A 72,089-nucleotide genomic window follows, 5' to 3' on the forward strand; every position below is an offset into this window, starting at 1 on the left:
CTATCCAATAAAAATAATTCTAGAAGCAGAATCACAATTATTGTTCACGAAAATTTACAAACATCAATCAATCATCAAATAACACTCAATACAACATGATACCATCCAAAAACAAACAAACAATCGTTTTAAAGTCCAAATTTCTTGCAAGTAAATCAATTATCATGGCTCTGATACCACTTGTTGGAATTTATTTTACCAGGATCTTAGATCTACTCACAAGTATGTTGATTAACACCCTCAATATGAACTTTCTAAAACGATGAAATAAACACATATAAAGTTTAGGAAACCTTACATTGGGTGCAGCGGAATATAATGACTCCTTCCGTTCAGATATCTAGCCCTTAATTCCTTTCTGTAGCAGAGCATTATCAATATGTGAACCTGGATCTCTTTCTCTGAATCTTTGATGCTGAAACTCCTTCTTGCTGAAAGTCTTTCTTCACGATCTTCCTCACTATGATTGAGGTATCACTTGCTGTGTGTGGGCACTACTCATACACTAAGAATTTCGAAATCTCAATGAGGAAGAGAGAGGGAGAGTGGATTCGTAGGGAGAGAGAGAGAGACTCTTTTTTTCTGAATCAGAAGTGTCAGAAGAAAAGTGTGTAATTTTACTGAAGCCTTCACTATCTATTTATAGCATTCCACTAGGGTTAGGTTTGAATTATTTGGCATTAAAATAATGAAAATATCAGAGGTAAATTCCTATAAAAGTGGCCGGCCCTATACTAGTGGATTTGGGCCTCACTTTTTGTAATTTTGCAGTTTTATCTTTTCTGCATCTGATTTTCTCAAAAACGCCAATTTTCTAATTCAACTATTTAAATGCCAATTCTAACTATTTAATAACTATAAATAATTATTAAATAATATTGTCATTTATCATATTTATTAATTGAACCATACAAAGTATCATAATTAACAAATATGCCCATAAAACTCTTTCTTTACAATTTTGCCCTTACTTAGTGAAAAATTCACAAATAGACATAGTCTAATTTGAGAATTATAATTGATTAATCAAAACCAATTATATGAGTCTTACAAGCAATATTATCTCAACTAGTGCGGGGACCATGGGTCTATATAACTGAGCTTCCAATAAGTAGATCAAGAATTTAGCACTAAAATTCACAACTTATTAATTCTTCGTTGAATCCACGCATAGAACTTAGAATTGCACTCTCAGTATATAGAATGCTCTATATGTTCCACCATATAGACACATCATTAGTTATCCATTGTTATAATCCTAATGTGATCAATGTTCCTCTATATGAATGATCTACACTGTAAAGGGATTAAATTACCGTTACACCCTACAATGTATTTATTCCTTAAAACACTTGACCCCGTATAAATGATATTTCAGCTTATGTGAAATGAGTACTCCACCATTTATGTTCGTTTGGTCAAGCTCGAAGGAGATCATCCTTTGCTTACTATTCGCCATATAGAAGCTATAGATTCCATGTTTATGCTAGCGCTCCCACTCAATTGCCTTCTACGAGTGTTCCCAAAATGTACGTATCACCCTGACCTAAAAGTAGGCTTAACTAACAAATCAAAGAACACGAATAGCCTTTCAAGATTGAGCCTAATCATAACAGGATTAAGAACATTTGATCTAAGATCAACTAGGCGATATTGACTTGAATAGATATTACGGTAAGTTTAATTAAATCTAAGTCAAAGTTCAATATCGGTCCTTTCCGATGCATACTCCATGCATCCAACCTGAGCTTTACTTTAACCAATGTTCTGGAAAGAACATAGCACTTCTCCAAATGCAAGTAAACTCTGTTGTAGATTATCATATCAGTAAAATCCTATGTCTGATAAATCTAGGAAACTTTATTCATATAGTCATGTTTACTTTCCAATGTGTTGACAACACAATAAACAGGATCAAGTATGTGAAAAGGGTTTCAGATGAATTTATACATTATGTACATATAATCATGAAATAAATTATGTGAACCATGCAACATTAAATGTTATTTCTGATCTATATTAATAAGTAAATCTGATTATATTGAAATGAGTTTTATTTAGGGCATAAAACTCACACAAGATTAGAATATACAGCTGGTTAGATAAGAATAAATTGTGTAATCAAACTTACCATTTTTACCTCAATTTCCATAAATAGGAAAGCTAGACAACTTTTCTTTCAAATTTAAATACACAAAATATGGTAACTAAATTAAACACACCAGACGAAATATACAATAAATAATAAAATATTTTTATCAATTAAATATGTTAAAAATGGAATTAACATAATATTTTATTCATATTTTGTTATTGTGTATTTTATATATATAGTGATATTTAAATGAATATAAAGAAAAATAAAGAATCTGATGTACAGTGTAATGTAAAAACTTGAGATAAAATAAAAAAAAGTAGAGTTTTGGTGAGTTTTTTTTTTTTTATTTAGAAAATAAAATATCAATTTTATTGACATATTAGCATTCTGAATATAATAAGGCTTGTAGATCAGCCCAAATATTATGTTCAAAAATGCTACAACCAGAAAGAAATCAAGAGTGTCTAGCAACGATATGTGCTACTCAATTTGCTGATCATTTAATAAAACGCAAAGAAACATTAATGTGGCATTTGGTTGAAGGTAATGAAATAGAATGTAAAGGAAAGGAAACAATCTTCATTCCATTCCTTTATTTGGTTGCATATTAAAGTGTTAGAATGTCATTCTAATGGAATGAGTTTTGGTGGAATGACTATTCCATTTTGAAATGGATTAAAAGACCATTATAATGTATGATAAGAAAAAAATTAATAATTTTTTTATGCATTTTAAATTTCATTACATTCTATTTATATTCCTATATTTTTATTCCTTCCAACTTAGCGCCACCTAAAAAGAGAAGATAATTGATCACTACGTATAGTCTGAACACACAACATACTATCGGATTCAACGACTACATTGTTCCACTTATTACTCTATTTCCCAATTAAGTTTAATTTATTTTTAAAGATAATTCAATCTAATCCAATAAATATTATATGAATACGATTCTAATAAATATTAATTTCAGAATATTAGATGGTTCTTGATCAAATCTATCATATTTACCAGATGCATTTACATAAAATCAATCCAATGATTGATTCAATTTCGCAAAATGATAGGGATTAGATCTCTTAGCAAATTTAATATCCAATTTATAATCCTAATCTATATACTTAGCGAAAATAAAAAATCTATTTTAGGAATATATATATATTTTTAAGGAAAATATGACATATAGTTATGATTTCTATAAACGACCATTTTTTTTTTGGTAAGGACGACCATATGATTTTTTGTATAGTAATAAAAATAAAAAAAGATTACCAACTTTTAGCCCACCATAATGGCCAACCATCGATCAATTACACCTCTAATAAAGCAACGAATTTATTTTAGAAAAATAAATAATTAAATATGTTAAAAATAAAAAATATAAAACACACGACTATAATCTCAGAGAACTGACGTGTCAACTTTTTATTGGGTAAGCTACAAAGCTTGACTAAATCTTGACTTCACGCAACCAGATCCTTCTTCTCCAAGTAGGTGAAAAAGCAAAGACTATGTTCTGTCTCTCTCTTTCTCACTCGCCCACATATTATATTTTAATAACATTACCATATTACTACGACAACCACTATTGCTTTCTACCTAATCCAATAAGGGAAAATTAGAGAGAAAATTAATATTTTCTACCATATTAATTTTCCGGCAAAATTTTCTGAGCTAACCCTTTTAATTACGAACCTTGTCTCACATTCCCCCCCTTTTTTTTTGTCTCTCTCTCTCTAAATCAATTTCAAGAGATAAATATGGCGAAAAATCAGAGTAAGATACTGTGGTAAAATAATTACGGTTGTTGTTTTATTTAATTCTTATCTGTTTATCTATCTGTACAATCGAACCTTAAGCTTGCTTTCTAGGGTTTTATTGAATCGTTCTGAAAACTTCTTTTTGTTCTTGTCTTCAGATCGCTTCGATTTTTAACGTTGGTCTCCGATCTACTAACGATTATCATCAATGTGGCACTCGTCTCGGCCGGGTTGACTCATTGTGAACTCACTGAGAGGTCTAAAGGTTTTTTGACATTCAATGGTAAGCGGAGAAAATGGCAGCTTCTTTAGCGACTTTCGAGCGTCCTCGACCAGTTGCTCCTAATACGGTATTCATCTCTCTTTTCTTTCATTTGTTTGGTTACTGAGAAAATGAACTGAAGATTGACCGGAAAGTGTTTGGATCTTATGGCATTTATACTTTACTTAGTTTAGTTTGATGGAAATTGACCCTAGGTTTAAACGAATGTGGACTGTGTTGTTCGAACTTGAAATGCAGGTTGTTTTTTTTCCTTTTTATATCACATAGTGGGGACTGGGGAGTATGTAAGCTTGTTATGCTTCTAAATGAAATATATACTTGATGACTTAATTTCCTTACTCATTTTCGTAGTTAGGGAAAGAGAGGGAGATCATTGTTTGTTCCTTGTTTTTTTTCTTAAAGTTCTAAATTGCATTTTATATAAAGTTTATGATGAGACTGAGGAATAGTTCAGGGCACATATCATGATGATTCTAAATTGTGCGATAACTTGTCCATAATTTAAGATTTTATGTTTCAGCTATTCTGATAGTATACATTTCCTTATTTTTTCCTCTTGATGGTATACATGTCAATAATTTAAGTTTAATTTTTCTGCTATTCTGACAGTATACATTTCCTTATTTTTTCTTCCTGAAGATGGAAAGAAATTTAAGCAACCCTGATGCCCGGTTTGGAATTTGTATTATGCTCTAATTTCTCCGTAAAGTTATCATAAGTTCAGAGTTTGTGCGATGAGTTTTCGCTCTATAACTTCATGTAAACAGTTACCAAATTAAATTTGAATCTATTTTGCAACACTTCAATTTTTATAGTTGTTATGTACAAGCTTTGTAACTCTTAGATGTGATCATTTTGTTTTGTCTAATGTAAATTCAGTCACTTGGCAGTTTCTTTGCATGTGATATATTTGTTTGGTTTTTGGTTCTTCTGTTGTTTTCCATTGGAGTTTTTGGAATGCTGTTTGTTAAATTTATAGCTTATTGTGTTTCATAATTTTCTTGTTGCATTCTATATCTTTGTGCTTGCTGTAAATATGAACTCCCCCCTGCCTGCCTTTGTGGGCCCTTTACTAACAGATGATGATTCAGCAGGTTTTCAAGAGTGGTCCACTTTTCATATCTTCAAAAGGTTGGTAAACAGTTTTCTCCTTCCCTTAGTGTATACATTTCCCTAGAATATTTCTTTTAAATTGTTCTAATTGGGTGCATGTGCACTAACACATTATATTTTGTTCCAATCAATAATTTGGTTGATCTGTTTATCGCACTCATTGAACTTGCTTTCAGATTGTCCAACATATTAGATTTTGGAAGTACGAACAGTCCTTTATAAATTTATCTATACATTTTAAAAATGCTTACTAAATTGTCTATACGTTATCTCTGTAACGTTTATCAATAAATGCTGCCGTTTTCATATAGGAATGATGTTAAATGTTTCCATATAGAATCCATAGAATTTTAGTATTAATCCTTTGTATGATTCAATTATTCTATTTTTAGATTGGCGGGATATATTAATTAACAAAGTAAGGTGAACAAAATGATGCAAGTTGCTTCGGAGAAATGCCATTGTATTGAAATGGACAATGTAACTGAAAATCGTTTCCATAAGCTCTAGAAATGAGTGACGAAGATGTGACATGTCTTATGCCTAATGTAGTAAATTGCAATGCTTCTGCATTTGAATGTTTGATATGTGGACAATATGGTAGTTAGGGCGTGTGCTGTTTTTTTCCTTTCTTTTTCAATCATCTTACAGTTTATGTGCATTTTAAATTGATTTTTAATTTAACTAGACGGCTCATGGTGTAGTAGAGGCATTTACTTCTTACGTATATGGATATTTTATGATCTTTAAAAGGAAAAGAAATATGCCTTTCTGTTAATGCCCTCACATAACATGGTCACCTTACGACTTACCTTCTCAATTTTTATTTGTTGAAATTTCAGGAATTGGCTGGAAGTCTTGGAAGAAGCGGTGGTTTATTCTTACACGCACTTCTCTGGTTTTCTTCAAGAATGATCCTGTTAGTGCTACATACTTTATCCCTTTTATTTTGGTTACTCAAGTAGTTGTCAATTTTACTGTGCATGTTTGGTGAGAAACAGTTTGTATTTTTATGCAAGTTTTTTGTTGTCGTTGTACTTAGCTTTATTTCTATAGTATTATAATGCTGAGTTGGTGTTCATTTATATGACAAAGTAATACAAGTTATAAACTGTGTGGTATGTATTTATAGAGTGCACTTCCGCAAAAAGGGGGTGAAGTAAATCTTACATTGGGTGGCATTGACTTGAACAATTCTGGAAGGTATGTGAAAACAATGGAATTATATTAGTGCTACGCTGTTGCTTTTGCTGTATACTCAATCTTTGCAACTTGTTTCTTATAGTGTTGTTGTTAGAGAAGATAAAAAGCTGTTGACAGTTTTATTTCCTGATGGGCGTGATGGCCGAGCTTTTACCCTTAAGGTGATGCACTGAACTATTAGATTTTTGTTTTGTCTACTCTTCTCTGTAAGAGCAGTGTAAAATGTACTGTGCTACTGAGAAATTATTTTCATGTTCTCTTACTTTGTCAATTTTCAGGCTGAGACATCAGAAGATTTATATGAATGGAAGACTGCCCTTGAACATGCCCTCGCACAAGCACCAAGTGCTGCCATTGTTATGGGACATAATGGGATTTTTCGTAATGACACAAATGACACAATGGAAGGGTCTTTCCCTCATCAATGTTTGTACTTGAGCAACTGATACTTCTTTTAGTTTTTCATTTAGTGATGGTATTAAATTTTTCGAGTTCCTTTACTTATGAATATTCCTTGTTTTTTATAGGGAAGGATAAGCGTCCTGTTAAGTCATCAGTTATTGGACGACCAATTTTGCTTGCATTAGAAGATATTGATGGAAGTCCATCTTTCCTTGAGAAAGCTTTACGGTTTTTGGAAAATTTTGGTCAGTTGTTTTTTCAACACCATCAATGACATTTCAACCTTTATAAATATGTAGTAGAAAATAATTACATGTATGTTACTATGGTAATGCAGCTTAACGGCTAGGTCCATATCAGCTTCAATTTATATGACATTCTCTTTCTTTTTCTAGGTTTGCTTGGCTTTTTTATTTTTTATTTAATAAATATTTTATGTTTTAAAAGGTCATAATTAATTAGGTAGAATCTTTTATCAAGATTTTTCTTGCAAATTGGACACTGATATTAAAAGGAGAAGTTAAGAAGTGCATTGTTTTCTCATCTATATTTCATACATTTTACTATATTCTCTCTCTCTCTCTCTCTCTCTCTCTGTCTTAGCTTCTGTAACTTTCCTGAACTTTTTGTTAAATATAAAGATGTAAAGAATAATCCAAAATCCCGATATAGGATATCGCTTAGATAATTATAATCTGTTCAATAGGAAGTTAACTTAGGAACACCAAGCCAAGACTGACATGGATAAACATTTTGTACTGTTCTCATATGCTGTTTATTGCTCGCGTGATTTTCATTGGTTTGTTATGTGGCTTCATGACCATAAGTGAAAGAGAACTACTATTCTCGTACTTGAAAAAAATTGAACACCAAGCCAAGACTGACATGGATAAACATTTTGTACTGTTCTCATATGCTGTTTATTGCTCGCGTGATTTTCATTGGTTTGTTATGTGGCTTCATAACCATAAGTGAAAGAGAACTACTATTCTCATACTTAAAAAAAAATTGAACTTTACCATTTTGATTAGCATCGTTTTACTCATACGAGAGCTGTGTTTAGCTTATTGAGAGAGTTATTTTGGTTTTGAATTATTCAATTTGATCGATCATAGAATTACTATTGTCTTTCAACAGTCACCAAAGGCTCTTTTTTTGATAAGCAACAGGTACTAAAGTTGAAGGAATTTTACGACAGTGTGCAGATGTTGAGGAAGTAGAACGAAGAGTACAAGAATACGAACAAGGTATTTGCTTCAGGCTGGCTACAATATTTCCACGATCTCTTGTTTGACTGCAAGAACATTAAAAACATCTTTCAAGAATTGATAATTTGTTTCTAGTTTTGCTTATGATCTTGGATTTTTATAAACATACAGTCCTAAATGAAATTGTACAATGTTTTGTTGTTTGTAGGCAAGATTGAATTTGATCCTAATGAGGATGCTCATGTGGTTGGTGACTGTATTAAGGTATTTGTTTCAAGTAATACTATCTGTGACAATTATGCTTTATCCATTGATTTCAATAATCACCAAGTCCCGTTGGCAGTATGTTCTGCGAGAGCTACCTTCTTCTCCAGTATCAGCACCTTGCTGCACTGCCTTGTTCGAGGCATATAGTAAGTTCTTACTTTTTTGTTCATTTTATATTTATGTTTCATGTTATCTTTCTTGTAATAGCTTAAAACAAAATTATAGTAGCTTAAAACACTGCCTTGTTCGAGGCACATAGTAAGTTCTTACTTTTTTGTTCTTTTTATATTTATGTTTCATGTTATGTTTCTATTATGTTTTTTCTATAATAGCTCAAAACAAAATTGTAATAACAAGAAAAATGATAGACTGAAGTTCTTGGCTTCTCAAATAAATTTGTATACCTTTTCCAAGTGGCAATTTAATAGGAAGGTACTGTAATTAAAATACATTAATCAAATGAACTAAAGGAAAGTTAAAAATACGGCATTTTCAACTTTAGAATAGTTTTATTGATTGTTGGTAGAATTTGTTACTTCCTCTTATTAGGGTTTATCAGCAATAAAATATTTAATTTTTATTGTTTTTGTTTACCTTATTTTATTTTCTATACTTTTCATCTTATCCCAACATTTTAAGATCTTCTCATTTTATTCTTAAAACATGTTACCAGGCAAGAACATAGTATTGAAGAAAGGCCTTAAATGTATTAATCCTTGTTTAAGAATTTATAATTTATGTATTGCTTTATTATTATTATTATTATTTATTTATTTATTTTTTTGACAAAATGCATTGCTTTATTAATAGTTGTTAAATTTTACAATTTGTGATAAAACCAAACAAATTGTGGCTTTATGAATACATTATGAAGAGGGGTTTGAAGATATTCCTGAGAGATTGCAATTTTATTTTGTAGAGTTTGGCTATTGTATTTTGCTCTTTGTTGCTGGGTGAATCTTTATTTATTCCTCATTTCTAGTTAACTCATGATTAATAACACAAGTAGTTTCGTTTCAAAGAAAAAAAAAAAAGAAAGGATTTGCACATGTGAATTTAGGTGAATTACTATCTATTTGCTTATGTGGCTTTGCATTTTTTGCTTCGTTTTCAGAAATTGATAGAAAGGAAGCTCGAGTGAGTGCAATGCGCTCTGCAATCTTTGAAACGTTTCCTGAACCAAACCGCCGATTATTGCAAAGGTATCCCTCTACTCCTCTCTTTCATGATATCTCAATGGATGCCTAGTATTCCTCTTCAAAAGGTAATCTTTGACTGTAACTAAATTAGGTGTCTTCATATCTATTTCTTTCACAGTATATGTGATAACTGAAATGATATTCATCAACACTTTGTTGGTTTTTATTTATATAAATTTGGAGGAGATTTTTTTTGGGAAAACAAATTTTTAGAAGTTCTTCATTTCATGGTTAATTATAGTATGGTAGACTAGAGTAGACATTTCACTAAATGTCAACTTTGCCCCTTGCCTGGCGTGGTGATAAAACCAAGTGAGAAAAGGAAAAAATATATAGAAGCGGAGGAATAACTCATAGAGAGTCATGGAATATAAACAAAAAAGATGAACTGGTGAGAGGAAATTTGAATTTTTTATAATTCCATTGACATTTGCCTAAGCAATTGATATAAGAAGACTTATTTGGCAGATGTGAGGGCTTAATTTTTGGTTTTTTTTTGTGATGTTTGAGTTTAATCAAACTGTTCTTAGTGCCACCATTTTTGTTGTTGTGTTGGTTTGTGATGATGCCCGAATGTATTTACCCTTTCTTGTTTAGGTTTATTGTGCATGTATAATCTGATAGGTTGGGTTGAAGTTTGTTAAATTTTGGGTTTCATTTGAGTTTTCTGGTTTGAAAGCTTCAACGAGATGAAGTTAAAAATAAAAATATATTAGTTTTAATATTAGTTTACTCATTTTTTTTTTATTTAAAATCAGTTTACAAGAGGTTTGCAGCTGGTACTTTAATTAGACCTTTGAACAGGGAAAAAAATATCAATTAAGGAGTAAATGGAAAAAACAGCATGTCTCTGAGAATCTTTTATTCTTACCATAATAGCCCACAAATTTTCTTTAATTTATTTGAATTCTTGACGGAGAACAAATAAAAAAAAGAAATGAAAACTAAAGTAATGGAGTCGATAAGTTGGAGTATTATCGGAAAATACTTTTGCTGCCTGAAAACTATTTCTGTACATTTATTGATATATATCGATGGGCATATTATATGTAATCTTTTTGATGAACCCAAAATATCTGGCTATTTTGGGATATATTGGTTACACTACCAATTTTTTTATCTTATTTATATATTTTGAATTTTTTTTTATTAAAGTTATTTTGAATTATTGTCACATATATATGAAAATCTAAGATCAAAAATCATATATAGTCTTTCTTACAAGATTGAAAACTGTGTTTTGATTAAACAAAAAATATGAATATTGAGTATCTGTAGACTGTAATTCAGGTGTATATATATTTATAGAGGTGCTCTATTTACTTGTTTTCGTCTTCATAAACATTGATTACTATTCTATTTATTATACTCTCTATTACTAATCTATATTTCTTATTATTTTCAGTAAAAAATATTTAGCTTGATTCCATGTGATACGTGTCTAATTTTATTGTTGTAATTGTTCAATTTTATTCTCTTTGAAGATTTTCTTTTGTATATTTAATAATATATATCTGGTTTTTTTTGAAATTTCCATCTAGATTTTCCAAAAGATATTTTCCATAACATTATAGTGCCAATATTTTCTTCCGTGGTTTGTACTACCTGCTTGCCTATTCTCCAATTTTGACTGTGGAGTGACTTCTGCTTTAATGAGAAATCTCCTGCTGCTTGTGATACTCATTATGTACTTGGAATTTATATTTTTTCATGCTTCATTTCTTAATTACCTTTGTTTAATTTTGTATCTCTACCAACTCTAATTGGAAATCTTCATATGCAAGTAACAAGTTAATTATGCCCCTTTTGCAGAGTACTGAAGATGATGCATATTATATCATCTCATTCTCATGAGAATCTGATGAATCCATCTGCTGTTGCTGCATGCATGGCGCCCTTGCTTTTACGTCCTCTATTAACTGGTGACTGCGGATTAGATGATTTTGATGGTAATGGTGATAATTCTGTCCAGCTTCTTGCAGCTGCAAATGCTGCTACTAATGCACACGCAATTGTTACGACACTCTTGGAGGAGTATGAAAACATTTTTGATGTAAGTGGTTCTTATCCTGTTGTCAATCCTTATTTTCTGGCCATGAAGCAAACATTGGCATGAAGCATAATGCTTTAGAAATTAAATTATGTTGCTTACCTATTAGATTTTTATTCAGGATGAAAATCTACAAAGATGCTCAATCTCGGCTGACTCGCGGATTGAAAACAGCGGGAGTGAAGAATCTACTGATGATGAAAATATTGATATGAAAGATAATGGTTATCATGATGCGGAAAATGAAGTAGATCCAGAAACAGATGATGATCCTGAACGTGTACATAGTGGGAAATTAAGTGAAAGCAGTGGTTATGCTGGCAGTGATCTCTATGACTATAAGGTCAACTTTGTTTTCTCCATTATATTATGCTCATATACATGATTGTCTTACAATAAACAAGTATGCGTCCCTAGATATAAATATGTTTTAAGTACATTAATTTTGTATGTGTTGAATGTTGTGGAGAATTTTCTAAAAATAACTGTCTTTTAAGAAAAATTGACTAATTACTAAGGTTTCTGTTTAAATATGCATCTAGTTGGCCAGTATCCCACTCAGTAACTTAACGCTATGTTCTGCTGCGACCAAAAGAAATATGTTGGATCACTTAGGAATTTACGATACATGCAAGTTACTTCTATGAACATTTTAATTGACAAACACTTCATTTTATGTACACAGACATTTGGGGTTGATGATTCAGATGTAGGTTCACCCAAAGAGAATCATGCTTCTGCAGAGGGTTCAAATTTATGCGTTGATCCCCAACAAGTAAGAGATCCAATAGCTCAATTGATAGAAGAACAAGGTGATCAGAAGAAAGGTAATGAAAACTCAAATGAGTTGGATCATCCAAGTACTTCACCAGCTGGTGAATCTTACCGATCAATGGGGGAGATCCTATCATCAATGGATCCAGGGCATCCCTTACCTTTGTCTGGTCTTGAATCAGGTCCTGGAAAGGCTATGAATAAAGTCAGTGGTGGTACCAATCATAATTCAAAACGATCAACATTCTGGGGAAGAAGCAATGTGAGTACCGTGCTTGATACCCTGTACTTCTTACATGAACTACTAGTGTTTCATGATTTGTTTTGCAGTTATCAATGTGTTATAAAATCAAAATGGTTTTTTTTTTTTTTTTATTTTTCTATTTTCTTTTCTCATTTATGCATCATTCTCTACTCTAGAAAATAATTTTATTTATGGTAAAGATTGAGTTATTTGGGTCGTGCTGAAGCTGTATAGGTTATTATTACTATTCTCTTATTTGATTCATGTTGCATTTTTAAAATTCAGTAATTGTTGATTAGTATAAATTGTTATGCAGTATGATACATATAATTAACTAGGCCATATGTTTACTGATTATAGGAGTAAGACATGCCCCAAGAAATAGACCATATTTTTACACATGCTGACATGGCATATTACGAGATTGAAATTTAGTGTAATATTTGTTTCCATAATGGTTACATAGCATACTTGCTAATATTTTCTTTGTTTTCAGAATAAATAAATAAAAATTCTTCTTTTTCATCCTTGTCTCTCAGTAAGCAATAAAGCTGTATACCTGTATTTGGTCAGCAAGGGGTTAAGTGTGGATAAGAAAAACACACAAAAATAAAAGTCTAAAGTGGGGTAGAAGTAGAACTAGTGAAAGTAGTCCTTAATATGCCTTGATTCTTAAAGTGCAAGTACTTATTCTAGTTTTTCTATGCTAATAACAGTTGTATTCATAGTAATACTAATACTTGTTCTTTTGTGGTTTTTAAATCCATGGTGGTGTTCTTTCATCCATTGTTGAAATGTCACGATTTACAACAAAAGTCTAAGAAGAGTTGGTACAATAAATTAGTCACATAGGAGGAACTAGTCATTAGTCAAATACAGTGTACTTTCTAGTAACTTTTCCTTTTGTTTTTGTGAAATTGGTTCCTCACCCTGCAGTATTGAAGGGAACTATAAAACTTTCTATGTAGGAACATAAGAGGGACTTGAACCTCAAACTTCTTAGGAACAAGCCACATACTTTACCATTTGAGCGTGAGCCACCATTCTTTGGTAGTTACTTCCAACTATGATTTGACAGAAGTTTTGTTGAAGTTCTAATATGAGAATAGTTCCAAAATAATTAAAAATGAGAAGGCATAAATTGCATCAATTTCAATTTGGTAGCTCTCCATTAATGCCGAATTGTATAAAGGAAAATTCAGTTTGAATAAAAATTTCTTCAGGTTCAAATCTCTGTTTGAAGTTATGCTGAATACCATAAATTTGATAGTCATTTTTTATAAAAGAATTATAATAAAGGGGAAAATTATGTATTATTCTATTATACTGATGCCGTTTAGTATTATTCTATCATTGTTATCTTGACCATGTTTTACTTTCAATTTGCTTTTGTTTAATTATGTGTTTAATTTCTTGTTTAATGAATATCTGATTTCAAATTCCAAAAAAAAAAATTGTGTATATTGTTTATTGATATATGAATAGCAGTACAACCTTCGATATATGTAGTATTTTCAGTAGACTAAGGAAATATCCTTAAATGTTAAACATATAATCAGCTTAACTGGGAAAGAAATAAACTATATTTACATCACATCCACACTTAACATAAATAGACTAAGAAATCTTCCAACACTAGTTTTAGAATTTATTATTTAATTATATAAAAGATTCGGTGTAGCTTGGTTTATTTGACAATATCGTACGGAGATAACTTTTACATTTATTAATGATTGCTCTTGTTCATATGCGTATGCTTAGTGTTTTATTATAAGAAGAGGACCTGAGCAGAAGTCTAAATTTTATGATATTTAATATGAAAAGACATTTAATTCGCTTATGATGGTCTTCTTGCAGGTTAGAAAGACACCATCAATGGAATCAGTTGACTCTTCTGGAGAGGAGGAGTAAGTTTCTCAATTTCGGGTTTCAAACTTGCTCTTTTTTTTTTTTTTTTTTTTTTTTTTTTTTTTAATTTTATGCAAAGTTCATTCATAATGTTTAAGTATTATGTTTTATGACATCATTATGCGAGTTAGTTTAAAAAGAACTCATGACATTCTCTTAGGAAATTTTAAATCTTTATGTTACTGGTATACTTGTAAGGCGTGTTAATTGTGTTAGCTATGAGGTATAGTGTTGGTTGTTTTTCTTATTTGTAACTTTTGCTACTCCTAGAGTGAGTTGGTCTGATTGACTATCAGTTTCTAAAGGAATGAGATTTTGACAGCAAAAACTGGGCTTTGTCAGGCAAATATATATCTTTTAGTTAAAGAAACTATGTTGGTCATTTCTAAGATCTCTGACTTTAAATATTAAAAAATTATTGTACAGCTTAAGCAACTTCTTGTTGAGTTCTCATCTCTGTTGTATACTTTATTACAAGTAACCTAAATTTATATGATTTTGTAGGCTTGCAATCCGAAGGCTTGAAATTGCGAAAAATGACTTGCAACACAGGATTGCAAAGGAGGTATAATTCTTTCCCTAAATTATTAAATAAAATACACTGGAAGCTGTTGATATCGCTAACTGAATTTGTCACTTATTATAGGCCAGAGGAAATGCAATTCTACAAGCTAGCTTAGAGAGAAGGAAGCAAGCATTGCATGAGAGACGGTTGGCACTTGAACAAGACGTACGATTCTTTTACTTGTTGCACTTTCTTCCCTAGGTTTATGTACAGCCTATCTGCTTTAGAAGTTCATATTCCCTCAGATCAAGTATTTTCCATTGGATATATGCTTGCAGTTTTCATAAAAAAGCATAAGCATGTGTTAGATACTGCATTGGTGACAAGGCCACCTTATGCTTAGGTCTTTATGCATTCTTTTGTTTAGAGGAGTTTATGAAATGAAGTGAGGTGTCAAAAGTGTAGGGTGAGAGTGTGTAAGCCAAATTTGTAGTGTTCTTATTGTTAAAGTGGAAAATCTTTACAAGGGTACAAGACAGGCCCTTGTCTTTGTGGAATAGTTTCTCCACTGTTAGTTTTTGTGGGGCATGCTTGCATTATCTTTTACTTTCCAATTTTCCTTGCAGAACCTATATATTCGTGTTTACATTTTTTTAATTTGCTTTGTTTTATTAGCCCGTCCAACCATTGGGGTGAACAAATGTCAAAGGAGCAGGTTATTCTTTTATGTCTCCTTTTAAGCATGCAATTGGAGAATATTTTTTTTTCTTGTTGCCCCTTCTTGAAACAGAAGGGCCTATTAAGTGAGTGCCTTGGTGACTGAGGCATATGAGTTATGCTAAAATAGTTTTAAGTGTCAATATATGCTGTTATGCATTTTTTTTTTCATTTTTCGTGTGTTAATATATGATTATTTTATTCTGTTTCATATATAAATCAGCACAAGAATAATAATGTCAGTACTTGATGCTAACATCTTCCTGTAAAAAATCTACATTTACGATCCATCTCAACTTCTGTTACTGGGAATGTGAATGCACCTGTGAGCAACAGCTAGTTTATATATTATGTCTAAAGTCTTCTACCTTTGTAATGACTGCAGGTTTCAAGATTGCAAGAGCAGCTTCAAGCTGAGAGAGATCTTAGAGCTGCACTGGAAGTTGGTTTGAGCATGTCTACCGGACAGTTTTCCAGTTCCCGCAGCATGGATTCCAAGGTTTATGCAGCTCAACTTACTTGTTTCTTTCAAATGCTTGTGTAATACAAATTCTTATTGCTAAACCTGATGTGAAGACAAGGGCTGAGCTAGAGGAGATTGCGCTTGCAGAAGCTGATGTTGCCAGATTGAAGCAGAAAGTTGCAGAACTCCATCATCAACTTAATCAGCAGCGGCAAAATCATTATGGTTCCTTGTCTGATGCATGTGATCGTTATCAACATGTTCAAACTCATAATTCTCAGCAGTGAGTAGAAATTACTCTGTTATTGTTATACTTGGGATGTCAGTGTCTTGGGTTAATTCAGAAAGACTATAATAGGCCCCCAATATTGTAAATATGCTAGGCCTAATAAGAAAGTCCTTTCATGTCATTGATTTTTTTTACCCTATTCTTGTGTGAGTATAATTAGTTATATTCCAGCTAGGTATTTAGTACTTTAAATCTGTGGGTATCAATTAGGCATGTGGGTCCTTATGGATTTGAATTGGGTGAGTGGAAGATGTCTCAAATTACCTCCAACACTCGTACCAGATTTTACCTGTTCAATACAGAAACTCATTCACTCTATCATTATCACTATCTTTCTCTTTCATGCTGATATTCTATGTTTCTGCACTATCGTTCTAAAATTAAGGTCCTGTCAGATTATTCTGAGGTCTTATGGTTAAAATGTTTGGATTGATGTCTATCTCCATTTTTATGCTCTGGAACTTGCAAACATCTTATGTTCACATATCACTATCTCCTTTACACGCACTACATTATACATGACATTGACATGCATTGCTAATGTGGAAGTGCATTTTTATTATAATTAATTGTAATTTCTCTCTTTGGTTTTCTGCAGAAGATTTCTTCAGCAAGATTTTGACACAAGTCTTGCTTTCTGTAATCATGAAAGGAAGCAAAGGACTACTGAGGTAGGTCTTTTAAGCTTCTGCCATTTTTGTTTAGTTCAGTCAAGAATATATTACCCTAGAATTTGATAATCATTTTATCTTGCTCCTTCTGTTTGTCTTTGTGCTTTCTTCTGAGGCTCCATGGTTTTGCTTAATTATTAGTGAAGTAAAAATTACCAAGGATATGTTTACAGTTAGTGGGTTGACTTAACTGTGTAGTCCTGAGCTGGAAAAAAAGCATTCAAATGATGCACACAAGGAAAAAAGAAAGTGTAGTCCTAATTTTAGCGCTTCCTCTGTTCTATACCTTTCCACTTGTCTTTCTCATTTTGTTCTGTCTGAAATAAGTAAATTTAAAAATTAAAATCTTTTAATGGTAAGGTTTGTCTAATTTTTAGTCAAGGTGGACTTGGCGAAATACGACATACATGTTTCGTAGCAGTTTTCTTAAAAATAGCATAGTTCACCATTATTTTCCCTGTGCCCTGCTTTGCTATCCTGTACTTGTAGGAAATCCTTTTCCCAAATACACACCAATATTAATCCTAATTCCTTCCCAACAGGAAAGTTTGTTGGGAACTGATTGGAGAAATATGAAAGGACAAGTATTGTCATCTGGTAGCATCAACAGGCAGCCAGGTCGGAAACCATTCATGGAATCAACTAGTTTGAGTGATTCAAAGAGTACAGAGGCATCCACCAGTATGTCAGTGGACGATCTTTCAGCTGTTGATTCTGCTGCAGTGCCCTCCACTTCTAGAGCAGCTGAAGTAAGACAGTTTCTCAAACCAACATTTAGGCTCAATTTACGAAATTTGCTGTCTTTTGTGTTACTGCTAAGTGACTCATGCCTCCGCTGATTACTGTATATTTCTAATCATCTGCATCCCATTTGTTCTAGGTGGCAGATTATCCAAGACACCCATCTTCTGCTTTAGTCGAATTGACAACACGACTTGATTTTTTCAAGGAGAGACGTTCTCAACTAATGGAACAACTTCATAACCTTGACTTGAACTATGGTACAACGTCAGCACAAGACTTTGTGTATAGACCATCATCTCCTCCATGGAACTGATGTCGAGAAATGATGATGCTCACCAAATGAGTCAAGCAAAATAGTTTGACACCTTGCTGTATATCCTTCAATTATGCTTGCATATGTTAATATCCTTTGTAGTGATATAATTCACTGGTTTTTCATATTTAATTTTTTTATTTCGTTGGAGAAGTTGTGTCTGGATCCCTTATGAATAGGTGTTTTGGTCTCTCTGTCTGTTTTAATTTTATTATTATTTCTTCCTTTTGGGATTTGTAAACAGAGCGTTCTTTGATGTGTCTATAGTAGGCGTAAGTAATATTATTGAGCACAATGTTGTAAGAGAAACAGTTTGGAATCGATTTGTGCAATGCTCTTATTTTGCCATTTTGTGGAATCACATTGTGTGTTTTTTTTTTTAATAAAATCACTTGTATTGTTAAGTTGGTTAAATAATGGGTTTTATTAGGGTTGGACATCCGATGTACTCTAATTTTTTTTTTTTTCTAATTCGATCTAATTCAATGAGTAATTAGACTTCAAAATCTAATCCTCATCCAATTTAATTAAATATCAAAATCTAATCATCTAATCTAATTAGTAATTGGATTACATAGAAGCTTTTAATTGGACATTTAATTTTTAATATTAATTTAAAAATATATAAAACTAAAAGATACTATTTATTTAAAGGGTAAATACTATTTTGGATCTTGTGTTTTGTAAAAGTTACTAAATTGGACTCTCAGTTTTGTTAAATGACAAAATGGACTTTGTATTTTTCAAAATAGTACAAATAGAATCCTGAAGTGTTTTTTTTTGTTAAAATAAAACTTAATAATAATCTGACCTATGATAAAACTGATTAAATTTCAACATTTGTTTATGTTAGGAATTGTCTTTAAGTTAGTTATTGTAGAGGGTGAAATCTACAATTACGAAATTTGGGTACTAGCAACCTGTCAACAACAAAGAGAGAGACAAAAGCTCAATTGGGAGCAACGGTGGGGTGTCAGCCAACTTCGATGCTCAAGTTAGTATGATTGTAGTAAAAAATAACAAAAACAAAAAATAAATGAAATGTAAATGGTAGCCGGACGGATGAGTGGATAAGCGAACAAACGGACTAAAGGAACAACTATGGTGGTGAGGCTTAAGAGAAAAGTTTAGAAAAGACGACTGTCTGCTTGAGCAAGTGAGTAGTGTGAGTATCGAATCTTCGATGCCCTGTGTCTACCTTATGATTTTTTTATCGTGTGTCCTCAGTACCGTTGCCCTCCGTCCACGTCACCCATCAGACTCGTTCAAGTTGGTTGCTTTCCTAATTTTAAGGGAATAGTAACTGTCTTTCTGACTGGTTCAATATATACTTGGTTCCACCCGTTTGGCTGATTGGCTAGGCTTGGACCTGGTTGCGGGGTGAACTGGCTCATGGCCCATAAGTTCACATGTTTGTCTATTTCAAGGCCTAATGAGTTTGTCTGGCTACTTTATTGGGCCTAATAATATCGGGTTCATTACTGATGGGCCCGTCTCACTTGCATATTAGGCTTCTTAAACATGTTGTAAATATTAAGCAATTTTTTACCTCTACAGTTTGTCCCTCACTCTCCAACGAGAATTCATTCTAGTTGGGGAGTTAATAATATCAAATTAGGTGCTACTGTTGAATAACCTGGGTGTTGGCCAAGTGGTTTACCTGCTTAAGTCAAATTAGGTGCTACATGTTGTAAATATTAAGCAATTTTTTACCTCTACAGTTTGTCCCTCACTCTCCAACGAAATTCATTCTAGTTGGGGAGTTAATAATATCAAAATAGGTGCTACTGTTGAATAACCTGGGTGTTGGCCAAGTGGTTTACCTGCTTAAGGCAAGCGGTGTATGCGTGTCTTGCTGTTTGAGATAAGAAAATTGCATGAATGGTTCAAGCATGGCGATTGAGTAGTCCTTGTCACATGCGGGTATGTGGCTATCTTTGCTGAGTAATATTTGTGTGAATAATTAGTTCTTCAAAGGGTCTCTTTTCTAAACTAAGTCATCTTGTTGGTCTAATCAGTTAGACAGACGCTTGGATATAAATTGCTTATAAAAGTCATACATTGGGCTAAATAAAAATATTTGGCTGTCTATTTCAAAATACGAGATGAGAGGAGTAGATAGACGTACATATATATGAGGTGTAAGGAAATAGACATTTGGTTACGTAAAGAGATAGATATATATATATACATATGTTGTAAGGAGATAGACATATATATATGTTGTAAGGAGATGGACATATATATATGTTATAAGGAGATAGATATGTTGGGTTTTGTGCCCTAAATAAAATCCATTTCAATATAATCAGATTTACTAATTAATAAAAAATCAAAAATCATTCTATGTTGCATGGTTCACATGATTTATTTCATGATTATGTTTAATGTATGAATTCTATTAAGTCTAGAACATATTTATTTATTCACGATTATAATGTCGTCAATAAAGTGGAATATAATCATGATTATATGTTCAAAAGTTTAATTCTCATGATTTGTCAGTTCATTGGATTTAGACTAACATGATAATCGACGATACGGTATACTTACACCTTGGATAAGTGTTATGTCATTTCCAAGGCATTGGTAAAGTTTACCAGTATCGAATGTATGGAGTATACATTGGAAGAGACCGATATTGATCTTGGATTAGATATCATAAACTTACTGTTATATCTTTCTAAGTCAATATCAATGGTTGATCTTAGGTCTATGGATCTTAATCCTGATATGGTTAGGTTTAGCTTAATTGTATTATCTATGTTCTTCAAGTTGTTCGTGAAAGCTAACCAATGGTTCTGTCGGATATTTACATGTTGAGAACATGGTAGTTCAATTGAGTGGAAGCGCTGATCATAGGTATGAAATCTATAACTTCTATAAGTATTTAGAAGTGAAACGATGATTTCCTTCGAGCTTGGCTGAATAGAGATAAATGATTGAGATCTCATTTCAGTAATTATATTAGTTTACTGAAATATCATTTATAGGTAGCTAAGTGTTTTAAGGATAAAATACATTGAAGGGTAGAACGGTAAATTTGTCCTTTTCAGTGTAGATCATGTATAGACGATCTTTGACTATTAGGATTGTAACAATGGATAATCATAACGTATCTATATCGTGGTACATATAGAGTGTTCTTTATAATTGAGAGTGTATTCAATTCCAATTCTATAGTGGCGCAAAGCGGAATTAATCAGTTAGAGAATTTACTTAGTAAATTCTAGATCTACTTATTGAAAGCTTGATTATATAGGCCCATGACCCCTTCACTAATTGAGATAATACTGCTTGCAAACTTAGTTAATTGATTTTAAGTATTCAATTTTAATTCTAAAATTAGACTATATCTTATTTATGATTTTTCTTTAAGTAAGGCTTAATTGTGAAGAAAAGAGATTTTGGGATCAATTTATTAATTAAGAGGTTTTGTATGGTCTAATTAATAAATTATATATATGACAATTTTATTTGATAATTAATTATAATTATTAAATAAACAGTTTTGACATTTATAGGATTGAATTGGAAAATATAGTATTATTGAAAGAAAAATAACTGGTTGGAATAAAGTGGCAAAATTGTAACTAGAAAGTAGTTCACTTTGTGGCCGGCTATTAAGTTATTTTTGCCCAATATTTTATTATTTTTTAATCCATATAATTCAAACCTAAGCGCTAGATGAAACACTATAAAATGAACATGATGCTCTCATCTCATCCACTTTGTCAACTTGACTTTTCAACCTGCCAAAATCTAGTTTTCATTATTTGACAACTAGTAGATGAGAGAGTTTTCTTCCATAGTGATTTCACTTCCTTCATTGTTCTTCCTATTTCAGCCTATAGTGATAGAGTGTCATGCCCACACATAGCAAGTCAAGTACTCAATCATAGTGAATAAGACGGTGGTAACCAAACCCGAAGGAGAGAAAGAGATTCAGGCTCAGATTTTGTTAATACTCTGCGACAGTAAGGAACAAGGGTTAGAGATCTGAGCGGAAAAAGTCATTATATTCCGCTGCAACCAATGTAAGGTTTTCTAAACTCTTATGTGTTTAATTTTATTGTTTTAGAGATATTCATATTTAGAATGTTAATCAACATATTTGTTAGTAAATCTAGATCCTGGTAAAATATTTCCAACAAGATTATTTAATTAATTAACTAAATAAAAAAATTTGTTGCATTAAAATACAAAATTTTACTCACCATCGATAATCGCAGCAACAACAAAATACAGTAATAACAATAATCAATAAGTAACAATGACAACAATAGCAAATAACAAATTTTTAAACATCGATAATATTAAAGTAGCGACAATGACAATAAAAATTATAATGGTAGATAAACCCACGATAGTGGTGGAAGACTATGAGATTTTTGAGAGAATTTATTTGTGGCTGAATTTTTTTAAATTACATATTTAATATTAATGATTTTTTATTATTAAAAGTATGAACTAATTGTGTTTAATAGGTGTTTTAAACTTGACCCCTAGACCCCTAAAAAAAATTGAACAGTAGACAAATTATGATCTAACATTTAAAAATAGTGTACAAATCTGTATCTAAGGAAGCCCTCCCAAAATGGTTTAAACATCCTACTTTTTTTTTTTCGGTGAAAATCCTAGTCTTATTTGGCTAATAAAGAAGCTAGACTTGTGTACAAGTAATTAACATATTAGTAATTCGTTTTTTTAATGTTTTTTTTTAAGGGAGAGACACTTTTCATTGGATATTATTATTGAAAATATTTAATTATAAATTTAAAATTTTAAAATACTAAATTATTAGATTTTGATCTCATAACAAATAATAAAAGATAAATTTAAATTTTTAATGTTAATACTTAATTTAACTAACTTAATTAAAAAAATAAAAAAATATTTCTTTTATATTAAATAAAAAAATGTTTTATATAAAATATATCTAAAACAAATTCAACATTTTTTTCTAAATAATTTTTTTTTCTCTAATAATCTCAGTTCATATAATATAAAATGATAGAATTTTTAAATTAAATAAAAAATTAACACAAAAATTTAAATTTTCTTAATAATACTTATTCATACCCTTATGTCCTTATACTAGGTTAATTATTACGTGAAATATTACACGTATATTTCGTTATATTTTTAATTTTTATTTTCGTTATATGTATTTTTAAAATTTTATAAATAAAAAAGAAACCACTTATTAATATTTTAATTTTTTCAAAAATACAATATTTAAAATTTTAAAAATTTGAGGAAAATAAATATAAAATTTAAGAATATTAAAATTGAACCTACTCTTAATATTAAAAATAACAATAAAAAATAATAAAATTATAAATAATATATTAATATATATTTAAATTAATCTAAAATAATAATAATAATAATACTTATATATTTAAAAAAATCAACCCTTCTAACACCGTTAAATTTAATAAAATATTTTTACTAAACCAATAAAAATTATTTATTTTATATATAAAAATATATTTTGCTTAATAAAAGATATTACTCGTTTAAGCGATTCAAAAAATAGATATATATTACTACATGTAGGAGTAGTACTATAGTGTATGAGGTGAATTAATTATAGAAATCAAAAGGGATTAGGAATATGGTATGAAATTAATATGTGGATGTGGTTACCGCACCACACGCAATCCATTCCACAAAAACTCATCTAAAACTATAATCTTTTCCCTTTCCTCATTCTCTCTTTCTCTTTCATTATCTTCCATTTCTTCCTTCTCGAAATAAAAACTCTCGAGAATTTTCCACAGGTCAGTTTCTCTCTAACTCTAACCCAATGTATTACTTTTTTATTCTTTTTTTCCTTTTCTTGTTTCGCCTTCGCTATAATTTTGTAACGGAGAAACAATTCAAATTTGTCTTCTTTCTTTCTTCAAAGATTTCCAGTGACTTCACTCTACCTTTTGGTTCCTGTAAAAGGAATCAAAATTTGAAAGTTTAAATTCTTGTTCTTTTCCTTTCTCATTTTTTATGTTCATATTGGTAAAAATTGTTCTTCCTTTACTGGCAAATTAAAGCTTTTTATTTTTGGGGAATGTTATTAATTTTAAACCAATAAAGTAAAGTTTTCTGGTTTGATGTAACCTATTGTAAACATTTATGTAATGGTTATATTTGTGTAATTTCTTTTGGCAGGAAAGGGGAATCTGAGATGTTATGGTGCCTAAATAGTGTGTGTTTAGTAAATGAACTTTTGTTAAAAAAAAATGAAGTCAAATTTACTTGATAACATGCCTTGGCTTAGAACCCAAACAAACAAATTGAACAATGATATGGTTGCATCCATTGAATCCAATACTAGTGATGCACTATTAGTAGAAGACACAAAGCAAAAGACTTCTCTTGATGTAAAATTTTGGAAGTGGTCTTTTATCTCCTTTGTTCCATGGGTGACTCCCCATGGTAAAAAGACACCAACTACTATAAATAGAGGGCTGAGAAAGCGTGCCCTGCCTCGAGGGGGAGTTGACAATGAGCTTCGGGGTGCCCCGGTGCGCTTTAAGCCATATGTGTCGAAGGTACCATGGCATACAGGCGTGAGAGCATTTCTTTCTCAGCTATTTCCCCGGTATGGGCATTATTGTGGACCCAATTGGTCAAGTGGGAAGGATAATGGATCGCTTGTTTGGGACAAACGACCTATTGATTGGTTGGATTTTTGCTGCTACTGCCATGATATTGGTTATGATACTCATGATCAAGCTAAGTTATTGAAGGCTGACTTAGCATTTCTTGAGTGTCTTGAGAGAAAGAATATGACTACTAAAGGAGATGTTCATGTTGCTCATCTTTACAGGACAATGTGCATTACAGGTATGCGTATTGTTACAAAATCATAGGATAGGATGACTATGGTTATGCTATGTTGCATTGTCTTTTTTGTCCCAATTCATAAAATGTACTAAGAATATGAAGCTGTATTTGACTTTTTTGTTGTTGTTACTGTTTGGCTGGTTCATTATTAATTGCAAATAGGTGTGAATGAGAAGCCATAGCTCATGAATTTATGCTTCTGATGTGACGTTTATTTTACATGAATTGCAGGCTTAAGGAATTTACTAATTCCATACCGAACTCACCTACTAAAGCTACAATCAGCACAACCGCTAATTCAGTTTGGATGGCTAAGCAATGTAGGTTGGAAAAGTTGGAGCGTCCAGAAATCCTGATTTATAGTTCTGGAGGCCCAAAGTTAGTACTTGATAAATACCCATTTCACTTTAGAACTTTAACTAGTATATTCTCCTTGTTATTAGCCTTTTGTTTTCCAAATATCTTGTTTCTGTTAGTTCTGTGTAAGAGAAGAAAGTGTCATATATTTGTCTGGCGACTTCTCAAATTAGTCATATATTGTATATAACTTTGTTTATATTTAGATTTCAGAGCTTATCAATGGAGCCTTGCTATGAGTATTTATATCTAATTGTAGGGTAGTCGTAATGGTTGGTGTAAATGTAATCACATAAAAATGTACAGAGACTTTATATGTGTTTAATTTATTATGTAAACATATATTGGTATATATGTGTTTAATTTATTATGTAAACATATATTGGTAGAAGATTATTAGGAGGTCAGCAAAATTAGCAAACCTATACCTTTGTTTTGCTGCTTTTACAGTCATCTGTAAATGTATATATAGTTCATCTTTTCATTTTCAGTGGTATTCTTTTTAGTAGCTAGACACCATATTTGGATGCACAGACGGACCTCTTTTCATTATGTTCCTTACTGCTATTTTGCTTGGATTGTTTGATCAGCTTATGGTTTTGCATTTAACAATTTGAACATAAATTTTTGTTCACCATTTCCTTAACTTTGCATATCATATAAGGTGAATATATATATATTTATATCTATATATATATATACACATTGATTTCTTTTGCTTGATACTATAAGTTAAGAGTCAACGATTACATGGTATCTGTTATGACTAGCATAATCTTCTTTTGGCTTTAAATGATTTTCAGTTCTTATTTGTTGGAATTACTGACCTTAACATCCAAGTGAAAAACAAGAATACCACAGCTTTTGGCATGATGGCAGTTAAATGCTTTTTTTAGTTACACACCTTTCAAGTTTCTCCCTCGTTAAGGAAGAAACTTTTACACTTTCATTGCACGTGTACAATTTTTTGCCTTCTTTTATTTTTTATTTTTTCTCTTTTGGCTATGGAAGAACTAAGATGGATCAGAACCAGTGCCTAATAAGGATAGTGATGACCATAAACTGATAAACCTATTCTAGTTGAGATTTGTATATTCAATCATAGAAGTTATCTTTGCTAAACAGTTCAAGGTAAAATAAATATGCTAACATATTGACGATCTTTTTACTTCTTTATAAGATTTTGGCATTATACGTGTGTTTTGGCTGTAGTTAGTTTATATACGAGCAATAAATTTGAAACTTTCTCCAACTGCAAAGATTAAGAGGATATTTAGCTCCATAATTAAAAAATTGTTTTAACTTTTTAAAAATAGAAAATTGCTTTTAAAAACTAATAGGGGTGTTTGGCCAAATTTTTTTTTTTTTTTGAAAATTGAGTTACAAAAGAATCTGAAAACATCAAAGTGTTATTTTCTATTTAAAAAATAACTTATTTTTTGGTCTAATATATATGCTTTTTACATTTTGTCTCACTTACTCGGGTCTGGGGCCGAGGTTGTGGTTCGAGTCCAGGGTCGTGGGCCAGGCTTCGGGGTTGGGGCCAAATCTAGATTCAGGGTCGAGTTCTGGGGACGGGGTTTGGGTTTGAGGCCAAGTTTGGGTCTAGGTTTGGGTCCAGGTCAAGGTCTAAGGTTCGGGGCCAGAGCGAGGTTAATGTCCAGGATTTGGGTCTAGGTTCGTGGTTGAGGTCTAGGGTCGGGTGTCTACGGTCCAGGATTTGAGGTCAAGTTGGAGTCTGAGATCTGGATATGAGTCTGAGGTTTGATCCATACTGATAAGAATTAGCTTATCTTCTTATTAATTAATTAAGTTGTTATTATGTTGGTTGTAATCAGATTGTTACAGTCTCTCTCTTACTAGCATTAGGACCACTTCTCAAGTTTCTATTAGTGCTTGTAAACTTTACTCATGTATAAATAGAAATTGTTCCCCTCAGCTTCATTATTACAATATAAAAATAGTGTAATGTTTGGTATCAGAGCTAAAAAAGGACTGCACCAATGTCGTCCCATTCTCAGACTCCTCAAGTCACCACCATTGTTGCAGCAAGTGTCGTAAGCTCATCTTTCCCAACCATTGTACCAAACTGTACCCAACCTTTAAAGACATTGAATCAACCCTTTCCTCTGAAGCTTGACAAAAAGAATTATGTATTTTACAAAACTATGGTATCTACTGTCATACGAATTCAACGATGATGGATTCGTTAGTGGCACTCGACCGTGTCCAGCAGAGTTTGTTCCAACTCTAGCAACAATTGAAGGTGAATTTAGTTTTGGAGTGACTATCAATCCAAAATTTGAGCATTAGATTGTAAGTGACCAACTATTAATGGATTGGTTATACAGTTCAATGACTGAGGGAATAACTACTGAGGTAGTAGGTTGTGAATTAGTTGTTGCATTGTGAAAAGCTCTCAAAAACATGTATAGAGCACACTCAAAGTCGAAAATGGATAATACTCGAGTGCTGATTCAATCAACATGTAAGGGTTCAACATCAGTGGAGGATTATTTGAAGCAGAAGAAGGCCTGGTCATATTCACTAACATTGACAAATGAACCTTATCCAAAAAATCAAATCATATGTAATGTAACATTCGTTCTAGATATTGAGTACCTACCAATTGTATTGCAAATCAAGTCTCATCCTTCTACTACTTGGCAAGAACTGCAAGGAATTTTACTAGCTTTTGATAACAAGATGGAGCGCCTCCAGAATCTAAGCCTCAATAGAAACAACAAGTCTACTCACTTCCCTGTTTCACCAAATGTAAATCTAGCAAATTGCTCAAACACACACTACAAAAAACTGCTACTTTTAGTGACAAATTTTAAGTCACAACAAAATGTTATTTGTGACTAAAATGTAGTATTTAGTTACAAGTTGTCACTAATTTAGTTTTAGTCACAACAAGTATTGTGACTAAAAGTACATTAAGTCACAATAAATTGTAATTTTTGTGACTAATACCTTTAGCTACAGACCTTTTAGTCACAACATATGAATGATATTTATAATTAGTCACAATTTTTTCACTTTTAGTCACAAGTTTTGTTGTGACTAAAAGTAAGATTTTTTGTAGTGACAAGTGGTCATGGTCAAAGTAGCAACTATCATTCTAATCAAAGCAACTATCATTCAAATAAAAAAAATTCAGGTGGTGGTCGTGGCAACTATTCTCATGGTGGTGGAAGTAACAATGGAAGAAGTTGTGGTGGCCAATTTAATGGATCCAAACCAACTTATCAGATTTGTGGTCAATATGTTTATTCGACAGCTATTTGTTATAACAGATATGATGAATCTTACTTGGGATCTGATCCCAAAGTTGGTGGTCAAGCCAATCAAAAACCAAATCAGCAAGCAATAGCCTATATCGCTTCACTTGAAGTTGTTGACGGTGTAGCTTGGTTTGTGGATAGTGGTGCAAGCAATCATATGATTGTAGATGAGAACAACATGGTGGAAAAACATGAGTATGGTGGTAAGGAAATTTTTTTATAGGTGATGGTATGAATTAAATATTTCTCATCTTGGTATTAGAAAGTTTCATACTAATAACATATCTAAACCACTGTTGGTAAATGGTATATTGTTAGTTCCGAAAATCACAAAGAACTTAATTAGTGTATTAAGTCTGACATTTAATAATAGTGTACTTTTTGAATTTCACCCTGAGTGTTGTTTTGTGAAGGAAAAAATCACAAAGGAGGTGTTGCTGGAAGGAGTGCTTAGTGATGGTCTCTATCAATTCAACTCATAACTCAACAACTCTGTCATTAGCCAAAAGCAATCTCAGTATTAATCTGGTGTCTTAAGTTTGTCAAAATCAAGTGTTGCTCAGGTAGCCAGCTTTCAAATTTCTAAGAAGGATGTGTGGCATAGGCATCTAGGCCTACTAGAGTTCTTAAGCTTGTCTGCGTTCCAACAATGTAAAACTTTCCAATAATGAAAAAGAAACTTTCTGTGAAGCTTATCAGTTTGGAAAATTACATGCTTACCTTTTAATTTGTCTACCTATAAAGCTTCTAAGGTACCTGAATTGATTCATACTGATTTATAAGGACATGCCCATATTGCATCTAACACAAACTTCAGATTCTACATACATTTCATTGATGACTTTAGTAGATGCACTTGGTGTTAGCCCAAGATATGTTTTCAAGATGGGAGGGTGAATTGGAAATTTAAACTAGTTTTACAAATATTCAAATATGTTTTAAGATAATTCATGCAAATATTCAAGTTTAATGCAATAACAAAGATAATCACAAGTATAAACAAATAACCAACTAGAGTTTAGGGATAAAAATTGTAAACTCTCAATTTTTATTAGGTTCGGTATAACTAAGCCACCTCTGTCTTTGGTCTTCAAAGTTATGGATCTAGCTTTGAGTTTAACTATCGAGCCAAGTTAACGGGATTGACTAACCCTTACAATCGGGGAATTTTTTACCAAGGTTTTTCCCAAACCTCTCACAATAGTTTTCTTCCAAGGACTATCAACCTCACTAGATTGTTCAAGTACCAATCTCACCAACCGAGTTTTTTTTCTACCGGTGTCAACTTCACCTCAACCAATAGTTTTCCAAAGGACTATCAACCTCTTTGGATTATTGAAGTGCCAATCTAACTCTCAGATTGTTGTAGTGATAATCTCACTCTTCTCAAGTTGTTTATAAAACTGGTGTCAACCTCACCTACAACCGAGTTATTTTTCTATTATTGTCAACCTCACCTCTCAATAAAATGTATATGTAATTTTGAAATACAAAGCAAACTCTCTCTAATAAGATGAAATACAATGTAAAAATCCTAGAGAGAATTGCAAGCACACCAGAGTAGATAAGAACAAGTTTGGGTCCAAGTGTGTGAAAAGTATTTACTTGGATTTAATACTTATAAAGAGAGAAAAATATTTTTAATATGTTTTGTATACTCAATAAATGCTTAGCCCCATTTTAAAAAATGTGATACAAATGAGTTTATATATAGTTTGGGAGAAAACTAGTCTTTTATAGCTGTTGTGCACGAAAATCCATGCAAATTTAGGCTTAAACGGTTCACCTTTTCTTGGGAAAAACGGTTCACCGTTTTCCAAATGGTAAACCGTTTAGGCACAGTGGCAAAATACAATATTTTTGACTGAAAATGCGCATAACTCTTAGCTCGTTTATCCAATTTCAAAAATTCCAGTTATGTTCTATTAGTTAAAAGATTAATAATCTTAAAATCCAATTTGAAAAATTTATATGTCATTTTTGAAAAGTAACTTGTCGCACAAGTTAGTGAGCCATACTCTTAACTTATAAACTTTAATGTACTATGCAAATCACTTTAACAAGACTAAAGTAAACTTATACAATTTGATTGTGTGTAGTCTTAATATAGATGAGCTTCCTAACTTGATTTTCATGTTTTGATCCAAGTTGACTTTCTTGAGAGTTGACTTTGACTTTGACTTTGACTTCGGGTTGACTTTTGACTTTGAGCTTATGAAGCCCTCTTTTGGATAGGGTCTTGAATTCTTGATCTCTTGATGAAGCTCTTGCTCTTATGAAATACGTAGCTGATATACTTGTTGAATCCACTTCTTTGATTATGTTTGACTTTACCGAGTAAATATTGATACTTTGTGAATTTACTTGCAAAATGATCAAGAAAAGATTAGTAACAAATAATAATCAAATATTTGTTTGTCATCAAACTAAGTTAGTGATTGACTTTAGGTCAATACTTGGTTGTACCCCTTGAAACAAAAATTGGATGCACTTAATGCTTTCATATATTTCAAAGCTTTTGTTGAAAATTAATTTGAAACTAAATCAAAAGTATTAAATGTGATTGGGGTGGAGAGTATTAGGTGTTTAAAAGTTTAGTTAGAGGAAGTGGTATTCATTTTCAGCACTCATACCCTCACACTTCAGCTCAAAATAGAAGAGCTGAAAGGAAGCACAAGCACATTGTAGAAATGGGGTTGACCCTTTTAGCTCAAGCTAGGATGCCTCTCTAATAAAGGATTGATGCATTTCAAACTTCATTATATCTCATAAACAGACTTGCAACACCCATTCTACATGACAAATCTCCATTTGAAATACTGTATTGTAGAAAACCATATTATAAGCAAGTCAAAATATTTGGTGTTGCATGCTATCCTTGCATAAGACCATTCCAAAATTATAAATTTCAGTTTTATTCATTAAGGTGTGTGAATTTGGGTTATAATGATTCCTATAAGAGTTATAAATATCTAAGCACCACATGCAGAATGTATATCTCTCAAAATATTGTATTTAATGAAAAAGAATTCCCATTTCAAATTCGTTTTTTAAACACTCATGCACCTAAAAAAATAGATTTTCATCCAAAATGAGTCCTGGTCACAACTACCAAATGTCCACTTTAGAAAATTCAGTACAATGTCACAAAACACTGCTAATCTTATGCCATCTCAAGCACCTCCTAACTCATCACCAGCGACAACATCTTCATAATATTAGGTAAGTGATCAAAATCCCTCATCCTCAAACTTTGACACTCTTGATCCTGAAGTAACATCTAATGTTCAATACATTGCTAAGCAACAAATACCATAAGAACCTCCAAGTGAGAACATGGCAGATCATGATAGCAATAATAATTGTAAATACAACAGAACATGCAACTACTACTCATGCCTCAAGTATAGCTCCATTTCATCCCATGATCACCAGGGAAAGGATTGGTATTTTAAAACCAAAAACTTATTTCAGTAATGCAAGATGGAAACCAGTGTGTGAAGAACCAAGCAAGGTTACAGATTCTCTGAAACACAATGGATGGAATCAAGTTATGGGTGAAGAAATTACAGCTCTCAAAGACAACAAAAACCTACACCCATGGTTCCAAAAGTTGATGACTACAATCTAATTGGTTGTAAATGGGTGTCCAGAGTAAAAAGAAATGCAGATGGTTCCTTTCAAAGGTACAAGGCTTGATTAGTAGCAAAAGATTTTCATCAAAAAGTCTGTCTAGATTATGGTGAAACCTTCAGTCCAGTTGTTAAAGCTTTGACTATGAGAATTGTTTTGAGTATTGCAATTTCTAGAAATTGAGAAATAAAAAATTTGACATAAATAACGCTTTCCTAAATGGTCATATAGAGGAGGATTTTTACATGTGTCAACCTGAAGGGTTTAAGAATCTAACAAAACCAGATCATGTGTGTAAACTGCACAAGTTTACTTGAATGATATTATTGTTACATGAAACAACAATCTCAGTCTAAACAAGTTTATTGAACAAGTTAACATGCATTTCACTCTCAAAGATCTTGGAGAGCTTCACTTCTTCCTTGGGATTGAAGTTTTACAATATGAAAAAGGCTTGTATTTCACCCCAAACAAATTATATTGAAGACTTGCTAAAGAGAAATAATATGTTGCATCTAAAATCTTGTCCAACTCCTACAACTGTTGGTAAATCTCTGCCAATCTCTGATGGAAAAGAGATGGAGAATCCCACAGTCTACATAAATTTTATTGGAGCTCTGCAATATATATGCCACACACAACGTGACATCAATTATGTTGTTAAATGTCTCAGTCAGCTTCTAAAAGCTCCAACAATACTCATTGGAATGCAGCCAAAAAGATCTTAAGGTACTTAAAGGAAGATAGTACTCAAGTTCTTCACATATGTTGTAGTGACAAAATGTACATCATTAGCTTCTCAGATACAGATTGGGATGTTGATGATATGAGATCTATTGGAGGTTATGTGTGTATTTCGGTGATACTCTTGTGTCTTTGTCATCAAAGAAACAAGTTTTCGTTTCTAGATCAAACACAAAGTCTGAATACAGAGCTCTTGCTCATGTTAGTATTGAAATAACATGGATTGAATCCTTACTTAAAGAAATCAAATTCCCTTAGACTGCTCAACCAATCACTTAGTGTGATAATATGAGTGCTAGTGCTCTTGCTTCAAACTTTATCTATCATGCTCGTACTAGGCATATCGAGCTAGACATTTACTTTGTCCAAGACAAAGTTCTAAGCAAGACATTGAAGGTTAGATACATTCCCTCAACATATCAGATTGCAAATTGTGACAAAGGGTTTACTCACTCCAAATTTCAGTACCTGATTTCTAAACTCAGTGTGAAGATCTAACCCTCTCGTTTGAGGGGTAGTGTTAAGAATTAGTTTATGTTCTTATTAATTGATTAAGTTGTTATTATGTTGGTTGTAATCAAGTTGTTACATTATTTTCAATATTTTACCTTTTTGTTGTTAATGGTCTCTCTTTTACCAGCATTAGGGTCACTTGTCAAGTTTCTATTAATGCTTCTAAATTTTACTCGATGTATAAATACAAATTGTTTCCCTTATTAGCCTTCATTGAGCTAAGAATTACAATATCAAAATAGTGAAATTTAACTTGTGCTGGGTTTGGGTTCGTGTCGAAATGTGGGTTATTAGAGTTTTTTTTTCTTAGTAAAAGAAATATAAAAAAAAAATTAGAAAACATCAACCAAACGCGTATTGTATTTTGAAAACTATAAAAATTATTTTTTGTTCTCACACCAGCTAAATATTTAGATCCATGGACACCCACATCTAGATTGATTGTCCAACACTATATGTGTGCATCCTTAATGATGTGTATTTCACCACTAATGTTATGCAAATTCAGATGTTATCACTTATTATAGCATAAAGACCTACTATATCATATGGATCATTATGAAATCAAAAGTGTCATAATCATACTACAAAAATGTTATTACACCATAGTAAGTAAGTAGACAGAAATTCCTAAGGTTTGAGGGCCAGTTTGGCACAGCTGTGCTGTGAGAAAAAGCAGCTGCAGCTGTGCTGTGAGAAAAAGCAGTTGTAGCAAAATTGTGGAAAAAAACTGAGTTGAGTGTTTGGTAAATTATAAATTTTAGGCTAATTAGCAATTTTTTCCCCTAAACTTTTTTGGCCGTTAAAAAATCCCCTTGAACTATTGAGATTGTTAGATTTTGTCTAATTTCATTCAATTTTACTGTTTCAGTGATTGTTTATGTACTAAACTACGCTCCCCAGACTTTAATATCTACCAAATCATGCCCCTCAAACTTTGATATGTACTAAATCATCCCCTCTGAACTTTCATCTATGTTAGAATTTTTTTTACTAAAATTACACAAAAGTCCTTAAATCTAACAGTCTTAATAATTCAGGGAGAATTTTTAACGGCCAAAAAAGTTTAGGGGGCATGATTTAGTACATATCAAAATTCGGGGAAAAAAATTGCTAATTAGCCTAAATTTTAAAATACTGCGAGTTGTTAAGATCTATTATAATGATAGTAATAATGTTTATTATAATCACAAATATGTGTAAGAACTTATTTTATATAATATTTTAATTTTTATATATTTTTAATTTTTTTCAAATATAAATTTATATGCATTTGATAAAAATAATTTATAGTATTTTTTATTACGTTTTATCAAATGTAAAAAAATTAGAAACTCAAGTATATAAGAAAAATTCTAAGTTGATGTTGTTTGTCAATATTAAAATAAAATATAAATTATGTTATTTTATTTTTTAAAAAAGATATTTAATAATTTTTTATTTTATTATAATTACTTTATTTTAATTTTTTAATATGTAATAAATAAGTAAATATGATTTTAGTACAAAAAAAAAAATTATTATAGTCTTTTAATCAAAACAACATTTTTTAAAAGTTGGGTTGGAACAACTTTAGCTTTTAGTTGTAGCTTATCCAAAAATTCTTCAAAAAGTTATTTTTTGACTGTTTACCAAACACATTTTTATCACAGTTTTTTCAAAAAGCAACTTTTAGAGCTTGTTTGGCTGTGTTTTCAATTTTCAATTTTTAAAAGTGAGAATAGAAAACTGTTTTTTGTCATTTTAAAAATTTAATGGTGTTTGGCACAAATTTTTAAAATTGTTTTTAGATTTTTTTCTTACGAAAAAAAATCAATATTTTAGCACCATACCATGACATTAACCCATCCGGGTCTAGGTTCGGGTATGGTTTCGGGTCTAGGATCCGAGTATGTGAGCAAAATATAAAATATAATATGTTAGACAAAAAAAATTGTTTTTGAAAATTGAAAACAACATTTTGATGTTTTCTGTTTTCTAGTTTTTTAAAACTCAATTTTTAAAAAACAGTTTTTAAATTTTTTTACCAAACGACTCCTAATAGTTTTTAAAAACTGTTTTCAATTTTAAAAAATAGAAAACAGTTTTTAAAGTATAAAGCCAAACAACCTCTTAAATTTTTCAAAAGCTGTGCCAAGCGGGCCCTGAGACTACGTTACCAAAATTACTACAAGCCTCCCTCAGATAATTGAAGAGACTTACACAAAATATTATGGGGAATTTTTACTAATATACCAAATTCACAAATTAATATTACAGTTACCGAATAAAACATAAATACCTTATATATGTATATTTCTACCGAGATTTACGAAAAAAATTCCTACCAAACCAGAAAAAATAGGATAAACCCCGTGCATATCGTACTGCCGAACCATATATAACCATTTGAGAACAAAAGAAATCAAAAAGAAACCTTCGGCTATTCAAACCTCCACAACTTGTGCCATTGAAGCTTTGCAAAAATGTCAATCGAATATGCAAATAAAAATCACCATTAAAGCTTGACAAAAGCTTCGATCAACAAAAATCAAAACAAACTCTACAGTTGCTAATCGAAATTGCCGAGATAACTCATCATTGAAGCTACTCAAAGCCTTCGATCAAAAACTTCGACTGTGAGATTTAAAATAATTACCGAAATTGAAAAAAAAAATTAAAAAATCTCGCATCGAGAAATTTCAGTGTTATACAAGTTTTAAAAAAAAGCAACCTTTTAGTTTCTTTTGATGTAAATAATATATCAATTAGTTATTTTTATTAAAAAAAATATTTCAAGATAATTCTTTTCTCTTACATATTTAGTTTCTTATTTTAATTAGTTAACTTTAAAAATATGATTTTATTTTTTTATTTTTTTAAGCTATATTATGTTATTTTATTATTTAAGATACCTTAAGGCTTCTTATTAGCAATTTTGAACTATATTTTGAATTGTGGGAAACATATATATTTTTTCCATGATAAAAAAATATAAAAGTAACTTTTCTTTTTTTTCATTAATTATTAACAAAGAAGTAACTAAATTTTAAATTTGAACAAAACTAGTATGCCAACTAATTTTAAGGGTTATTACAATAAATATTATAATATTTCATATATAAATAATAAAATGACTATTTTAATATGTGATAAATATATATTTTTTAGAAAAAAAAATACCATTTCGTTACTTTATATATATAAAAAAAAATTAAAATAGTTTTATTAAATAGATTTCTTCTTTTAGTGACTTTTAAATATGAAAAAACAAAAATTAGTGTAATGCATGATGTTGGTTGTCGTATTCAATTATAAGATATTACGTGGTTTCTTTATAAGTTATTTTAGAGATTTAATAAAATTGTTATAAAATAAGCTTAGGTATAATATAATCTAGAAAATTTTTTAAATATGAAATATCAAACTATTTTTTAGTAACTAATAAAATTGATTGACATATTAAATTTTGTAAACTAAATAGAAAAGAAATTTAAAAGTCACTTTTTATTTCAGTTATATTTTTTGGTACCAGTGAAAATATATATATATTTTTCACATGTAAAAATAATTACTTTGAAAAAAAATAAGATTGTAAAAGTATAATTCTTGAGCTCTAGTGATAAATAGTGCGGCCAAATTTTTCTTTAAACCTTTGAAAAAGAAAAAAACAAAAAAGAAGAAAGTGAATCCTCTTAAGAGAGAGAGAGAGAAAGAAAGAAATAGAGAGAATTACATCTAAATTTATTATAAGAAGACAAAAACAGAGAGAGAAAAAGTAAAATATGCTTAAAAAAAATTAAAGTGAATGGCTAATAGTATATTACTTTAAAAAAATTGAGAAGATGCAAAAATATATAAACGTGATTGATTAATAGTAAGGAGCGTGGACTTTTAATATCGTTACACCACGTTTCAAAACCACTAACTACATTTTCATGAATAAAATTTGCAGCGGTAAGTATATAAATAATTTAACAATTACGTTGTGGAGTGTAATTTTCTCAAATATTATCCATGCTTATATCCATACTAGTGTGGGTAGCACATAAGGTATGTGCTGCAATTTTTTATTTTTTAATTATTTATTATATTTTTTATATACTAATTAAGAAAAAGTTTAATTGAAAACATATTAAATATTTTGACAAACTGCTAAGTTATAAATGATACAACGCCAGCACAAAATATGCATAATACAACTTAATTGACCCAAAAAAAATATTTATATTCTAAATCATATCATTTTTAGTATATTTTCCTTCTTAAAAAATGTAGTAAAACAAAATTTTAATATCAATAATAATAAATTTGCAAATTTGGTGAAATAAATTAATATAACAATAATAAGAGTAGATATACTGTAATAATATTTGTATTTGATATAAAATGATATTATTGTATATTATTATTATTATTTGGCACATTGATGAATTTTACCAAATAAAATGTGATATTTTTTTACAATATTACTTGGCCCAATTACAAAATAATGAAACAAAACTGCCACTAAAAAACAAGATATATAAACTTAGAATACATAGAAATGTGAATTCCCAACATATGATACATATATATAGGCTAATTAGTAATTTTTCCTCCCGAACTTTGACATGTACCAGATTATGTCCCTTGAACTTTTTTGGCCGTTAAAAATTCCTCCTGAACTATTAAGATTGTTAGATTTAAGGACTTTTGTCTAATTTTAGTAAAAAATATTTAATATGGATGAAAGTTCAAGGGGCATGATTTAGTACATATCAAAGTCTGAGGGGCATGATTTGGTAGATATCAAAGTCTGGTGAGCATGATTTAGTACATAAACAATCACTGAAACAGTAAAATTAAATGAAATTAGACAAAAGTCCTTAAATTTAACAATGTCAATAGTTCGGGGTAAATTTTAACGACGAAAAAAGTTCAGGAGCAACGATTTAGTACATGTCAAAGTTCAGTGAAAAAAATTACTAATTAGCCATGATTTAATTTAAAGCAAATATCACATCTAACATTAGGATAGTAATGAAATTGAGTGAAAAAGTTAGACGAAATTTTATGTGAAAAGGTTAATAGGCTCATAGTATATAGTAAGATATATTCACAACTTAAAAGTATCATTTCAGCAAAGGTTGGTTAATAGAAATTAAACATGCATGTTAGAGACGTGTTATATATCATAAATAAAATGCAACTTTGTTGGCCACTTCAGACTAATTCAAGTAAATGGATGTGAATATAAGAGGAGGTGATAATTTCGTATCTGTTTTTGAATTATGAATTTCCTTATAATAATTATTCTTTTGTTTAGCATCTATCAAATTTATCTTAAATTTTTATAATTATTTTAATCTATGCATACTTGAAGGATGAATTATTATTGTTATAACTATGTCACATGCTGTATCTTTGTGCTATATGTGAATTAATCATACATGTTGTTGGTTATGTGGGGTCTTGATACATTTACAAATTGTACATTAAAGTGCATGCGTAATGGTTTGAGTGTTGAGTTCTACAATTTTTGCTATTGTTTATTTATAATAACCTTTGAAAAAAGTACATATGATCTAATATCTGATAAGAAACGAATAAGGTCTAAAGACAAGAGATTATAAGACGTTGAAGCCACTAACTAATTAATATTTTCAGAAAATCTTTTTTTTTTTTGAAACGGAATTTTCAGAAAATCTTGAATGATATAAATAAATAGGAATTACAATGAAAGTTTACGCGTATTTACATATGTATATTTATTTATTTTGCACTAACTTCCTGATTTAGCTGGGTGGGTGTCATATATGAAACATTTTACAACTCACAACACCAAATATCTAGCTTGTCATTCCTCAAAAAAAAAAAAAAAAAAAAAATAGTTTATATGGTAATTAATAATACGTGTATAATACCATTGTTTCTCCTAAAAATCCTCTCCACCCTTGTCTTGAAATTAATCACCAAAAAAAAAAGACTCTTTCAATAACATAAAACACCCAACCTCCTACAATCCCTCACTATCGATCTTTTCTCAAATACCATTGTCATTCCCAGTTGTAGCTTCTGTTTTGCCAACCTTAATTCTTTTTTGGTTTGTTTTCACATCTTTCTCATCTGTTACAATCATTTTCTTCAAAACCCAGAATCCAAATAACATTCATCTCACCTTTTTTTGGCCACTCTCTCTTCTCTGTCCCTCTTTCTTTCTTCTATCATGGGCAATTGTTGCTCTCAAGGCAAGACCAATGATAATGGACAAGACACCATTAAGGCAGGTTCAACCCCAGAAAACAACTCAGACGACATTAATAATAATAATAACAATGGTCGTGGAAAAAACTCTAATAATGCAGGGCCAGCTAATGGTAATAACAAGGCCAATAACCAAGCAGCCTCAGCAGGTTCAACCAAGAATAATTCGAAGCCTGCCCCGATCGGCGCAGTGTTGGGGAGGCCTATGGAAGATGTTAGATCGACATACAACATTGGTAAGGAGCTTGGGCGTGGACAGTTTGGGGTGACACATTTGTGCACTCACAAGGTGAGTGGGGAGCAATTTGCTTGCAAAACAATTGCCAAAAGAAAGCTTGTGAATAAGGAGGACGTTGAGGATGTGAGGCGAGAGGTTCAGATTATGCACCATTTGACTGGTCAGCCTAACATTGTTGAGCTTAAAGGAGCTTATGAGGACAAGCATTCTGTCCATTTGGTCATGGAGTTGTGTGCCGGTGGTGAGCTTTTCGATAGGATTATCGCCAAGGGACACTACACCGAACGAGCTGCTGCCTCTCTTCTCAGGACTATTGTTCAGATTGTTCACACTTGTCATTCCATGGGAGTCATTCATAGAGATCTCAAGCCTGAGAATTTCCTTTTGCTTAATAAGGATGAGAATTCTCCTCTTAAGGCTACAGATTTTGGTCTCTCTGTTTTTTATAAACAAGGTTTGGAATTTGATCATTGTTTCATTCCATTTAAAACAACAACATAACAATGTGTGTTTTTGTTTACCATTATTGTTGTTATTATTATGACAGGTGAAGTGTTCAAAGACATTGTTGGTAGCGCATATTACATTGCTCCTGAAGTCTTGAAGAGAAGATATGGGCCAGAAGTTGATATATGGAGTGTTGGGGTCATGTTATATATCCTTTTATGTGGTGTCCCACCTTTTTGGGCAGGTATATGTATAAAAAAAATACTTGTATTTGATTGCTTGATTAATAGTCTAGTTTTTCTTTTTTAATTAATATATGGTTTTGATAGAATCGGAACATGGGATTTTCAATGCAATCTTGCGTGGTCATATTGATTTCACAAGTGATCCATGGCCTTCAATTTCAACTGGAGCAAAGGATCTTGTAAGGAAAATGTTGCATTCAGATCCCAAACAGAGATTGACAGCTTTCCAAGTTCTTAGTAAGTACATTAGTTCCTCTATTATAATGTAGATGGATACATATGTATATATTAAATCTCCTTTCTGCAGCTCATCCATGGATTAAGGAAGATGGTGAAGCACCAGATACTCCTCTTGACAATGCTGTACTCAACAGGCTCAAACAATTCAAAGCTATGAATCAATTCAAGAAAGTTGCTTTAAGGGTAATCATAAGATTTATACTATCTAATTATAAATCCCATTATTAGTTAAGGTAATCTAAATCTAATGTCATAATCTCTCTCTCTCTCTCTCTCTCTCTCTCTCTCTCTCTCTCTCTCTCTCTATATATATATATATATAGGTTATTGCCGGGTGTTTATCAGAAGAAGAAATCATGGGATTAAAACAAATGTTTAAAGGAATGGATACTGACAATAGTGGGACCATAACACTTGAGGAGCTCAAGCATGGATTAGCCAAACAAGGAACAAAGCTTTCTGAAGTTGAAGTTAAACAATTAATGGAAGCTGTAATAATCCTCTCCTCTCACTCAAGATTATTATAAGCACTTCTTCATAGGTACATGTGAACTGAAAATTAATGTTGTTTGACTTAATTAATTAGGCTGATGCTGATGGGAATGGGACCATAGACTATGATGAGTTCATTACAGCCACAATGCACATGAATCGTATGGACAGAGAAGAACATATATATACTGCTTTCCAACACTTTGACAAAGATAACAGCGGGTATTGATAATTAACAAGAATGATATTTTGATATTTACTTGATAAAATCATATACATACATTTTGTTTATTTTGGGGTGTGTGTGTATTGATGATGATTAAATTTAGGTACATAACGACTGAAGAACTAGAGCAAGCTCTCCGTGAATTTGGCATGCATGATGGAAGGGACATAAAAGAAATCATTTCTGAAGTTGATGCCGATAATGTGAGTATTATAAGTTAGTATATTGTCTCTTCTGTTATACATATCCAAAACTGTATTTTTCACCATATATATATAAAAATATATATATATATGTGTGTGTATGTAGGATGGGCGAATCAACTATGATGAATTTGTGGCTATGATGAGAAAAGGAAACCCAGATGCTAATCCAAAGAAGAGACGTGATGACGTATTTGTTTGACTTTGATTTTATGTGTGTATGTATCATGTATGCTGATGCAAATTATTTATGTAGAGAAAAAGAAGTGGAGGGGAAGTGTTATATACTTCAAAAGAGAGGGAGAGAGAGAGAAAGAGATAAACTCAATATTTATACGAGCTTTACAAGTGGATTTTATGGGTGGATCAATGCTCTATGTACAGTACTGACTATTAGAAAAACAACACAAAAAAGAAAGAAGGGGAAGTATAGGGGTAGTGGCTCAACAGAAACATAATATTGGAGTTTCATTCTTATTTATTTATTCGATCATATAAGAAATTCTTTAGGGTTGTAATCATTTCCTCGTGTGTAGTATATGTATATCAACTATTTTCATGTTTGTCAAATTTTTAACCTTAACCAAAAATGCTCATTAAATTCCAAGCAATGAGAAAAAAAACCAAGAATTCTTGACCAAATTGCACTAAAAAACCGTGTTTTTGCAAATGTCAATTGTATATAAGAAAATATAAAAACTGTAAGCGTTTCTAGCAGCAGAAAGTAATTCTGCTACAGCAAAACTGAACAGGCAGAATATAAAATATTTGCAGAAAAATAAATAACTTGACACAAGAGATTTATACGTGGTATCAGTGTTCTCACAAACACTCCTAGTCCACGGGGCCACGCCCAGAGAATGAAATCAATTAATAAAGTATCAAAATTACAAAGACAATTGACTTAAACAAGTTTAGACTCCCTCTAAAGTATTGCCGCAATCCTTTGTAATCCACTTTATGAATCTGACTTCTTGAAACACCTTCAAGCCCGAACTCCCTTCGTCTTTTAAGTGTGAGTGCTTACTTTCTCCCGAAGTAAGGCTTCAACAAGTCTTCTCCCGAAGACCAAGTGCTTACTTCCTCCCGAAGTAAGGCTTTATCAAGTCTTCTCCCGAAGACCAATCTCTTGTTCAGTCAAGTAGTTCTTCACAACCTCTAGGATGGAGTAAGAACAGAAATAGAACAACTAGAACCTAGATGAACAACTAGGCTCTCACAAAACAAAGAAACACTCTCTTCTCTCAAAAGATAAATACAAAAAATGAATAATGGAAGAGGTGATTCGAATGGTTGCTCTCTAGGCTCTATTTATAGAACATAGAAACCAAAGAGGCAACCACAAGTTCGAATCTACAGCTGTACAAGAACTTTCCTAAAGAAACACGATCTGCTACATCAGATTCGGTTGCTGACGCAGCAGATCTGACCAGAAACGGGAAACTTGCTAAAATCGAGTCCGATCTTCTATCAATGCTTGATTCCTGCCAAAAACAGATTAGATATTCTGATTGTATCAAGATACAATCGAAATCAATAAGGAAAAGTCAATAATCAAAGTTTCCCTAAAAAAGACAACTTTCCTAAAGAGAATTCCTTCTCTTTTGAGAAGTTTTTCAACAAAGGAAAGTTCAGCTGAAAGTGCAACTTTCCAAACAAGGAAAAGGGCAACTACAATCCGAATTTATAAGGCAAGAAATCGAATATGAATGCTCAACAATCTTACCATAAATGGAAAAATTATTTTGTCAACTAACTTGCCAAAAAAGGACTTTACAATCTCCCCCTTTGGAACTTTAGATGAACAAAATAATTTTTAACACAAAGTACCTGCAAGTTAAAGTTAGCAAGAGCAAATAATAACTCCCCCTGAGTAACACACTCGAAATTGTAAAACAACAAAACAACATGCTAACTTTTAATCCAAATAAGTTCACAAGTACCAAACACAACTCCCCCTGGAAATAGGGTCCAGAGTTGATAAAAACAAATTGAAAGCTCAATAAAATGCACATTAATTAAAAAAATATTTTGACAACTAAATTGCCAAAAAAAAAGACCTAACAACCAACAAAGGATGAGAAATTTAGAAATGAGAGCCAATGATACAAATGAGGGCGCCTCCAAAAAAATTCATATATTTTTAGTGATCTTCCAAAATAGGGTTAAGTTGAAAAATACCCTTTTTATTAATCAATTAATCAAATTTACCTCTAATTTTATATTTATTTGAAACATACCTCTTTTTATATGTATTGTACCCAAAATACCGTGACATAAGAGAGTCACATGGAGAGTAACTTGAAGTGATAGGGACAAAATTGGTACAATGTTTTTAAAAAAGAGGTAAAAACGATAAACTTTGAAAAAGAGGGTAAAAATAAAAGAGGACAATATAAAAAGGGTATAGAGTGTAATTTCCTCTCCAAAATATCACATATTATTTAATATAGGCCCAATAATATTTTTTTCTATATGCTCACAAAATTTCAGGGTCACCTTTATTAATAAAGTACAAAGATTAAAGAAGAAACCAAAGAAGAAGGGATGAAAAAGAACAAACTCAAGGACCTTGGTTAGTGTCACAGAGTCAATATTTTATTTAGAATCGTACCCTATGATGGTTTGAGTCTCACTCAGCCAACCAAACCAACACACCCTAAGATAATGCACACACTATTGTTGAATATAGAGAAGTAAAAGAAAAGACTCATTAAATTGATTGAAGAACACAGCTCTTCATATATAGTACAGAGAGTTAGTTAGACTAAATCACTTAACTATAACATGACAGCTAAGCAACTAATCTAACTAACTTTAATTAACTACTTAACACCCCCCTCAAACTGAGTTGGGATAATGAAACTAAGCTTAGTTTGTCTCGTAACAGCTTGAATCGAGGTGCAGAAAGAGCTTTAGTTAGTATGTCTGCAACTTGGTCTTGAGCAGGGGTGTGCTTCACATGGAGTTGCTGTTGCATAATTCTTTCACGAACAAAATATAAATCGAGCTCGATGTGTTTGGTTCGTGAGTGAAGCACATGATTTGCAGACATGAGAACTATACTTTGATTGTCACACCATATGGTAGGGACTTATCCAAGCAAACTTCAGCAAGTAATGACTGTAACCAAACAACCTCTGCAGTGGCATTGGGAAGGCTGGAATATTCATCATCAGGATCCGAGGCCCAATCAGCATCACAAAACCCTGTGAGAGTCATGGTAGAACAGAATTTCAAGAGGAGGCCATGATCTAGAGTTCATTTTAGATACCTAAGTATCTTTTTAACCACTTATAGATGGGACTCGAGGGGATTATGCATGAACTGTGAGACCTTATTCACTGCATAGGCAAATTATGGTCGAGTTATCACAGCATATTGTAATGCACCGACAATGATGCGATATTGCTTGGGATCAGCAACAAGATCACTGTCATAGGCTGAAAATTTTTCACCACCAGTCATAAGAGTTGATAGAGAGTTAGCACGGTCCATTTTGGCTCTGCAAAACAATTCTGTTATATATTTATTTTGACATAAATGTAAACCAATTGAAAACTGATGTGCTTGAATGCCAAGAAAATAGTCAAGTGAACCAAGGTCTTTTAATGCAAACTGTGCATGTAAATCTTTGATGAGAGTAGTTAGGACATTTGTTGAGCTACATGTAATGATAATATCATCCACATAAACCAAAATAAATGTGGTATGACAGTCTGTTATTCTAGAAAAGAGGGAGTGATCTGCCCTTGCATAAGTGAAACCAAACATTTTGAGGGCATTTCTAAGTTTATCAAACCAGGACCTTGGTGCATGTTTGAGTCCATAGATTTCTTTGTTTAGTTTACACACAAGATCAGGGGAATCTTTGTCAATAAATCCATGAGGTTGAGTCATATAAACCTCTTCATTTAATTCCCCATTTAAGAAAGCATTGTTAACATCCAATTGCTTGATTGTCCATCCTTTGGATAAAGCAATTGTGAGTATCACTCTAATGGTAGTAGGTTTAATGACTCAACTGAAAGTTTCACTGAAGTCATGACCATATTGTTGCAAAAAATCCTTTGCAACTAATCTTGCTTTGAACTGAGCTGTTGAACTATCTGTGTTTTCTTTTTCCTTGAAGACCCACTTACAACCAATGGCTTGTTTCCCTGGGGGAAGAGGAACCACGACCCAAGTCTTGTTTTTCTTTAAAGCATATATTTCAGTGTTCATAGTAGAATTCCATTGGGGAGATTTGAGAGCAGATGCCACTGTGAGAGGAGTGGTAGAAGCTATGAGCTCTTTAGGCTTGTATGTACCGACCTTAGCACAAGTTACCATAGGATGATTGTTGGTAACTAGGGGTGGTTAGACATCTTGGTTGATTGCAGGTGTGTCTTGTATTAGAGGAGCAACAAAGATGTCAGGTGCATATGCCAGAAGATGCTCAATTGAAGAGAGGGAAGAATTATCCTGAGGAGCAGCAGGCATCTGTGTTGACGATGGAACAGCAGGTAAAGTTGAGCCATCAAAAGCAACATTGTGAGTAATGGGATGTTGTTGTTGTGGTTGAACTGAAGTGATAGACTGTTGTTGTGGTGGTGCAGTAGGATGCTACTGTTGTGGAATGGATTGAAGTGCAGCAGGTTGCTGCTGTTGTGGTGTTGGGTGAGGAGCAATAAGCTGCTGTTGTTGTTGAGATGTGGAAGCAGCATTTGTAATGTTGGTTTGGACACGAAGCTGTTGTTGAGTTGTTGCTGGTGAAGGTGGGTGAGATGCTTGGGAAACAAGAGGTGTGAGAATTGGTGTCATTTGGGACACAAACACAAGGAGCAGTTGCATTAGTAGAGATATTAAGGAAAGGAAAATGAAACTCATCAAAAATAACATCTCTAGAAATATAAATTCTTGCCAGAAGAAGCAAGGCATTTATAACCTTTGTGTTTCAAACTATAGCCAATAAAAGTACATTTTTTTGCTCTGAATTCAAGCTTATGTTTGTTATAGGGTCTAGTGTTGGGGTATTGTAATAACCAAAATATTGGGTTATTATTTTCCGTTATGTTAGATTAGCTATGTCGATGTGGAATTAGTTGATTGTTTAGAATATTTATGATAAATGAATTAATGTTAGTTTTCAAAGTTAAATAAATTGTGATACTTTCATAATCATGTGATAATTTTAGCATGACAAAATAGTCCATGACAAATATTTATGAAGTGAGTTGAAGAATTGGATATGTTGGAAAATTATTTACGTGGCCTATAGGAAAAAAATTTAGTCTTATTATTATTATTTTCTTTAAGTGATATAGGTTGAATTACTTAATTAAATAATAATATCAATAGTAACGATAGTGGCCAAATCGAGTATTAAGGTATAGTTTTGTGATATGTAGCTATGTTGAGAAATTAGAGAGTAGTTTGGACTTATAGCATTGATAGAATTTTAATGGATTCTCTTTGAATGATATTAAGTATATGGAAGACACTTGCAACTGGCTTACGTGTAGCATTAAGAATAAAACATGGATGGATGGTATCTTTTGGTTAGTCATCAAGCCAATAAAGACTTGGTCAAATGGTAAGGTGGCACACTTAGAGCTTATGGAGTAAATAGTTAACAACATATATATAAATAATACTTATTAATCATGTTTTGTCAATGCATGAAAATAAACTCTCCTTTATTCTAGTCTTGACCGAGTATGAAGGGACCCTTAAACAAATTATTGTTTTGAAATACCTTTCAACTTATTTAATTGATTTTAAAATGTAAGGTTAGTAGTCAGGTCGCTAAGGGACGTTAGTGTAGTTAGTTAAAGGGTTATAAATACCACTCAACTCCTATACTTCACTCACTTAAGCTCTCTCGTATAATCAATATAATTCTCTTGTCCTTTGTGTTCTCCATAGATCAAACCATTACTATACACCACCATCTTTCTTCTCACACTTTAAAAGGCCAAGCTCTCTCATCATCACTCTAATTTCCTCGTACCCTTGTGCTTTGTAGACATAGTCACATATTACTCTACATCCCATATCTTATTCCATATAAGCACTATATATAAGCGAACCATACACCATCATTATTTCCCATATCCTCCATAAACTATAATAGTTCCTGCAAATTCAAAAATCATTATCACCTTGTTTCTAAATTTCAAGATCATCTCAAACTATTCGTGTGCTTACACAAGGCTTGGGCTCGGATAGCTAGATCTCCTTTAAGAACTAAGGTATATTGTTTTGTCATTTGAATTTTCGATCTAGACTCAACGTTAAATTTAAATAATTATGTCACTATAATATATTATAAAATAAAAATACATGAAAACTAGGTTTTCATAAGAAGATTATTGGTTCTCAAGGATCACTTTTGCAATCAAGCTAGGATCTCCACAATCGAGGTAAGGAAATTAAGTAGAAAAACATAAGTTTTCTGTATGTAATAACATTCATAGAAAGAGTGGGAATAGTAAAAGAGAAGTTAACTAAGGTCTTCTGCCTGACTCTTTATTGTTTGTTATTTAATGTACTGTATAATATATATTTAAATAATATGTTTATAAGATTCATGTTATTTATGTATGTTTACAGTATTAGAGCATGGCCATTGCTAAAGGTATATATTTAAATAATATATTTATAAGATTCATGTTATTTAAGTATGTATGTAAATAGTGTGTTTATAAGATTCACATTATTTAATTATGATTGTTATGTTGTTTAAATAATGTATAGTAGTTTGCCATTATTTAAATTAGGTAGATTATAGTTTAGGTGACATGGTTTGACTGAGAAGATCATGGTTAAATACTTGACTATTGGGTCTATATGGTAGATAGGGGGTCATTTAGTAGTGGGTACGATTTTACTGAACCCAGCCCTCCGCCATTTAGTCCAATAGCTCGAGTTTCTTTGCCAAAGGTGGACTTCAGCGTAATCATTATTATGTGATTTAGCTTAGAACCTAGTTATTAGTGACTAGTGATATCTTTAAGTTTATGTTTTGTTATTTGTCTAAATATGTGCATGTGCATTTTAGTTAGGATTTACTTTTATTTATGTGACTACCTGACACACATTTCCTTACTGAGTTTAGTAGCTCACCCTTATCAAATTACCATGTGCAGATTAAGGTAACTGAAATTAAGTCTAGAATGCCGGTGGCGAGTGGAACTTTGGACGCTTGTGTGTGTGAACTCGCTAAGGTCCATATAACTGCAGGCGGTCTAGGGTGTTCTATTTATTTATTTACGCTATTAAATTTATGTCGCAATTATTTTATTATTATTTATTAAGTCTTTTGTACGAAAACTGGCCAGTTGTGAATATTTTCAAGTATTAAATAAAAATGCGACATTATGATATTCCGCGTTTAACGCTTGTAAATAAAATTAATATCTTTATAAAAGTATGGGCGTTACAGTTTGGTATCAGAGCCACAGTTATATCGGTCCCGAACGTTCTCACAAGTTATACACATCAGCTAAAAAGTCTCTACTCACTACCATGTAAGTCTCATATTATATGCTTGTATTTTTATATTTCCTTGTGTAATTTCAAAATTTCATTTATTACAGAAACCTTAGTGCCAATATCCAAATTTAGGTACTACCCATATGAAATCAAAAAAAAATTAATATATATGTATAAATATATTTCTAGATAATTCTTTTTTTTTTACAAAAAATCATAACTAGAAAGCCTAGACAATTTTTTTTTTAAGTAACAATATTAAAAGAAGAAGTTTTTATTATTTTATTTTATGTATTTATTGTTACTTACTTATATAGTTATTTTATCTTAGTGTAAATAGAAATTATTTGGTGAACTATGTTATGTTAACAGGGAGAGACTTTTCTTTTATAGAACAAAAAAATAATAATTAGTTGATTTTATCTACTAGGAATATTATATATTATTCAAATAGTTAGGTTGATTTCTTATAAGAATTTTATTTTAGAAGAATTAGAACTAAATATTAAGAGATTATGTTGCTTAGACGATCAAGTCGTCTCAATAGAACAATCAAGAAGGAGTAGCTTCAAACCTACAAGAAGCTTAAGAAAAAGATGAACTACGAGGCTAAGCTATTCATGGTGGAGGACAAGGATAACGAGTTGTGCTATTATGGAAGTGGCACCCACGTAAGTACATACAAGGCATAGGCTTAGTTGAGAGGACGCTCGTTTTTGCGAGTAGTTGGAGAAAGAGAAAGCTAAGCTTAGGGAACGACTCCAACCTTAGGATGAAAAGTTGCATTGCCATAAGCGGTAAAGCACAAGGAATTTGGTTCAACAGCCAACACACTGCTTTGAGCCATCATATGAAAGAATAATAATAAAAAAAAACATCGACATTTGAAGGAGTCTCTAATCCTTTAGAGGGGAAGGAACAACCAAGGATTGTAGCACCCATATTGGGATATATAGAACTCAATAAAATACAACTAACGAATGACTTGATAGAGCTGGAAATAAAGGATCATGACGCTGCACTTGATATGGATTGGCTATCCATTCATCTATTGTTGAAAGTATTGGTCGCTTTTGGCAACAAAGGTCGGAGACCAGATTACTTTCAAAGAAGTTAAGCTAGCCTTATCAACTAGGGGTGTTCAATAAAATTTACAAACCGCTCAACCCGAATAAACCGCCCAAACCAAACCGAATAAACCGACAAAAAATACAACCCGAAATAATATAATGAAAATCCAACCCGCCCAATGAATATATTGGGTGGTTTACAAATTATTCTAAACCGCCCAATTAACCCGAATAAACCGAATTAAACCGATTTATATATTTTTTAATAAAAGTGTATATCTTATATTATATAAATTACATTTATTAGTTAAATTATTTTGTATTTAAAGTTTGGACATTTTAATTTTTAACTTAAAACTTAGATTTTATAGTTAATAATTTTTAATGTATTTGGATATTGAAGTTAAAGTTTAAAATCTACACTATATTATCACTTTTTTTATTATTTTATTCAATTATTTTATGTTTACTCAATTATATTTATCTTATATTAAAGTTCTTAAAATTAATTTAAACTATAGCATTATTTAACTTGAAATATAAATAATATATTTTTATTTTTTTAACTTTTTTGTTACTTGAATTCTAGAAACGAACAATAATAATTATAAAAAAAAAAATGAAGAACGGTTTGGACGGGTTAACCCGACCAAACCGACAAAATCATTGGGCGGGTTGAACTTTTTCTAAATTTTCATTGGGCGGGTTACGATTAAATTTTGCAACTTGGAAATATTTATATTGGGTTAATAAAAATATGCTATAACCCGACTAAACCGACCGACGTACACCCCTATTATCAACTTCTTTAATCTCATCCTTATAAACTAGCCATCTGAGGAAGGTATGATGTCAAGCATTGTTGACTAATGTAGTGCATCAAGTAGTCAAGACACAACAAACAATGAACAATATGCACATAGTCTGTGAATTCCAAAAGGTCTTTCTAAAAGATCTACCAGGAATACCTTCAGACAGTGATGTAGAGTTCATAATCAAGTTAGCTCCAAGAGTGCTATAATTGTGAAGGCTCCATACAAAATGGAAATTTACGAGTTGTAGAAACTCAAAGTATAGCTACAAGAGCTCCTAGACAAAGGGATCATTAGACCAAGTTGCTCACCTTAGGGTACTCTAGTACTCTTTGTTAAGAAGAAAGATGGAAGCATGAGGATGTGCATAGACTAGCATGAGCTCAACAAGGTAAGCATCAAGAATAAGTACCATTTCCCAAGGATTGACGATCTCTTTGATCAATTGCAAGGCTCGACTGTGTTCTCGAAAATAGATCTAAGATCTGGGTATCACCAGCTGAAGGTTTGGAAGGAGGACATACCCAAGACAATACTCAAAACACGATATGGACACTATGAGTTTTTGGTAATATCTTTCAGACTAACTAATGCCCCAGCAGTCGTCATGGATATGATGAATAGGGTGTTCAAGGAGTACCTAGATAAGTTTGTTGTCGTATTCATTACCAGCATTCTTATCTACTCCAAAACTATGGAGGAACATGAGGAACGCCTGAGGATAACTCCAAACCGACTTAAGGAGAACCAACTATACCAAATTCAAGAAATGTGAATTCTAGTTAGAGAGTGTGGAATTCCTAGGCCATATAGTTTCCAAAGATGGAGTTGAGGTGGATCCTACAAAGATCGAAGCAGTCAAGAGCTGGCCAACACCTAAGACTGCAAGTGAAGTAAAAAGCTTCTTGGGTCTAGTTGGTTACTACAGACGCTTTGTTGAAGGATTTTCCAATATCGCAACTCCTCTAACCAACTTAATACGAAAGACACAGAAGTTTGTCTAGTCGAAAAACCATGAGGGTAGCTTCCAAACACTTAAGGACAAACTAATAACAACCCCTGTATTATGTGTTCCCAATAACAAGGATAAGTTTGTGGTGTACTGTGATGCATCAAAACAAGAGTTGGGATGCGTGCTGATGCAAAATGACAAAGTAGTAGCGTATGCCTCAAATAACTTAAGGAGTATGAACAGAGGTACCCAACACACGATCTGGAGTTGGCAACAGTAGTTTTTGCGCTAAAAATATGTAGGCACTATCTCTATGGGGAGAAATGTGAAATTTATACTGACCACAAGAGGCTGAAGTACTTCTTTACACAAAAGGAACTCAATATGAGGCAGAGATGATGGCTAGAGCTGGTTAAGGACTATGATTGCGAAATCCACTACCACCCGGGGAAGGCCAATGTAGTAGCAGATGCGCTAAGTAGACGCAATTATGCCAGCTTAGCAATACTTGCACAAATATAAATGCCACTACAATAGGAATTCCAAAGTAGTGGTATAGAGATCATTACGCGAAAACTAGCTAACCTAAGCATTGTCGCGGCTCTGCTACAAGAACTTGAAGATGCACAGATAGTTGATGAGTTCTTATAGAACAAAAGAGCACACTTGCCATAGAAGGAGATAGAGGATTTCTCCGAAGGTACAGACGGCATGCTAAGGTATGAGGGAAGGGTGTGTGTAGCCAACAACATAGAGCTTAAAAGAAAGACCAAGATGGAAGCACACACTACACCCTACTCAATGCATCCAGGGTCAACCAAAATGTACAATGACTTAAAAACCTTATATTGGTGGCCAGGGAGGAAGAAGGATGTAGCTGAATTTGTAGCTAGATGCCTCACATGTCAACAAGTTAAGGTTGAACATCAGAGACCAGCAATGATGTTACAACCCCTGAAAATCCCAGAATGGAAGTGGGAAGATGTAGCCATAGACTTTGTGATGGGACTACCCCGAACAACCAAGCAACACGACTCAGTTTGGGTAATTATAGACAGACTCACAAAGTCAGCACACTTTGTTCCAGTAAAGTCTACTTACAACGCAGAGCAGTATGCTGACCTGTACGTGCAAGAGATATTGAGGCTGCATGGAGTTCCAAAGACGATAGTCTCTGATAGAGGTTCAGTATTCACCTCCAAGTTCTGGGAGAGTCTACATAAGGCAATGGGGACGTGATTGAAATTAAGTACAGCATTTCATCCCCAAACAGATGGACAATCTGAACGCACCATCCAAATACTCGAGGATATGCTTCGAGCGTGTGCACTGGACTTCACTGGTTCGTGGAGTAAGCATTTACCTCTAATGGAGTTCTCCTACAGTAATAGCTATCAAGCCACAATGAAAATGGCACCATATGAGATGTTGTATGGACGAAAATGTAGATCACCGCTTCATTGGGATGAAGTTGGAGAAAGACGCTACTTAGGTCCAGAAGCAGTTAGAGAAGCTTTAGAAGCAGGCATGGCAAATCGAAGCTTTTTCGCGGATCGGGTCGGGGCCCCGACCCGACGGGGCAGTCCCGCCCCGACACAATCGGGTCTCTAATCGGGTCTTTGCCCCGCCCCGCCCCGCCCCGGTTAAATTTTTTCGGGTCGGGGCTGACCCGATTCGATAATTTAAAAAAAAAAAAAACCAAATTTTACTATTCTCTGCCACGAACTACTTCAAGCTCTCCCTCTCAGCCTATGAGTGAAATGGCTTAAAACTTTTGTGTGGGATTTCGGTTCTTATTGTTGTTTGGTTTATATATATCTTGGTTCCATGAACGTGTTGACTGCTTCACTTTGATGCATTATTATTATTATTATTATTATTATTATTATTATTATTATTATTATTATTATTATTATTATTATTATTATTATTATTATTATTATTATTAAAGGCTTACTATTAGGAAGAGGTCAACATCACATGCCATGCTTTATTTGACCTATAAGGCTTTGGTTGTTGAACACCCAATGATATATCAACGATTGTTAATGTTAATTATTTATGTACTCTTCTTTTATGTTTTTAAGAAATTCGAATCGGCTTTCGTCTCAAATTTGATTTATTAGGATGAACATTAAATCGAAAGAAATTAAAACTCTAATTAGGAAATGGTTTTGGAAGGATAATAAGATAACACCAAAAAATCTAAATAAGAACACCCACATTCTGCCTCCTACCTTGAATCTCTTTAAAAGAAAAATAATTGAAAGTATTAGGAAGGTACAAAGAGAGAACAATTCTTTATTAATGAATTGGATAAATATACAAAGTGGAAAAGAAAACCTTATATAAGTAGAGAGGAAATGATGACATTTATAACATAAAAGTATATAACAATCTAACTGCAATACTTAACTAAATAAAGTAACTATCTTAACAGTTACCTTCAAGATGGAGTGTAAAATTTTTTTACACCCATCTTGAAAATTATCTCATTGAAATGAGTAGAAAAGAGGAGTTTAGTGGGTATATCAGCAAGGTTCATCTTCGAAGGAACATGGTTGAGTTTGATGATGCCATTGGTTAGTTTCTCTTGAACAATGTGGTAGTTAATTTTCACATGTTTTGTGTGCTCGTGAAACACTGGATTCTCGGATATATGTATGAATGCATTGTTGTCACAAAAGAGGAGAGCAGGGAGAGATATATCCACATGAAAGTCTTTTAAGAGAGATATGATCCATTGAAGCCCACAGGTGACATTGGCCATAGTTCTATACTCTGTTTCAGTAGAGGGTCGGGATATGCTTTGTTGTTTTTTTGATTTCCATGAGATGAGGGAATCTCCCAAGAAAACACTGTAGCTAGATATGGATCTCCTGGTGTCAAGACAAGCACCCCAGTCAGCAATCGCAAAAGCTTTGAGGGTGAGTTTTAATGGTGTTGAACCATGAAAGAAGAGGCCTTGACTAGGAGAATATAAATTTTTTATTAAAAAAACTCCTAATGTTTTTTTTTTGAATGGAAAAAAAAAAAAAAAACTCCTAATGTTAAATTTGATAAATTTTAAAATAATTATAAAATATAATTAAATACTTTAATTGATTCAATAAAACTTCTTATAAAATTTTAGGAAAATATTTTTCTCTTAACTTATAAAGTCACTTATAAAATAAAATTTGAAGAAGTAAATTTGCAAAAAAAAAAAAAAAAAAAAAAAATCGGGTCAAACCCGAGCCCAGTTGGGTCGGGTCGGGTCAGACCCAATTAAATTTTCAAGGTAATCGGGGCGGGGCGGGGCGGGGCAATAGCTTGTCGGGGCGGGGCGGGTCAGAAGCGGGGCGGGGCAGACCCGCCCCATTTGCCATTCCTACGAAGGATGCTCACCGCCCAAAGTAGACAGAAAAGTTATGCAGATCTGAAAAGACGGGAGGTTGAGTTTTTTTTTGTAGGGGACTTAGTGTTCTTGAAGGTATCACCTATGAAGGGTATTATGCGTTTTGGAAAAAGGGGAAAGTTAAGCCCAAGATTTATAGGTCCTTTTAAAATACTGGACAGAGTTGGTCAGGTAGCTTACCATTTGGCCCTACCGCCAACATTAGCAGAAACGAATAATGTTTTCCACATTTCCATGTTACGTAAGTATGTACCTGATCCGACACATGTGCTTAAATACGAGAACTTGAAGTTGCAGTAGGACATGAGTTATATGGCACGCCCTGTGCGCGTGATAGAAAAAGGAACAAAAGTCTTACGAAATAAGACTATACCCTTAGTCAAAATTCTGTGGAGTGATAGTTCTAATAGAGAAGCGACATGGGAGTTGGAGAAGGACATGCAGAATCAGTACCCCGAGTTATTCTCAAGTAAGTAAATTTCGAGGACAAAATTCTTTTAAGGAAGGTAGATTGTAATAACCAAAATATTGGGTTATTATTTTCCGTTATGTTAGATTAGCTATGTCGATGTGGAATTAGTTGATTGTTTAGAATATTTATGATAAATGAATTAATGTTAGTTTTCAAAGTTAAATAAATTGTGATACTTTTATAATCATGTGATAATTTTAGCATGACAAAATAGTCCATGACAAATATTTATGAAGTGAGTTGAAGAATTGGATATGTTGGAAAATTATTTACGTGGCCTATAGGAATAAAATTTAGTCTTATTATTATTTTCTTTAAGTGATATAGGTTGAATTACTTAATTAAATAATAATATCAATAGTAACGATAGTGGCCAAATCGAGTATTAAGGTATAGTTTTGTGATATGTAGCTATGTTGAGAAATTAGAGAGTAGTTTGGACTTATAGCATTGATAGAATTTTAGTGGATTTTCTTTGAATGATATTAAGTATATGGAAGACACTTGCAAATGGCTTACGTGTAGCATTAAGAATAAAACATGGATGGATGGTATCTTTTGGTTAGTCATCAAGCCAATAAAGACTTGGTCAAATGGTAAGGTGGCACACTTAGAGCTTATGGAGTAAATAGTTAACAACATATATATAAATAATGCTTATTAATCATGTTTTGTCAATGCATGAAAATAAACTCTCCTTTATTTTAGTATTGACCGAGTATGAAGGGACCCTTAAACAAATTATTATTTTGAAATACCTTTCAACTTATTTAATTGATTTTAAAATGTAAGGTTACTAGTCAGGTCGCTAAGGGACGTTAGTGTAGTTAGTTAAAGGGTTATAAATACCACTCAACTCATATACTTCACTCACTTAAGCTCTCTCGTATAATCAATATAATTCTCTTGTCCTTTGTGTTCTCCATAGATCAAACCATTACTATACACCACCATCTTTCTTCTCACACTTTAAAAGGCCAAGCTCTCTCATCATCACTCTAATTTCCTCGTACCCTTGTGCTTTGTAGACATAGTCACATATTACTCTACATCCCATATCTTATTCTATATAAGCACTATATATAAGCGAACCATACACCATCATTATTTCCCATATCTTCCATAAACTATAATAGTTCCTGCAAATTCAAAAATCATTATCACCTTGTTTCTAAATTTCAAGATCATCTCAAACTATTCGTGTGCTTACACAAGGCTTGGGCTCGGATAGCTAGATCTCCTTTAAGAACTAAGGTATATTGTTTTGTCATTTGAATTTTCGATCTAGACTCAACGTTAAATTTAAATAATTATGTCACTATAATATATTATAAAATAAAAATACATGAAAACTAGGTTTTCATAAGAAGATTATTGGTTCTCAAGGATCACTTTTGCAATCAAGCTAGGATCTCCACAATCGAGGTAAGGAAATTAAGTAGAAAAACATAAGTTTTCTGTATGTAATAACATTCATAGAAAGAGCGAGAATAGTAAAAGAGAAGTTAACTAAGGTCTTACGCACGACTCTTTATTGTTTGTTATTTAATGTACTGTATAATATATATTTAAATAATATGTTTATAAGATTCATGTTATTTATGTATGTTTACAGTATTAGAGCATGACCATTGCTAAAGGTATATATTTAAATAATATATTTATAAGATTCATGTTATTTAAGTATGTATGTAAATAGTGTGTTTATAAGATTCACATTATTTAATTATGATTGTTATGTTGTTTAAATAATGTATAGTAGTTTGCCATTATTTAAATTAGGTAGATTATAGTTTAGGTGACATGGTTTGACCGAGAAGATCATGGTTAAATACTTGACTATTGGGTCTATATGGTAGATAGGGGGTCATTTAGTAGTGGGTACGATTTTACTGAACCCAGCCCTCCGCCATTTAGTCCAATAGCTCGAGTTTCTTTGCCAAAGTTGGACTCCGGCGTAATCATTATTATGTGATTTAGCTTAGAACCTAGTTATTAGTGACTAGTGATATCTTTAAGTTTATGTTTTGTTATCTGTCTAAATATGTGCATGTGCATTTTAGTTAGGATTTACTTTTATTTATGTGATTACCTGACACACATTTCCTTACTGAGTTTAGTAGCTCACCCTTATCAAATTACCATGTGCAGATTAAGGTAACTGAAATTAAGTCTAGAATTCCGGTGGCGAGTGGAACTTTGGACGCTTGTGTGTGTGAACTCGCTGAGGTCCATATAACTTTGGGCGGTCTAGGGTGCTCTATTTATTTATTTACGCTATTAAATTTATGTCGCAATTATTTTATTATTATTTATTATGTCTTTTGTACAAAAACTGACCAGTTGTGAATATTTTCAAATATTAAATAAAAATGCGACATTATGATATTTCGCGTTTAACGCTTGTAAATAAAATTAATATCTTTATAAAAGTACGGGCGTTACATAACAAGCACAGCCAAATACTTTTAAAGTAGAGTAATTTGGTTGTTTATAAAATAACTTGTTCAAAGGGGTTTCATTGGCTATAACTGGGGTAGGAAGTCTATTAATAACATAGCAAGTTGTTCTAACAGCTTCATCCCAAAAAGAGAGAGGCATGAAAGCTTGGGCAAGTAAGGTGAGACCAGTTTCTATTAGGTGTCTATGTTTTCTCTCAGCAACACCATTTTGTTGGTGAGTGGTAGGAAAATACAGTCTATGGTTTATGCCATGTTTGATTAGGTAAGGTTCTAAGGCTTGAAATTCACCCCAGTCAGATTGGACAGATAGAAGGGGAAGGTTCAGCTCTTTTTCTATTTGAGCTCTGAAGTTTATAAATGTTTGTAAAGCTTCAGATTTTACTTTGAGGAGAAACACCCATGTGTATCTAGAGTAGGCATCTATAAAGTGAATATAGTATCTATATCCACGAGAGGATAACATAGGTGAGGGTCCCCAAATGTCAGTATGCACAAGCAGAAGAGGTTTGGTAAGAACAGTATGAGATATGGGAAAGGGAAATTTGTGAATTTTACCTTTATAACAAGCATCACAAAAATCACTCACACCTTTATTTCTATTTGAAATGTTACATTTAGCCATTATGGCTGTTACAACTTTGACAGAAGGGTGAGCAAGCTTTTTATGCCACAAAGAAAAGGAAGTACACTGAGAATTGGAATTGAAATTGTTATTAAAAGTTTGAACATTATACAAAGATTTTGAATTGTTTAATCTGTTGGAAGATGACATACAAAAATGGGTTGGATCTATGACATAAAGCCCATGCTTAAGATGTCCTTCTAGAACAGTCTCCTTCGAAACCTAGTCCTTAACAAAACATTTTTGAGGATGAAATTCAAAGGAAAGCATTATTGTCAGTAGCAAATTGAGAGACAGACATTAAATTCTTTTGAATGTGTGGCACATGCAGCATTCTATTTAGAAATAAGGTTTTATGTGTGTTTGTAGTATGAATGAGGGTATTACCAATGTTTTGGATAGGGAAGCCAGCACCATCACCCATATGCACATGTTCTTGTCCAAAGTAAGGCTGCTTCTGTGTGAAGTTGGCTGCATTAGCAGTGCAGTGAGCAGTGGCTTCAGAATCAGGGTACCAGGCTTCATCCACAACACTATCAGCAGTAGCAATGTTGGATGACTGTTTTAGGATGTTTGTTGCTCCTATGCCAAGAAAGTCATAGTTGAATCTTTGATAACATTTTGCTGCTGTGTGACCAATTCTTGAGCAGAGTTGACAAACTGGTTTAGAGGCATTGGTTAGAGATTGATGTAAAGAAGAATTGGCAAGAGGTTGACCACGAACCTGACCAGTATTTGTTTGAGGAAACATATTTGATGGACAAGATTTGTTTGGAACAACATAAGGATTCCAAGAACCTTTGCCAATGTTGTTGTGATCATTCAAGTTTGTGGTATCTGCATTGTGAGAAAATGATGTAGAACTTTGTGGTTTTTGTCGAAAACCACGATTAGTAGCAAGATAATAGAATTAAGTTCTTTAGTGTGAGTATCCATTCTATGTTCTTAAGACAAGAGTAATGTTTCAATTTTAGCAATAGAGTACTCATCATTTCTAGAGTTAACAGAAATAACAAAGGTATCATAAATCGAGGGCAATCCTTTAAAGATAGATGAAACATGTTCTTTGGTGGAAATTTTGTGGCCAACAGACTCAAGATGATCCACAAGAGTCTTGATTCAAAGTAAGTATTCATTAACAGATTGAGAACCTTTCTTGCAATTCTAAAGTTGAGTAGTATAAAGATCGATTTTAGCTGAGGTTTGAGTAACGAAATATACCTCTAGCATTTTCTAGATTTAAGCAGATGTTTCAGCACCAACAATTCGAGTGAGAACACCATTAGACATGGAGGACAACAACCACGAGTATAATAGTTGATCCTATACTTCCCAGTCTGTAAATTGGGGATTAATCTGATGTCAAACTTCATCTTCTTGAGTAAGATATTTTCATAGAGGTTGATGTTGGAAATTATTTTACCAGGATCTTAGATCTACTCACAAGTATGTTGATTAACACCCTAAATATGAACTTTCTAAAACGATGAAATAAACACATATAAAGTTAAAGAAACCTTACATTGGGTGCAGCGGAATATAATGACTCATACATTCGGATATCTAGCCCTTGATTCCTTTACGTAGCGAGCATTATCAATATACGAACTTGGATCTCTTTCTCTGAATCTTTGATGCTGAAACCTCCTTCTTGCTGAAAGTCTTTCTTCACGATCTTCCTCACTATGATTGAGGTATCACTTGATGTGTGTGGGCACTACTCAAATCACTAAGGATTTCGAAATTCTAAGGAAGAAGAGAGAGAGTGGTCAGCTAAAGATAGGGAGAGAGAAGGCTCAGTTTTTTCTGATTCAGAAAGTCTGAAGAAAAGTGTAATTTTCCTGAAGCCTTCACTATCTATTTATAGCATTCCACTAGGGTTAGTTTGAATTATATGGCATTAAAATAATGAAAAAATCAACTTAAAATAGCTACAAAGGTGGCCGGCCAAGCATTAGTGGATTGGGCCTTGGGTTTTGCAATTTTGCAATTTTAACACCTTTTGTATCTGATTTTCTCAAAAAATACCAATTTCCTAATTCAACCATTTAAATGCCAATTCTAACTATTTAATAACTATAAATAATTATTAAATAATATTGTCATTTATCATATTTATTAATTGAACCATACAAAGTATCATAATTAACAAATATGCCCCTATAAACTCTTTCTTTACAATTTCGCCCTTACTTAGTGAAAAATTCACAAATAGACATAGTCTAATTTGAGAATTATAATTGATTAATCAAAACCAATTACATGAGTCTTACAAGCAATATTATCTCAACTAGTGGGGGGACCATGGGTCTATATAACCAAGCTTCCAATAAGTAGATCAAGAATTTAGCACTAAAATTCACTAACTTATTAATTCTTCGTTGAATCCACGCATAGAACTTAGAATTGCACTCTCAGTATATAGAATGCTCTATATGTTCCACCATATAGACACATCATTAGTTATCCATTGTTATAATCCTAATGTGATCAATGATCCTCTATATGAATGATCTACACTGTAAAGGGATTAAATTACCGTTACACCCTACAATGTATTTATTCCTTAAAACACTTGACCCCGTATAAATGATATTTCAGCTTATGTGAAATGAGTACTCCACCATTTATGTTCGTTTGGTCAAGCTCGAAGGAGATCATCCTTTGCTTACTATTCTCCAAATAGAAGCTATAGATTCCATGTTTATGATAGCGCTCCCACTCAATTGCACTACCGTGTTCCCAAAAAGTACGTATCACCCTGACCAAAAGGTAGGCTTAACTAACAATTCAAGGAACACGAATAGCCTTTCAAGATTGAGCCTAATCATAACAGGATTAAGATCATTTGATCTAGGATCAACTAGGCGATATTGACTTGAATAGATTTTACGGTAAGTTTAATTAAATCTAAGTCAAAGTTCAATATCGGTCCCTTCCGATGCATACTCCATGCATCCAACCTGAGCTTTACTTTAACCAATGCTCTGGAAAGAACATAGCACTTCTCCAAATGCAAGTAAACTCTTGTTGTAGATTATCATATCAGTAAAACCCTGTGTCTGATAAATCTAGGAAACTTTATTCACATAGTCATGTTTACTTTCCAATGTGTTGACGGCACAATAAACAGGATCAAGTATGTGAAAAGGGTTTCAGATGAATTTATACATTATGTACATATAATCATGAAATAAATCATATGAACCATGCAACATTAAATGTTATTTCTGATCTATATTAATAAGTAAATCTGATTATATTGAAATGAGTTTTATTTAGGGCATAAAACCCAACAGTTGATGAGTGTCAGATATGAATTGTTGGAGACGATGACCTCTGGTGGCAGAAAGAAGTTGAGGACGCCATAATAGGAAGTTGTTATCATCAAGTTTAACTGAAACTTTATAGGAGAAAACAACAGGGGTGAAATTGGTAGTTGTTGAAGAAGTTATGGCAGAAAGAAAAGAAACGAAATGAAAAACAGATTATGGAAACAGAAGGAAGGTCTGGAATGGCAGAAGCAAAAAAATTGTTGTGATACCATGTTGAATATAGAGAAGTAAAAAAAAATCATTGAATTGATTGAAGAGCACAACTCTTTATATACAATACAATATAGAGAGTTAGTTAGGCTAAAGCACTTAACTAACATGATAGCTAAGCAACTAATCTAACTAACTTTAACTAACTGCTTAACAACTATGTGTCTCAACTTTCACCAAGCACAATTGACTCTCAGTCACCTATACACTATTAATGGGAGTGATTGAAATTACTTAAATATGTGGCAAGTTATTACTGGCTATCAAGAATCTTCAATGAAAGTTAATTGGGCCTTGGCTTTTATATATAGACAACGTCAAGTTATTTCGAGTTGGGACAAGGGAAAAAGATGAGAAGAGGTTATGAAATAGAGTGAATAAATGAGAGAAGAACCAATTAAGTTTTGAGTGTTTCAGTATTTTGTGATCTCTATGTAAGTTGAGTGTTTTCACTAAGAGAATTGAATGTTTCTTCATGTGAGCCTCTCCAAGAGAGTTTAGTGTTCACCCATGCAAGTTTCTCTTCGAGAGTTTGTGTTTCTCCATGTGAGTTTTGGGTTCCCTCTAAAGGAGTTGAGATGATTTTGATGTACTATTATGAGCTGAGTTTTTAAGAACTCTTTGTAACTCTATTCTTGAAAGTTGAAAGTAATAAAGAAAAATGCATAGTGCTTGTTCCCTCCTAGAGTAGACTCAATTGAGTTCGAACCACATAATATGCATTTTTCATATCCAATACCATTTGTGTAATTCACAATTTCATCTGACAACAATGTCTGTGCTTTTGTTCATTTAAGCATAAGTATTAGTTTTGAATCTTGATTTGCTTTATACTTTTGATTCATTCTCTATTTAATTTGATGTTCTTGATTAGTATGATTTGTATTAAATCACAACAAATAGTATCAGAGCCTAGGTGGGGGTTGACTTTTCAAGAACCAAGGTGGAGTTTTGAGAGAATTTAAAGAATCAAGAATAATTTCTACAAGTTTTGAGGTGAATAAGTTCAATTGAAAAAATGTAGCCTTTGGAAGAGCAAAATGACGACTTTGTTAGTGCAACAAAGAATTTCGGAAGCCATTGATAGCAAGGCTCTTTTTGGTCTTGGTAAGATAAGAAGAAACAACGAAAAATATTCAAGTCAAAGCATATAGTGTTATTTTACCTGGTCCGAATTAGAGTAAAATGATGGTTTGGAAAGAAATTTGTCCATAAATCTTAAAATTTGTGAAGATGTTGCGTTCAAAGAAGATCCCACCTAAGATTGCATCTTAAATGCTAAAAATGTGGATGAAGGTATTAACCATGAGCAAGGAACTTGCAACAATGGGGCGGTTGCCAGGGATTTTAAAGATCAAGTGCTAGTTTCATAATGTTTTCTATGACGGGAATTATGACCCTGTAAGCATCGACCTTACGGAATGGCTTCCTCCTCTTTTGTGGAGGATTGAGAATTCACCTATTCCTTGATAAAAATTAAATTATCTTAATTGAATTTATAGCACGTTTACTACACAGTATTCAGAATCGAAATAAATTAATAGAAAAATGTAACAAAATAAATGAAGAATAATTGAAATTAATATTTGTAATATGTTATTTACTAAAATTGTTTGAAAATTAAATAATTTAATAATGATTTATCTTATTTACTTTATCAAAAAACGTAATCAAATGCTTAAATTGACTAAATTTCCCTTTTGAGTTAAACTATAACATATGGCAATTATTTTTTTTTTTTTGAAAAGAATATGGCAATTATCTTACCTAATATATAAAATGCCTATATAACAGTTTTTCTTGTGCACTTAACAGAATATACCAAAAGTTTAACAGAATATACCACAAAAAAGTTATCTTTAACAGACACCTATTCAATTTAAACCAGAATAGTTGAGAAAATTAAAAAAAAAAAACTAAACAAAAAAAAAATAAAAACGTGCTATCTTCAAAAGACCCAATTAAAAAATATTACACATACACGACCCATTTCAAAAAAATTTACAAAACAACATAACTATTGGGAAGATACCTATTCACATAAGCACCCATTCAATTACACAATTTATATATCAAAAATGACACATCTTTGCAATAGTTTTAAAGAAAAAAAAAACTTTGTTTGCTGGCATTAATTTGCAGTTATTATTGGAGCCTTCCAGATTAATTTCGACTGATTGTTGAAGCTTTATAATCTTCTAAAATCTTCAAAGTTCTCACGATCTGTACAGGTATTATTGAAAGAAAGAGATTGACAGAAATTTCATTTTATGTATGTGTGTCTCCATCTTTACCATTACTATTTGTATTTCTCATCTTAATCCCTATATTGTTTATATTTGTATTTGTTTGTGTTTGGTGTTGTTGCTGATTTTCGGATTTGGTGTGTAGAGATTAGGTCGAAGGTTGTGAAAGTTTTCTGGGTTATTGTTTTCGGGTAGAAGTGAGAAGAGAAAAATTAAGAACCCTAACCCATAGGTGTGTACAAAAGAGAAATAAGAAAAAAACCTAGAAAACCGTAATATTTCCTTACTGTTTTTAGAAGAAATTTATAAGAGAAAAGAAAGCATAAGAACCCATTACAACAATATAACCCTGCCATTAGAGTGAAAAGAAGAAGTAGAGAAAGAAATATTAGAAACTCTAACCTAGAATTTATTTTGAGCTCCTGCTTTTTTGTGTTGAAGAGAGAAAAAGGATTTTGAAAGAATTTGAATATTCTTTTGACAATAGTGGCTGCCGTAGGAATAGTTTTAGGATTTGAATGATATATGTTTCTTTCCTTTATATACTAGGTTTAGTTTAGAGTTTCACTTATTGGGCTGATGCTATTCTTACTGGGCTGAAAATTAAAGAAAAGAGTCATTGGGTTGCTTTATATATGTATATAATATAGAGAAAATTATATCATAATACGAACTTTTGAAAAAAATTTATGAAAATACGCTTAATTATTTTAATCTACTATTTTTTTAAAATAAACGGGTAGGTGTGTACCGAAAATCAATATTTTTCTTTTGCTAGCCACCGAGAATCAGAAATTCTCTATTTTGTTTTTATCTCTTAGAGAGATATTAGTGTTGTTTTTTTAAACTCTCTTATTTTTTTAACAATGACTTTTTTATTTATTATCTTTTGTCTTTTTCTCTATTTTTTTTTTAAAGACAAGTTTGTTAATAAATCCAAAGCCCTAAACCCTATAGTTAATAAATCTTAAAAATGACAGAATTAACCAATATGGAGACTACAATCAATAATATCAATCCAACAAAGTAACTAGAAAGCAAAGATGATCGTTGGTTATAAGTCATTGGTGCATACAAGTCCATACAAACATAAAAAATATCAAAAGTTAACTCTTATTGATACAAAGGTAAATTAATTTATTTAATACTTAATTGAACATTAAATATTATTTTTTAAATTTCATATATTTAATTGAAATTGAATACTTACTTTAACACGGGAAAATAAAGTAGAAGCTACAATTTTTGAATTTGATATCGACACTTGGAAAGATACATTAAATATGTATCAATGGTATTACATCAGTAATGCACGTGTTACTAAAGCACATGACCATTTTAAATACAAAGATATTATCCATATCAATGGATAATCACCTGTACAACAAAAATAGAAGAATTGACAAAAAATGAAGACAAAAACTAACAACCAGAGTACAAAATAGTCAACTTTAATGACTTAGACCCCTACATATCTTCTAAAGAAGACATTGGTAATTATATATTAATATACTTAATATATTTTATTTTTATGAAGTTTTTTTATTAAATCTAAACAAAATTAATAATCAAAATGCAAATATATTAGTCGTCGCAATACAAGTCAAGGAACCAAAAGATGTAACAACAACCTATGGAATAAAAAGAATACAAGAAATATATTTGATTGATAAGAGGTAAAAAAACAAACTTAACTAAACTAAATTTAAATTCCTAATAAAATAAATTAAATTTCTAAATTATATTATATAAACTTAACAAATATTTATAATGTTTAGTTTCAAGCCAATTTGTTTAACCATGTGGGGTCGCTTTGTCAATGATGAAGCCCAAAAAATATCGGACATGATTGATGAAAAACCAATCATACTTGCAACAAATATATCTGTAAAACCATTCAAAGGTAATTACTACAATTATATATATATATTTATACCACAGGAAAATCACAGGCACAGCATGTGCAATAGATTTATATTTATATATAATTACTTTTATATTTAAGTTATAAAATATGTAACTGTAAAATTTATATAAAAAAAAAAAATTATATAGTATAATAAAAAGAAAGAAATATAAATTTTCGAAATAAGTTTTAGGAGTATTAATTTCACTATATTTTATATCAAAACTTTTATATATATTCAATGAAATTTATAAATATATATTAATAATTAGTAATACACCAATAACAGTAATTTATACAGAAATTTTAATTTATTGGGTAGATTTTATAGATAATAATTTATTCATTCATTGTTTTAATTTTATATAAGGCTTAACTTTGTCAACGATAAAAATGACTAACGTCATAATCAATCCACGACTACAACAAGCAAGAACAATGAAAAAATGGTAAATTATTAAATAAACTAAATTTGTTATATTATCGAATAAACCACTAATAAAAAATTACAACATACAATTACTTATAACAATATATTATTATAACATTTCTCAGGGCAGAGAAGAATAAATTAAAAATAAAAAATATAATTGTAAAAAGTTGTACATATCCATCAGCCTCTTCATCATCAGTTGGAATTAAAGAAATTGTAAAGATCGGAAATATCCAATATTTAATGACAGCATTACAACCAACAGATGTAAAATTTACTTTCCATATATTAATAATTATATCTAAAAATATTGCTAACTATTTTATATAATTTAATTATTTAGATTGCAAAATTCTGGATACAAGAAAAAGTTGTTATTACAAATTTATCACAATCATTCTACTACATGTCATGTCCTGGATGTAACAAAGGAGCTCAAAAAAACTACAATGAAAGATTCTTTGTTTATGTGGATATGAATCAACAGCTACACTACGGTACCTATCTAATCTAATAAATATAAATATCAAACATATATTTAAAATAGAATATTAATATATATATATATATAAAAATTGTACTATATTTGCAGTGCAAGAATATATGCTCAAATAAATGACGATACTGAAAGCGTATCTGTAATTATGTTTGGTCATGAAGCAGAACAAGTTTTGGGTTGTTATGCAACAAAAATAATAGAATATTCTGAAGAGGTATAGTTTCAATTTACACATATTTATTTCTTTATATACTAAAAAAAATAATAAATAAAAACTAATATCAACTTTTATAATTTATTTCTTAAGAAAAGAATAAATATATTGAAAATTTTATAAACGAATTGACAACTAAGTATTGGATACTACAAATTTATGCTGACCAAGAGAAGATGAAGACTCAAAAATATAAAAATTTCAATGTATACTCAATTGAAGAAGCAAAACAAGAAAAAGTTACTAATTCTTCATCTTAAATTATAAATAACATAAAACTAATATTTTATGAATTAGATATTTAATGTAATACTTTAAAATATTTAAACATCTTATGTAAAAAAAATAGAACTTATAATGAAACACAACGTGCTTTGCACGTAGTTTCCGCCTAGTTTTGTAAAACATATTTTAAAGAACAAAATTATCATTATATATATTTTAAAGAACAAAATTGTCATTATATATATTTTTGTAAAGGTAACAGTTATAAGTTGGAGAAAAAAGTGCTCAAAGGCCAAAGTGAGATTCCTTCCATCTACAAAAACTTACTGTATATCCTAAGCATGCTAAACCAATCTATAGGCCGCAACATTAACATTATGACTTATGACTAACATAAAAAAAAAAAATGCCCCAAAAAGTTAGACAATAAAACTTTAATATAAAAAAATAAAATAAAAATAAATAAATCATTACCCTTAATGACATTCCTTAAAAAATTGGTGGAAAAAATATTTCTTTTCTTTTATCTCTTACTTAATCAAGTTCTCCATTTCCATTCCCATTACTTACTAGTAATTACACAGTTTCCACTGAATACAAAAGGGAAAACAACAAACTATACGAAAAGACATTGTCATGCACTAGTAAATTCACATAAACTTCTTAAGAAACAACTTCACTCTATAATCAGCATATACTCTGTTTTACAATTTATTCAAAAACTCATAAGAACCATTAGTCGAAGGACTGAAAATTTGAGATCTTTTTAGCACATTTCCTCGAAATGGAAATGGAAGATATTTAATAAGAAAAAAAAAAGAATATCCATCTAGGTGCAAAAAACAAAAAGATAATTCTTTATGTCTGTAAATGATGACTTCTAAGAACCATAAATTAGTTGAAATTTGCCACATAGAAAATCCAAAATTACTTCTTTCCCCTACTAAGCCTTTGCATATGGTAATTAATGCTTCCCCATGGCTTTCTGTTGTTGTTCTGCAAGAAAAATAAAACTCTCAAGCTTTAAAGCTGGTACTAAAATGAAATTTTGCTATGTTGCAAAATAAATTTAAGCATAAAAAATTCACACACATGCAGAATCCAAATACAAGAAACCAACCTGAGCATCCATACAAGTATTTAGAAGTTCCTTATTTCGGACACACTTCTCATCACTGTTGTGATTAAGTGCCAAGCAGTTGAGAAATGTCATCATCTCCTTCATGCAGGGTTTGTGAAGAGAGCCGAATTTCTTGGGATTAATTCGAAGAGTACCAACTTTCCGACCCATTGTGATCTTCTAAACTACATGTCCAAGCAGGCATTGTTAAATTCAACATCAAAGAGATACTCTTTTAGAATAATGACAATACTTGGTAATTACTCCAAAATCATCTTAAAATACAAGATTTCCAATCAGACATAAAAGGTAAGAAACTTGACCATTAGTCTATTTCATGATAAATGGTTGGCAAAGTATAACTTAATTTAAGATTGTTCACTGGATCACATCCAATGTTTTTAGACTCATCCAGGTCCAATTCAATTATACATTGGATGTTGGATTTCTCCAACCGATCCAATCCAATATTGTAGGCTCAACCAAACCGATCCAATAAATCATTGGATTGGATCGGTTCCATCCAATGAATGAATCCCTGTATTGGATCGGATCCATCCAATATTTTTTAGACCGGATTGGATCCATTCAATATTTTAATCCAATACTAATTGAATTGATTGGATCCATCCAATCCAATCCAAGAGTAAAACCTGATTTTTCACCTAAACGGCTAATATATTAGTTCAAAATATTACAACCCAACATAAATCCAACCTAATTGTAACATAAGTCCAACATAAATCCAACCTAAATTGTAACATAAGTCCAACATAAATCCATCCTAAATTATAACATAAGTCTAACATCAAGTTATAATAATACATGTTACATAAACAAGAGTATACAAATAATGAATATCATAGAATCCTTCATCAGTCAAAACTCCAAAGTGACAATGTCACTCAATTCTGAACAAATACCTTTTTAAGGTTAACAAATACTACTCTCACTTTATTAATTTATTTATTTATTCTTAAAAGAAAAAAAATGATACTAAAGATTACCCACCAAGACGAACGATTTTTCAGTTTCTTATTAATAATGCTTTTTTTAAAGCAAAGAAAGTATATAGTTATTATGAATTTAAGGTCATAATGAAATTGGTAAAATTGGGGTGGAAGTGAGAAAAACATATGATTTGGAAGGTGGACAACTCTGAAACAAAGAAATGGACAAAAATGTTGTGATTTTTGATGAAATTTAAAATAAAACATTCAGACTTTGTTGAATTGTTATTTTGTCTATGCTCCGGTCCAATCAAATTCAGTGCACCCTCATTGTTTTTTGTCCTGCCTTCACTTGTTTAATGCAACTCTCTTTTAGATTTTATTTACATATATCTATAGTACAAAAAACTAAAGAAAACACTTAATTTTGACACTAATTCATTCCAATTTAATGTATGATGTCAAATGCCAGCAAGTTCATTCCAACACACAATATAATATCTGAAAAACACAAAAACATATATTTACAATCAAATATGTATTCTGATTTTTCAACTCATCAAATTAACTATTATGATTACATCTTTTGCCCAAGTTAATTAGACAGATTACGGGACAAAAATGACCTAATTAAGTCACTGGTTTTTGGGAAAAATAAGAGAAAGTTAAAAGACCTGAGTTGCTGCCGTTTGCGAGGGAGAAGATGTGTCGTCGTTGGGGAGGGAGGAGCTGTGTCGCTTCCGTCGCTGGTGAAGATGCCGTCGGCGACTTAGGGAGGAGAAGCCGTCTCCGTCGTCGTCAAATCGCTGGGCAGCGAATCACCGGCGTCGTCCACTCTCTGAGCAGTGGGCAGCGGCTTTAAAGAGGGATGAGGTGAGCGAGAGAATTCGATAGAGTGAGAGAGTGGATCTGATGAGATTTTTAGGGTTTTGTTTTTTTTTTTTAAAAAAAAAAAATGTTAAAATATGTTGTATTATTATATCTTGTATTAAATTAAAGGAAACCTGTAGACTATTTTTTAATTTTTTTTTTTAATTTATGGTTTAGATTTTTAAAGTATTTTTTGTTGCAGGTTGCTCCGTTTTTCTATACTAGGTGATTGTTACGTGTCAAGCCACGTAGTGTTAGTTTTATTTAATATTTTAGTTTTTTATTTTAATTAATAATTAAAATAGTATAATTATTTGAACGATTTGTTTTATAAAAATAAAATATGTGTCAGTATATTTAGTAAGTAAAACATAGTTGTGTTATAATAATGTATGTTATTAATAGTAAAATGTACATTAATCTTCTAATTGAAAAAAGTTCTATTATCTCATTTCATATCTAATAATAGCTACACAACTATATATTTATAGACTTTCACATTCTTTGCAAATTACTAATAAGCACCAATAATATTTTCATATTCTAATATTTTTCAACCTTCTCCTCTTGGTGGTAAAATTAAAAATAAAACTAAAAATAAGCACAAACATATAAGGTAAATACTAATTACAGCCCATTTCATCTTTTTTTTTTTTAAGCCCAAGCCCAAAAATCTCTAATCCAACACAATCAATCTTCTTTTATATTATCTTTTCTAGATATTTTATCTATATTTTTATTTTTTAAAAAATAAATAAATAAATTATTAATATTCTCCCAGATAGGTTTGTTAGAGAGATATGCGGCTAAGATGATTTTTTTAATTTAAAAAGAGATTATTAATATTTAAAAGATTGTTTAATTTTTTGGGTTTAATTATTGGGTTTATTTTTTAACGGGAGATC

The 72,089-nt window shown here is 31.7% G+C and overlaps 4 protein-coding genes across 8 annotated transcripts; 3 read left to right on the forward strand and 1 right to left on the reverse strand.

Moving 5' to 3' along the window:
• The first annotated feature begins 3,643 nt into the window (after positions 1–3,643).
• On the forward strand, positions 3,644–18,562 carry LOC115720065 (rho GTPase-activating protein 7). 4 transcript variants are annotated; one of them, XM_061107362.1, is made up of 23 exons: positions 3,644–3,877; positions 4,020–4,211; positions 5,239–5,275; positions 6,100–6,176; positions 6,390–6,460; positions 6,543–6,621; positions 6,739–6,886; positions 6,988–7,107; positions 8,032–8,109; positions 8,279–8,334; positions 8,414–8,483; positions 9,452–9,539; positions 11,349–11,589; positions 11,708–11,929; positions 12,272–12,622; positions 14,462–14,511; positions 15,017–15,077; positions 15,159–15,242; positions 16,120–16,233; positions 16,311–16,480; positions 17,085–17,157; positions 17,700–17,906; positions 18,038–18,562. In XM_061107362.1, exons 2-23 carry the CDS (start codon positions 4,158–4,160, stop codon positions 18,212–18,214), a joined length of 2,628 nt encoding a protein of 875 aa, XP_060963345.1. In that variant the 5' UTR covers positions 3,644–3,877; positions 4,020–4,157; the 3' UTR covers positions 18,215–18,562. The 4 variants fall into 4 exon arrangements, with proteins under 4 accessions (XP_060963345.1, XP_060963344.1, XP_060963343.1 ...); XM_061107361.1 differs by having other exon boundaries at positions 3,678–3,890; positions 5,224–5,275; XM_061107360.1 differs by having other exon boundaries at positions 3,678–3,877; positions 5,224–5,275.
• A 5,224-nt stretch (positions 18,563–23,786) lies between these two features.
• Positions 23,787–25,770, forward strand: LOC133032997 (uncharacterized). The gene is made up of 3 exons (XM_061107492.1): positions 23,787–24,000; positions 24,386–25,063; positions 25,295–25,770. Exons 2-3 carry the CDS (start codon positions 24,457–24,459, stop codon positions 25,417–25,419), a joined length of 732 nt encoding a protein of 243 aa, XP_060963475.1. The 5' UTR covers positions 23,787–24,000; positions 24,386–24,456; the 3' UTR covers positions 25,420–25,770.
• A 13,726-nt stretch (positions 25,771–39,496) lies between these two features.
• On the forward strand, positions 39,497–42,503 carry LOC133032934 (calcium-dependent protein kinase 34-like). Its single transcript, XM_061107409.1, has 8 exons — positions 39,497–40,514; positions 40,608–40,751; positions 40,837–40,989; positions 41,060–41,175; positions 41,316–41,483; positions 41,579–41,706; positions 41,814–41,913; positions 42,020–42,503. Exons 1-8 carry the CDS (start codon positions 39,785–39,787, stop codon positions 42,113–42,115), a joined length of 1,635 nt encoding a protein of 544 aa, XP_060963392.1. The 5' UTR covers positions 39,497–39,784; the 3' UTR covers positions 42,116–42,503.
• Positions 42,504–68,893: 26,390 nt separating this feature from the next.
• On the reverse strand, positions 68,894–71,257 carry LOC133032904 (small ribosomal subunit protein mS37-like). Of its 2 annotated transcripts, none has more exons than XM_061107370.1 (3): positions 70,989–71,257; positions 69,365–69,544; positions 68,894–69,240 (listed from the first exon to the last, which is right to left on the reverse strand). In XM_061107370.1, the coding sequence occupies exons 2-3, from the start codon at positions 69,533–69,535 to the stop codon at positions 69,172–69,174; spliced, it is 240 nt and encodes a 79-aa protein (XP_060963353.1). In that variant the 5' UTR covers positions 69,536–69,544; positions 70,989–71,257; the 3' UTR covers positions 68,894–69,171. The 2 variants fall into 2 exon arrangements, with proteins under 2 accessions (XP_060963353.1, XP_060963352.1); XM_061107369.1 differs by having other exon boundaries at positions 69,365–69,549; positions 70,989–71,256.
• Positions 71,258–72,089: the final 832 nt, after the last annotated feature.

This window comes from Cannabis sativa, unplaced genomic scaffold (assembly GCF_029168945.1).
Source record: "Cannabis sativa cultivar Pink pepper isolate KNU-18-1 unplaced genomic scaffold, ASM2916894v1 Contig1, whole genome shotgun sequence".
Taxonomy (NCBI): Eukaryota; Viridiplantae; Streptophyta; class Magnoliopsida; order Rosales; family Cannabaceae; genus Cannabis; species Cannabis sativa.

Bases quoted from the DNA above. Each gene is read 5' to 3' on its own strand.
- LOC115720065 (XM_061107361.1), top strand. From the start codon at position 4,158: ATGGCAGCTTCTTTAGCGACTTTCGAGCGTCCTCGACCAGTTGCTCCT. The intron at 6,887-6,987 runs GTTTGTACTTGA...TGTTTTTTATAG, and splicing joins AGGGTCTTTCCCTCATCAAT to GGAAGGATAAGCGTCCTGTT. The intron at 9,540-11,348 runs GTATCCCTCTAC...CCCCTTTTGCAG, and splicing joins AACCGCCGATTATTGCAAAG to AGTACTGAAGATGATGCATA.
- LOC133032997 (XM_061107492.1), top strand. From the start codon at position 24,457: ATGAAGTCAAATTTACTTGATAACATGCCTTGGCTTAGAACCCAAACA. The intron at 25,064-25,294 runs GTATGCGTATTG...CATGAATTGCAG, and splicing joins CAGGACAATGTGCATTACAG to GCTTAAGGAATTTACTAATT.
- LOC133032934 (XM_061107409.1), top strand. From the start codon at position 39,785: ATGGGCAATTGTTGCTCTCAAGGCAAGACCAATGATAATGGACAAGAC. The intron at 40,752-40,836 runs GTATATGTATAA...TGGTTTTGATAG, and splicing joins TGTCCCACCTTTTTGGGCAG to AATCGGAACATGGGATTTTC. The intron at 40,990-41,059 runs GTAAGTACATTA...TCCTTTCTGCAG, and splicing joins GACAGCTTTCCAAGTTCTTA to CTCATCCATGGATTAAGGAA.
- LOC133032904 (XM_061107370.1), bottom strand. From the start codon at position 69,535: ATGGGTCGGAAAGTTGGTACTCTTCGAATTAATCCCAAGAAATTCGGC. The intron at 69,241-69,364 runs GTTGGTTTCTTG...TTTTTCTTGCAG, and splicing joins ATACTTGTATGGATGCTCAG to AACAACAACAGAAAGCCATG.